Raw genomic sequence first — 72,089 nt, 5'->3', positions numbered from 1 at the left:
TTTGAAGCTTATTGAGCCAGTGCATGACATAGTACAAAACATGAGTATTTAATAAGATTCATGCCTACTGCCTGAAAGGCTTTTCAGGTATTTCAGAAAACGTGTGAAATAACATTTTGGTGGGCTTAGTTGGATCACTTCCTCTACATTTTGTCTCCATCTGAAGCTGGGTCATAACACTGTTTTGCATTTGTTTCTCTCTCATAGCCTATTAGCAATGCTGATTTCATCGTCCCAGTGGAGATAGATGGCACAGTGCATCAGGTACAGAATTGATGGAGACATGCACAGGTTTCAAATTACACTCTAGTGTGTTCTATAGCAATTATGAAGCCATTTACGGGTTTTATGTCTGTGTCAACTTCACTGGATGGAGTGGTGAACATGGCTGAGTGGCTGTTCCCTTGTTCAAGTAATCCAGGATAGGCTGTCTGTCCTGGGAGGCCTATTCATGATTACTTGCACTAGGTGGCAGCCGTTTGTCATCTTGGAGCTGATGCAAATCATTTGTGCTTGATTTGTGTTCCTCAGTGTTTTGAAGAACGAGAACATGACTTTTGGATATATTATGTTATTATATTTAGATAAAAAAAAAAATCTAAATATTTTACTATTATTATAATAGGTTTTATATATTATAAAGAATTTATTATTTAAAAATAATAATTTACATGGCTCTGTGTATCATATTATATATATATTATATAATATTATATTGTTTCATAAAGATTATTATATGTATTATGAATGTATTATTTTAATTTACTTAAATTGCTATTTATCACAATTGTATTATTTTTTTATATTATATTACGTGTTAAAGACTTCATTATTATATGGATTATGAACATTTATTATCATTTAAATTGACTTAAATGGCTCTGTTAATGACAATATTGTACTACATATGTAATATATTGTTTTATAAAGATTTGATTATTATTATACATTACAATACATGTATAGAGTGCAACAGTGGCCGTCCACTTTTGCAGCTGTGTTGGTTACGGAAGTATTTTTTCCATTCATTTTTCCCATAGTGGGGAATCATAACGTTACCAACTTTGATTTGAAGCAAAAAATATTTGAAAATCAGGTTTGGTTTGGTTATTTCTGCATCATGGCTAATGTAGTTCTTCACCAGGAATTCCGCTGTTAAACACTGTAATTTTAAAAATAAGTTGAAATAATGCGGGCTGACGGCTTCAACAGAGGTGTGTACCGTCGATTAACAACCTCAAAGCTCAAAGTAGGGCTGTCTAAAAAGTTTTCCAAGTTTTCATTCAAAATCTATTTCCCTATGAAGAAAATGAATGGAGTTTTTACTTCCGGAACTCGACTGTTGAACTCTGTTATGAGCACTTATTATCATTCAAATGGACTTCAATGGCTCACGATATCTCCCCTCCGTAGGTGTATGTGCTCAAAAGGCCTCACGTTGACGAGTTCCTGCAGAAAATGGGCGAGCTGTTTGAATGCGTGCTTTTCACAGCCAGTCTAGCCAAGGTTTGTCCACCACACTGTGACACCAACAAACATGTCAAAAGACTCAGCAGTCAGTCAGTCAGTCAGTCAGTCAGTCAGTCAGTCAGCATCTCATTACTCTCATAGTGCACAAAACCTCACTGGCTGAAACAGTCTGAATGTTAGTTAAGGGAGAAAGTACTGTGATATACCTGCCAGAGTCCTGCTGGGTGATTTAAGGTCTGTTGGGTGGGTGTTGATTCATACCTGCTCTGCTAATATCTGACCCCCCCTCTCTGTCTCTGTGTGGCCTGCGTTTGTTTTAGCCGCTAATGCATGGGTAAGTGTCTCTATGGCAACTGTGACTTCCAAAATGCGTGCCATGTACCAGTAGTTGCAGTCGCTGCTGCCTTCACCTTTAAAAAGCTCACATTGTTTGAGGTTGGCCGCTTTTCCGATATGCTGTGAAGTTTCATTTGTCACCGTATCTGTAGCTAATGTCTCTGTGTTTTGTTCTTCTCATTCCTGTAAGTGACACATTAGCTGTATGCGGCCCACTGTAGTTTAGATCACGTGTCTTGGTTGCTTCCATGTCTGTTATATCGAGGACGCAACGGCTCATTCGCTTTAGTAGCATGTATCTGACTATGGTTTTGTAGGTTTCCTTACAGTCGTCTTTGTAGACGTTTTCGTTTGCATAGACATGGAAATAGTGTTAAGTTGCCCTAGCAGCTTGTGTTTTCTCTGTTTTAAATTTATATTTGTTGCAGGGAGCAACTGGACAATTCCACAGTGACTCTGCAGCTTAATCAGTGCATGAGCTACTGGAAAAAAACACACCTTTAACTTGTCTAAGTGTCTGTTGTGTCTGTGTGTGCTTCAGTATGCCGACCCGGTGGCTGACCTGCTGGACCAGTGGGGTGTGTTTCGGGCGCGACTCTTCCGGGAATCCTGCGTTTTCCACAGAGGGAACTATGTCAAAGACCTTAGTCGGCTCGGGAGAGAGCTCAGGAACGTCATCATTGTGGACAACTCTCCTGCTTCCTACATTTTCCATCCTGAAAATGCTGTGAGTTTTGATTTGCTGATGAAACTTACTTTTTACTTATGGACTTCTTTATTAGGGTTGAGGACCGAGTTGCGTTTAAAAAAAACAATGGCATTCAGTTTGATTCCTGAACGATTGTCTCTGAATCAGTCTTTTTTTTAGCAAATCACAATTATACAGCACAGCCAAAGTAGTCTGACTCCCAAATTATTATTTTTAGTGAATCAAACTCATTCAGCTTACAACTTACTCTTATGTTGTTCTTTAGGCTTGTGAGACTTGGTTCATATGGTTGAACTGGTTGTCTATATGACCATGTGTAGTTAAAGGTACACTGTGCATTTTTGTGGGATACAAAAATAAATAAATAATCGTATTAATGAGAGAGTGCAAAAAAATTCATGTTCCAAACCATGTCTTTAATAATTACTTATATTTTGTCAAAGGATTAGTAAAAGTTGTCCGCACGGATTTCTTAAATTGCATGCATATGTCATTCGCCTGTGAATCTCACGTCATATCAATTACACAGACAAATGTACCTCCAGCTGCGGCTACTGTGAAGCTGAAAGTCACAGAAAAATTGTCCATGTATCAAAATGGCAAACCTCTGGGGAAATCACCAGTTGTTAAAAGAAAGAAAGAAAGAAAGAATGAATTATGGAACCAGATTGTTAAATTCCTTATGATTCTTTTATTATGATTCCATCCCTGTTCTTTTGTAATTCTTTTAGTACCTTCCTCAGTTTTAGCAACAATTTACACTCTGTCCTAAACTGGTGCAACAAGATTCTGGCAACATTAATATTATTTGTTTTATTTATTTATCATTATTTTGCACTGAGAATGAAAATGCTGCACAATGTGCCAAAAGTACAGGAATATTTTATATTTAATATACAGTTGTGTATATTATCCAAGATTTTGGACCAGTGACATTTCATAACACGGATGACAGGATTATCACTTGTATCATCTGGTTATAACACAATTGAGCTTTTCACACCGTGCTTAACCTCGGGTTATCGTCGTGCTAAATGCCGCTTTTAAGTTTTAACCCCGGGTAAAGGATCGTTTCACACTTGTAATTTAAAAGGGGAGTTAGCACTGATTTTTACCCGTGGTTATGAAACCTGCTCTGGGTGTTACTGTTAACTCCAAATCATTTCAAACTATACAAGTTTGGCTCCGCAATGCGGTCTTAGAATGTTACAACTAGATGCTTAGCAACTGACAACCAATCACGTGCCTTATATGTGCTTTGGGTAGTCATGGAAACACTACGTAATGTATATAAACAAGGGATGGGCGATCCACTTATTTTGTTTCGATACGATACCTCTAAACTGAACTTTTACATTAAAACATTTCTTGAATTATTGAATTACTAAGTAAAATGGCTTAACATTATATTTGAAAGGCATTTTAACATTCAATACGCCTTAATTGGAACTTATTAGAATATATTTTTTCTTTACACATGGTTAAAATGTTTACTTGTAGTGGTAATCATTGAAATCTACAAAATAGTATAGGCCTAGTTGAACTATGGTCACTGTAATGTTCATTTTCATAAGGGACAGGCTGTTGCACTCATAAAATGCATTTTTTTTTTTTATTCTTACAGAGTGTATGTTTTATATTAAAATTAGTTACAGAATAGAGCATCAGTACTTTTAACATTGAATTTAAAACAATTTAGTTGCACAGACTATGTAGGCTACAATTTCAATTTGTTGGTTGTAACATTTGTAACATTGACACCGCAAATATGCAAAAAGGACTTTGACCCGGGGTTTATGAATGTGCAGTGTGAAACAGCAGCTTTTGAATCCACAGGATTAACTGTTAACCCCGGGTATAATATGAGCAGTTTTAAACTTGAATAAAGATAACCCAGGATTCCGTTAACCCAGGGTTTAGGATGATCCAGGGTTAACTGTTTCAAATGTGAAAAGCTCTAATGTCAGGTTCTAATTGTGTGTATGTGTGTGTATCTTGTGAAGGTTCCCGTGCAGTCGTGGTTTGATGACATGACTGACACGGAGCTCCTGGACCTGCTGCCTTTCTTTGAGGGACTGAGCAAAGAGGAGGACGTGTACGGGGTACTACAGAACCTGAGGGGCAGGTAGCAGCCTGACGAGGGGCCAGTGGAGAGCCCATCCCAGCTCCTCTCTCCTCTCTCCTCTCTCCTCCAGCCTGCAGTCCTCACCTCACCGAGAACACCCACGCCCCCCAACCAGGACACGCACACAGTGACATGAACAGACTTTTTACATTTAGTGGACACTCAAATATTTCTCTTTTGAAAAGTGCTTATGATAAACCAAAAAAAATCTACTTTTTCTTTCCTTTTTTGAAATGAAAATATTCAAGTCATAACCATTCTCTGAGGTGTTGCTATGCAGGTAGAAATCCGTAGGGTTAAAGGACTGTGGGGTTTTCTCTCCGACCCAACAAAGTGCCTTTTTTGAATGTCATTTTTATGGGGGAAATTAACATTTTGTACATGACATTTCCAGAGAACCTAATCTTTACAAGAATTATATGCTTTAAAACGGAGGCAGGTCAGTCTCTTTTTATAAAAGCACTGTTAAAGAGGCCAGAGATTTTTAATTATGTAAAGCTGGGTACACGTCACCATCTTTGTTCTTCTTGTGCTCCTTTTATTTTCAATTTTGCTTTAGCTTGTGCCATTTATATAGACTGATACTATTATCTAGACTTGTATATGTTTAGTTTGTTTTCTAAGAGCAAAGGAATGCATTTGCACTTGTTAGGTTACTAGTCTCGTATACCGCGGCCTCTTTTGCCAACTTACCTAGGAGTAACAATCTTAAACTCAAGATTGTATCGTGCCAATCACTAATAGTTTGTCTCGCAATCCGATGCTGAAGTACGTTCCGTTTTCAGCAAACAAGCCAGATGCTAATATTGGTGCTGAAGACAAATGTTTGGATATTTCAAAAATTGTTTGCCCAGTCGACATCGAATTTTAGTCGCTAAATGCCTTTTGGTGAAGTAGCATAGACACTGCAGCTGTTCCCCCCTGGTTGTATTAGTAAGGGGATGTGTCCTTTATGGAAGCCAGGATGCACAATTGCAAATGTATCCCTTTTAATTATCATTTTTAATAATTTTTGTTCATCGGGTCATTGTGAATTGGTACAGGTCCATCATCTTTATGTTTTTTAAATTAGTTTCAACTTGTTTTAAACCATACCCTGCTGCTGCTACCACTGTACACTACACTACAAAAGACCTCCCTGTAGGTACGACCAGTACTAGCCCAGGGACTAGAGCGCTGTGCAGCTTGTGCCAGAGCATCATCCATGGGCGGAAAGGACGCGTTTTTAGTCGCAGTCGGTCCTTAAAGGGTTTGCTCTTGTCCTGTTGCAGCGCAGCCCTCCTGTAGAGCTAAACGGAGGCCTTTTCTCCTGATGAGATTGTGGCTTTGAGAAGTTTCAAAAGTGTTCGGCGCAAGCTGTGCAGACTCTGCATCACCGCAGTGCCTAAGATGAGAGGAGCAGCTGAACAGGCAATAACCTCTCTCTCTTTCTCTCTCTGCCCAGAGTCCGCCACGTCACAGTTCAGTCCTGTTTGTTTTTTTTCCTCCGTCTTTCTTCGTCTACCTCTCTGCATCTCTCTTCATCCTGTTCCACGGCAGGCGACTGAAAGCAATCCATTCTCACTTTTATGGTCTTCTGTCAGTATTTGAGATGTATGCTGTTTTCTGCTTGTTGACGTGCTCTACAGCCTCTCCTTCAATCATGGTTGCTGAAGATCTTCTAGCTGCCTGGATAATTTGGCTTGTTAATTTTGTTCTAGCTTTATATGTAATCGTTAAACACAATATTTTTCACCTTTGTGAATGTCACCTTTTTTAAATATGATCTCCAGGTGATCTGACAGCGTTGAAACACTATTGGTTTTGCTCACGGTTTTTATTTACTTTTGTTCTCAATGTGTTTTTCACTTCTAAACTGTCAGGTGCTGTTTTTAATACACTTTGTTTTCAAGATATCACGTCAATGTTTTAAGCCGGCACATCCAATTAAATTATGCCTTATTTTCTTTGATGTTTTTTAGTAAGCCATACAGACACGACTCTAGGCTTGAAATCAGTTTGGAGAGGCTGTACAGTGCTGGTGTTTGGAGTATATTTCAAGTTGAATTCATGGTTGTTGCAAGTTTTCTTCCGGACTCTGACATGTTATATTAAAGCACCTTTTTAAAAAAAAAACCCCTCAATGCCTTTTATATTGCTGTGAACTAAAGGTCCAGTATCCTCAGATCTTTCCATTTCTTCTAAATAAATGTCACCTCTTGAATGGTGTCTCTTAGCATATCTTAAGAGATTGATATTTTTGTGTAGTTTTGTTTTAATTTTTAAAGAATCAGCATGCAAGAAATTGTTTGCGCTTACTTGGGATAATGATTATAAACAAAAAATGATTGATTATAAAAAAAAATTTTTTCACCTTCAACAAAACTGTCTTCCATTAGTAAGTTAGAAAAATATCTAAAATTGAATTTCAACATTAATTGCAAATAGTATCACTATAATGAGTTGAGGGAAAGTTGAATTTAAAAATTAACATGAACTTCAAAATATCTGTGATTTATTTTCTTGCTTTAATGGCAGTAGCACTTGAGCTGCATGAATGTCACACATTTGTTTAACCTCATGATGTTCTCCATGATTTGAAATGATCCAAAGAGCATCAGACCCTCTGTGCAAAGTCACATGATCAATATCACAAATTTACTATGATTAATGACTTCTTTACTTCATATCATAACATTACTTTTAGGAACACAAAGACATTTATTTATTTTTTTAAATCACAATATAAATATAACAATCACTTTTAGAATCCAAGAAGTGTCAACTGCAGATATCCTGATGTTGTTCGAGTGCCAGTTCTCCCTCAAGCCCATATGAATACTCTGGAAAATTAATTTCTTTCATACCTCTTTTGTCTGACTGAAGCCATTACAGAATTAGTAAGAACTCAGACAACAGTTTAATAATTTACATGTATTTCTCCTTTACATTGATTTATACAGTTGGCAATGTGTTTCATCAGAATCGCTGGCTTTGAGTTCTCTGACAGAGTATAAGCTAGAAACATGACAATTTAAGTACCTTATTTAATATGACAAATCGTATGTAACTACATAAAAGACAAAGAATAAAAATGAATGCAAGCTTAAAAACAAATTAACTAAAGATACTACAAAGGGTGGAGTGGTCCTGTTCATTTGTAATTCCACCATCAAATTGTTCCTCTGCTAAAATCGTTAGATCTAAAAACAGTGTTCTGTTTAACTAAAACTAAAGGTTGACACTCGTGAATATTAATGTTCAGAATGCACAGTTGTAGTAGGTAATCCATTTGGCAAATTAAATTGTTTAACATTTTAGAAATAATAAAAAATACAAAAAATTATGACGAACTTATTACAACTTCGGAAAGGTTGCTGTTTTCCCGCAATTTCCCTGCCTACCAGAATCGCTCAAGCTGCCTAATTTTTTGCCGACCAATTAAAGCGAGACATTTACCCTTCAGGACGTCTAGGCTATTGAGTATAGTGACAATATCATCTCAGATACAGTATAAACCTGCACCGTCGTGTGTATTATTCAGCATCCATAACCATGATGTGAACGAACAGCCCAGCTGAGGAAAGTTGGTCTCCATTCATAGTGAGCAATGGCACATGGCGGTATCCTGTGGTATAACATGAACAGAAATACACCCTTTATATGCCAATGACATAAGCAACAAATCAATAATATTGTTACTGTTAAAGTGTTACTGGTATCGTATTTAGCATGCATACTCATCTCTTTGTTTGGCCCTTTTTTTAATTAAAAACTTAAAATCCTAAATTGCAAATCACTTTGCAGATTGTCGTTGCTCTCGTACAGGACTGAAGCATACTAACCGCTCTTTAGGCTGTTGAAGGGAAGTGTGTATTGGCCAATAAATTCATTTTCCGTTGCGGTATCGTAGTCCTCAATCAAAAAGCGCACAAGGGCTAGATCTGGCACACACACATCAAACTGGAAGTTTTCATTCCACATGGGGTTGAAGCCTTGAGAGAAAAGAGAGCGATTAGGCAACACCCAGGTGAGTCCTGACTGAGAACATTAACAAGGTTATTATACCATTATTCTCAATGTACTGCGTTTCCACCATGATCGTATCGGCTGGCACACCGTAGATCTGCACTTTCACAATCGGATCAACAATGGAGGACTTCCTTTGGCTCACTTTGGGTAACTGTTGGGCTGAGATCACCTATTAGGCAAACCGTAACAGTGGTTTAAAAAAAAGCTATGCAGCTGACATGAACAACACAAAGATATAGTCCATATATTACAAAAACGGTGTTGGGGAGCCACTTGCCATCAGATAAAGAGTCTTTCTCTTTAACCATGGTCCCTTGGTGAGAGTGATGGGGTCAAACTCAGTGTCTTGGTCTCGTAGGTAAGACGGCTTCAGGATGTAACCAGTCTGTCCATTTTGATGAAAGAGCCCTTGATTCAGATTCATCTCTGGGCAGGGCGTCTGGAAGTTGAGGGCCACTAAAGGGAGAAGTGACATTAACATCAACTTCCACTCGGATTAAATCTGAATATACATGTTTCTATCACTAGAGTCAGTTATATGGTGGGTATCAGATTCATGACTTCTTTACCTATCTGACAGCCTGCGTTCCACAGAGGCACAGGGTTATAGTTCGAGGAGTCTGTCCTTAGTCCTGCTGGGTAAATCCTGCTGAGTTTGTCTGTATTGTGACGGATATAATCATTTGCTATGACAGAAAAAAGAAGAAGTAGTTATTATGGGAACATGCTTGTTTGCTTTTTCTCTTTTTAGCATCTAAGAGGCATTATTAGCTGTGGAATGTGTTTGTGGAATGTATTTTAGGTTAAAATATACACTACCGTTCAAAAGTTTGGGGTTGGTACATTATGTGAATGTTTTTGAAAGAAGTCTCTAGTGCTCACCAACGCTACATTTATTTTATCAAAAGGTAAACAGTAAACAGTAATATTGTAAACAGTAAAAACAATAATATTGTGAAACATTATTACAATTAATAAAATATATATATAAAAAAAATAACTTTTCTATTTGAATATATTGTAAAATGTAATTTATTCCTGTGATCAAAGCTGAATTTTCAGCATCATTACTCCAGGCTTCAGTGTCACATGATCCTTTAGAAATCATTCTAATATGCTGATTTGCTGCTCAAGATTTCTTATTATCATTATTGTAGAAAACTGTTGTGATGCTTATTGTTTTTGTGAAAACGTGATATTTTTCAGGATTTTTTGATAAATAGAAAGTTTGAAAGAACATAATTTTAATGTGTCCTTACTAAATAAAAAATGTAATTAAAGAAAAAAAATCCAAACACAGAAGTGTTTATTGTGTTGTAGACACTGTAACTGGTGACCACCTTTTATGTTTCACAGGTCTTTTCCCACTTTTAGACCACTTTTTGCCTTCTGTGTGAATTAGGGACCGTTCGGTATTTATGGAATGGACCACCTGAGGAAAATAGGGGAGGGTTTTTCTTTTTATTCTGTGTTGAGGTGAGGGTCATCCTACTTTTTTTAGTCTAGGGGGAGGGTCACTCAACTTTTGTATTCATGAAAACAGCAAAATTTCAAAGTGGCTTGTTTTGTGCATATTTTTCCATGAAGCTCAAAAATGATCGCATAAGCACTGCAAAAGGAGTGTGTGTGAAACGGGCGTAACAGTGTAGTGTGATGTGTAAGATGTGAAAACAGAGGTTACGCCCATTTCACACATACTCCGTTTCCAGTGTGTATGAGGTGCATATTTTTTTCCATACCCATGTTAACAGGTTAGAGCTGTGCGGTGTGTATACAGAAGTGCAGTGATCGTTTCTTGTCTATTTTAAATTATCTATTTTGAATTAAAGTGACAGCGCATGGTTTGTGGTCAAAATTAACACAGATTGACATGAAAATATAATAATCTCACCATAAATGCATTTAATAAAATCAAATTTAGTAATCTCAACATTAATGTATTTAATTAAATGCTACTATTTTTCACAGTCATCTTTTAACTTTAAGACCGGGGTAAAGCAAGGAAAACAATTTACCTCAACAAGGCGACATAATGAACAGCACTCGTCTTATTCGTGGAGGTGGAAAAACAAGTTCTTTGTGACATGCAAGATTTATTGTATTCAAATTTAAATGCAAAAGAAAAGGCATGAGAGTCGGCTGTTTTTGTCAATTTTAAGTTTTAATTTAAAATGTTTGCGATGTTAATATAAGTACATGGTTAAATATTTGACCACTTGCTTGAGCAACTTAATATATAAATCTATATAGAAGTAGCCTAATGCATTAAATAATACGTTGTTTAAACTGTGTTTAATCGTGAATACGTCTATTAAAGAGTACAAAGAGAATCGCAATGCTGACAAAACTTTTTTTATTTTTTTAAGTTGCAGATAACTTCTGGATTTGAAATAAAAATAGTGAGTATGTGTTTGTGGTACAGCCGTGGGTCAGTTCCACACTACAAACGCAGCATATGTGAAAGCACTATAGCGCACACGGAGTATGCAACAATGGCTATCTGAACATCTCTGCCAAGCGCAAACCAGTACAGAAGTAATCAATAAATAATCGGAGAGGGTCATGCCTTTTTTCACAATCATTTTGGAGGGTCATAGAAAAATGTATTGCTGGCGAAGGGAGGGTCAAGTCTATTTTGACTATAGATCTAAAAACTCCTCCGGTAGCCCCTTAAATAAAAAACTAACAGTCCCTTACCACATTTTACTTTAATTACTAAAAATAAAATGTTTAAGATATGAATATATCATTAAAAAAAATTGTTTCAAATATTTCATTAGATAATTTTGTTTATGAATAAATTCTGTATCTCTTTTTGCTATCCAGCAAAATGATAAATATGAGAGAAAAAAATAAACCTGAACGGCTCTTTTCCCAGTTGGTCACCTGCTTCTTTACATATTCAAAGTTGTGACGTAATGCATGTTAATGACTGTGTATTTTGCTGAGAAATAAATCTGTGCCACTGGACAGAGTTCGTGTCTCCGTCTCATGACATGTATTCATGTGTTTAATAGCTTGTGTGGTGTTTGAGCAGCAGAAATCACGATACACACCTGATTCCTCCGCCAGTTTCACAGCTTTTCCCTCTTTGAATGAGGCCATCTCATAAAAGGACTGCTTGTCCCGGGAATCCTCAAAGCCATGGAAGGGGACACTTTTGCAGTAGATCACGATATCAGACAGCTCCTTCGCAAACTTCAATTTCTGTTTTAGGTGTGTGTAATTACAAAATAAAGGTTGAGAATTAAAAGAAACAAAGTATTTAAATGATTACTTTCCATGGTCACATGTGTATGCAAGACAGAGATCACAGAATTCGGCTTACGCTAGACTTCTTCTCACGGTCTTCTTCATCCCCTTCGTCATCTTCTTCCTCTGTTACACTGTCTTCATTTGCTGCTTTGGACTCGTCTGAAAACGTGTCCTCAAGTTTGTTTAGTCTCTTCCCTTTCACTATGAACCGTCCTTTGAGTTCCTAAATTATACACAGTCATTAAATCAGAGCCTGCAGATTCTGCCATCAGCTCACATTTACATGCATTCATTCAACAGGCACTTTTATTCAAATGATTCAAATAAATCCAATGAACGCCATGCATTTTGTTTTGCCTGTTTGTTGCTTTCTTTTCAGAATTTTAATTATTTTAATGCATGTGTATTTTCTGCACTAGTTACACCAAAAGGAACTGCGTTCTAATAGCAGCTTATGTACAGTTGTCTCTGCATTTTAGGCTGGAATATGATAAAAATGCATATCAATTGTTAATATGCTAAGCAGCATATATGTGCTGCATTTTAATTTTGATAGTTAGAGCAGCAGGCAGGACAAGCCGTTTCTAACACAATAGTTTGAGGAAGCTTATGCTGTAAACGATACTCTGGTGAACTGCAGTGTTTCTATTGTTGACTGTGACAGTGACCAGAACAGGCCACACCTTGACCAGAGGGAATGAAAAACAGTGTTATGTAAGCTATGATAATCACCCACTCCCCTGCAGGCAAAGCACCAGTCGCCATAGCAATCCAATGCATCGTCTTTAAAAGCCACAAAACCGTGATCTTATAACTCTGTCTTTGCAGGGTTTCCTCATTTTTATATATGCAAGCATAATTGATGTGCTGAAGGTGTCAATATTCTTGAGTAGTTGACATTCGTTCTACTGTAAATGGCTGAAACAAAGAGTTTGAGATGCAACGATAATTTCAAATAGAAAGCAGCTGCATGAATTCCACACATTCCACACAGAATTCCATCGTGAAAGCATCTCCCGTTAGACAGACTGCAAACTCTTGGGTCTCTGACAGTAGCTGTGGATTAAGAACACTTTGATCTTTTACTTTTAAACTGCTTTATACAAATTTTAAGTAAGTGTTCAATTTGGATCGTCACAATAAAATTGCATGTAAAACAACAAAATGTGTGCAAATCCATTTACATTTACAAATTTATTTTGGTTCATTAAGCTTCTTACTAGAATAATTGATTCTTATTGATCAATCGAGTACTTTTGTGGTAAAATATTATTTTATTACGACCACTAAACGGTAGGGATGCATGATATAATTGATCATAATATATAACTGTACCATATTGGTTATTTTCCAATATTCAAGTTTTTTTTTTTTTACGTATATATATACACATAATTTTTTTTTATGTAATATTTAAAAACTCTTAGTATTTAATAACAGTTAAATGTAACTTTTAGCCAATCTCAATTAATATAAATTTTTTATATTGTACTTTACAATGCCGTGATGCCACTGTGATTCACTTGCAGCATTTAAAAATATTAATTTGAATTGTTTTAGTTTTTGTTTATTTTGACATAATAACAGTATTTTTAATATCTGCCATGTATCGGATATCAGCAATAAACTTATTTTGTCTATTCGTAACGGCCAGAATTTGAATACCAATATGCTTCCCTGCTAAACATTTGGTAGCACTTTATTTTACAGTCCTGTTCTCCATTTACATACTACGTACTTATTAATTACAATAACTGGGTAATAACTAGGTACTAACCCTGAACTTACCTCTACATCTAACCTTAACCCATGTAGTTACCTTATATTAACCAGTATTTTCTTAGGCAAGTACACTGTAAGTGCACATACTGTAAAATAAAGTGCAACTAAACATTTTTATTGTGCTACACCATCTAAGCTTCATATCTCTCATATAACTCCATTGTCTCTTTATTCTTACATGATACAAATAATTGCACCTGAAATCGATATTTCATGTCCACTCGGGGTGTAATAAGCAGGATAGCGTACAATCAGTCAGTCATTATGACAAAATAAACCCTCTCAGGGTCGGCTTCCTGAGCACCCTGTCAGGTTTATTTGGTATTTTATAATAACCGGCTTAACCTACGGTATACATAGTCATGCAACTGAATATGCCTGCAAATGATCCTCTGTATAACATGATTTGGTGGATTACTGAGTCTTAACATCCCGCAGTCACTAACCTCTGGAGAAGGGAAGTGTGTGGGCATCTGATCTCCGAGGGGTTTGGTGACCAGAGCACTACCCAGGATGGAGGTCAAGAGCTGAGCCATGGTCTTCTGCTGCTCCACACTGCAGTGGTTCTCCAAAGACAAGATCACAGGGTACTCGGACGTCTGGTGAAGGGAACAGTCATATTGTTGTCAGTCAGGTTTACATGGGAAGCACACCAGAAGGACAACAAGTCCCAAAACAAACAGTAACAGTCACTATAGTATCTTGGTGAAATGACAGCTATTTGCATCCTTTATGTTATGAATCTTTTTACCTTAAAGGCATATTCTTTAATGGCTTTAATCACATCTTTGAAGAGGATCTTCGAGGTGAGAGTGTATCCATGATAAATGACCGGCTCTCCATCTGATCCATCCCAGCAGTCCAGCTCCACACAGCGGCATCCCTTTAGAAGTGCTCTGTACAGGGACAATGCAACTTACTTCTCCAAAAACTAAGCCATAAAAACATGCTTTCTGAAAGGTAAATTAAGTCAAATGCTTTCATTATGAAACTAATATACATCTAAATATTCTATAATTTTGTAACTACGTAATTAAAATGTATTCAAATATTGAATGATGATAATTAACATTACTTTATGTACGCCTCAGTGCTGCTGGGTCCCTTTAGCTGGTCCTCCAGCAGGTATGTGTTGTGAGAGGAGGAGATGAAGTAATGGTTGAGAGGCTGTTTCATGTCCTGGTAAACACTTTTATGGGCCAGGTTAAAGATCAACCCCTCCGGCTGGTGCAGGTACATTAGGAAGCCATCCTTTGTCATTTGCTGTTTGGCTTTGGCTACAAGAAACACGAAACACAGACATGCAATTAAAAAAAACGTTGTGCTTGTATATCTTTTCCCCTGAGACTGAGGCTAAACTTCCTGACAGCAAACTTTTGAATGATAGTGTTTATAGCAGATGTTTTTATCCAAAGCAACTTACAAACAAGAATAACACAAGCATTACCATTTTCATCAAGTTCGTATTTCTCAATAAGCTGAAAGGCATCATTCAGAGACGCATCCTCTCTTTGCTCATTCAACAGGAAGTTCAGCAGGTCAGCGGTGCTCATGAGACCGTCTGTCTTCGCATACTCTTTGTAGATGACATCGATCTCCTCTCTTTGTGTCAAGATTTTATAGAAATGCTCGATCTCCTTGCCCTCTAGGAATCCACACTTCGATTGGTCACATTTCTGAAAGAGATGAAACAGTGGCATTTCTATTCAAGTTATATATTGTGTTCATCTATTTAAATTGTGAGAGAACATTAGACAGGTAAACTGGGTTACATTCCTGCATAACAAGAATATTACCTCAAAGAGCATTTCAGCGTAGTCTTCGTCCACCTCAATGTTGATGTCCTGGAGAAAGCTCTTCAGCTCTTTCGGACTCATCTTGTTGTCCAAGTTTTTATCTGCTTTACGCATAGAACTGTAGATCCAGCTAAAGCTCTGATGTAAGGACAATTAAAGAGATTTGAAAGAATAATGCTTGAATTGCACCTCAACACCACAGGCGTTTGAAAAGGATACTGCTCCGTTTTCTTCTGCGGAGAGAGATTGTTCATGTTTGAGATGACTTTCTCCAAACCATTGACCCACTTCTTGGCTTCTTCCTCAGAGCTGGCGATCAGGTCCAGGTTTTTCTGCCGCCCCTTAAACAGGATGGAGAACGCTCGACCATCCTCTAACTCCTCTGTGTGTTTCCTCAGACCCTCCGTCTGCCGACCTGCTCGTACCGCCTCAATGTCGTCAAGAGAGACTGAGTGAGAAAGACATACAAAACTTCAGAAAATGGAGTAATATGTAACGTGGGTCCCACTGAACCCAGACCCTGATCATCCACTGCTGTCCCAACATTATTAAAAACATTATCATATATTTTGGTTCACTGATGTCACATTTGCAAGACAAGATTCATTTCTTAGAAGCAGGTTTTTTTTCCCTAGTTTCCTGCTGTTACATGCAGTATCATCACGTGTCTGGATGGCAATATGCATATGGAAATTATATGTAGAAGAGGTCATGCTTAATACAAAAGCGTTGCAAGCTCGATTTTGTGCATTTGATTTGTGACTTAAATGTTGGTATCGTAATGTTACAACAATGAAAGCAATAACTTTATTTATTTAGACGGGGACAGTGAATGTTATGGCAGGGAAAGTAAATATGTGATCTTAAAATAAAAAAAATTCTTCATTTTGAGCCCTGAGTCAATATGCTTGTTTAACAGTAATACTTATTATAATAACTTATTAATAATTATATGATTTGTCTGTTAGTCTGTTAATCAGTAGCCTACATGTATACCGACTTGAACTGTACGGCAGAAAGACTGGTATCATTATATAATTTATAAAGTTTTCGTATTGCCTATTGTTACTGTATTGTACCGGTACCAGTAGGCTACTTCTCACTTACTATATAATGCAGTGGTGCGATTTAAAGAGGCAGTGTTCTCATGCTACACATTCTCACTGAGGGCTGAGCACTCTGTGGATGAATCCTAGGAACCACCCCTGGTTTGCATACTTTGAGGAAAATTACACAAACGTTTTAAACATAGCCTCAGGGCAGATGTTTTGCAGCACTGGTCACAAAACGGACAATATACTTGAATATGCTGTAGTAAAACCCACCACTTGCACACGAACACCTAATTTAACGAAACCTTTGTTTAATCAATACCCTTTTAATTAATAAAATTTTAAAATGATGTCCAATATTCCTGGCCAATACTCTGAAGAATTTTTTTTTATATTGATATGAAAAATGAATAAAAGCAAGAGAACTATAAAATTCATCCTTAATGAAAGACATTGATTATTATATTTCAATATTAAGTACCACTTACAGTACCATTCAAAAGTTTGGGGTCATATTTTTTAAATGTTTTTGTTAGAAGTATCTTATGCTCACCAAGGCTTGATTTATTTATTTATTCCAATTTTTTTAATATTGTGAACAATTTTATTGTTGTGAAAATATTAAAAACACTTTTCTATTTGAATATATTTGAAAATGTTTAAAATGCGTTATTCCTGTGAGTTTTTAGCAGCCATTACTCAGGTCTTAATATGCTGATTTGAGGTTTAAGAAACATTTCTTATTATTATTATTATTATTATTGAAAACAAAAATTAAGCAGCACATTTTTCAGGATTCTTTGGTAAGTAGAAAGTAAAATAAACAGCATTTATTTGTAATAGAAATCTTTTGTTACAATATGTCCTTACTGTCACTTTTGATCAATTAATTAATATTAAAGAACACAAACAAAATTATACTGCATATGCAATAATATACTTACAATAATTGTACCCAGTTTGTGCTTAAAAATGTGGATTTGAGCAAGGAAATTCTATAGTGACTTCTGTGAGAGACATTCATTAACACACATACCAGCCAAAACAACACAACAATGGTCAGTGCAGGACACGAGAGCATTCAAAGAAAGGGTTGAAAGGTTTCTGACACCCTTTTGGGACTCACATGTGTTTTTGGACTTCAAGGTCTTTTTGGATTCATGCCACATGGTCTTGCAGTCCTCCTGCAGCTTGAAGTAGCGCGTCTTTTTCCATGACCCTGAACGAACTTTCAAAAGGTCCCCGCCGTTTATCAGGAACTGCAGGTCTTTGTCACCCTCCAAACCTGTGGGGAGGACAAGGACAAGACCACTCATGTAGTCATTCTTTCAAAGCTCATATTACTTCCCTTTGAAAGGCAGATTTGTGGCATATGTCATTTCCCAGATCACAACATCCTTTTTTTTTATGAAGGGAAACAAAAGGATTATATTGTCCCTCTGTGGTCCAATTGAGGAAGGAAGTTAGGAACCCACCCTTTCAGCTGCTGAGGAAGAAAACGTCGTTTTAACTTCTATGTAAAAGACAAAAGACTCTTCCTGAAAGACTTGAACACATACTGTGGTGTGGACACTTGACACCAACCAGGACCAGATATTAGGTCAAACAGCCAAAGCACAAAATGCATTATTTACTAAGGCGTGGTGTGTATTTGAGAGTAATTTACACACACAACCATGAATCAATAGGCATGACGTGATCTTGCTCTATTTAGGACAATCGCTGGGACCTACTTACACTGCTATCTAGGTAATTAGAAATTTATAGGTGAGACAGACAGTGCTTTCCTGGTAACGAGATTTCCTTGGAGACGTGGTCAATGAAGGTTCAATGAACCTTATAAATCTTAAAATAACCAATAAATAACCAATAGAATACCAATGTAAACGCAAGTATGAAAGATAAAGTTCTCAGATTACATTAAAATAAGATTATTGTTATAACCTATTCATCCTCCTACCTATTAGTTTCATGTTGTTGAGCGCGACTGTCTTGATCTGTGCGCGGTATAAGGACTCTTGAGACTTGGTCCGAACAGGTTGTCTTCGTACACACTGCATAATGTGAATTTTCCGCTCAAAAAAACAAAACTGCTTCTGATAATAGGAGCCGCAAACATATCCCAAAGACTTGCTGTGCTGTGTTGTTTCGCTCACTCGCTTGTCTGCGGATTCGGGGCGTGTACTAATCCAAAGTTCATCCCTAGAATAAGAAAGTAGACACCTTCCGTCTGATCCCAACAAGTGGCAATATTTGTTGGCGAATTAAATCAACACGTTAAGGATGTGTATTTAAAGAAATATTCCACTATAAAGTAGGCTACTTATTAAAAAATATACGTTAGACTACAGTCGAAAGCTACAAATGCGTAACAGCAGGTAAAATACCTGTTGGGCTTCTGTGTGTCTTTCTGTGCAGAAGCAATGGCGCCATCTAGTGACTGCATTTGCCAGTCCACACAGATTGAATGTGTTTAGCAGCCACACTCTATATTTGATCCGGTGGATTTATGTTAACCCTACACACGAGCTGTAGCCTACGTGCAGATAAAACATGACAAAATATGCCATTTCTTTCATTATGATGGTATGACCGTTTCATAATTATACAGGGCTTTCTTTTTACACTGCAATGCAATGTCAAAACAAATATTCTTTTTATATTATTGAGGTGTTGTTAAATGTATAGGCCAATAATGTTATCATTAACTAAAACTATTACAATACTTTTAGTTAATTGAAATGAGGCTGAAATAAAACAAATATTAGATGAGAAGAACAAACGAAACCTTGGCAACTAAAATAAAATAAGCTTAATTGAAGTAGTAAAATTACACAAACTCAAATGAAGCTAAAAAAAAGACTTGAAAATAAAATAAAAACTAGAGCTAATACAATGACAAAAGCACATAAGAAAGTTACTAAAACAAACGAACATTACAATGAAACCTGAAAATACATTCAAAACATGAATAAACACTAGAATAGAATATAAACTAAAGTGACACTGATATAGGTCCAATTCAAGTTACTTTTATTTGTAAATTTTTTTTTTTCATTCCACATTTCTGTACCAATTTTCCTGTAAACCTTTTTAAAATTGCAATGTCTAAAAAATGTCAAATTTTATACGTTTTGCCCTAATTGAGGTTTGTATTGTTTATTTAACGATTTAGACATGTATGTACCGTATAATGACATCTTTCTGTTACAGTAAACATGACCCACGTTTGGGTTCTTAAAAAGCCTAAGGCATCTAAATGTCTGTATACATATAACTGTGAATAACTGTGTGCTTGTTGTGTATACATCTCCTGAATCTCCTATCTCTGTCATCCAGAGGGAAATAACTGTCTTGCCTCTCACTGAAAGCAGGAAGCAGCCAGTGGGTTTGTGGTAGCAGATAGCCCCACTACAAATTGTCCTAATATTAGCCTCTAAACAACAGCAACAATCACAGAACCACTGCAAGTGTTTTTAAAACCATCTTACCCTGCACGAACTGAATGTGTCTGTCAAGTTAAACTTTTTAGAATATTTTTGTCACATTTGTCTTTCTAAGACAGTTTGCTAAGTCTGCTGGGGGGAAAAAACAGTTACATGAGCTGAGCCTTGGTTTGAAGAGCGAGTAAACCCATAATTTGACAGACGTTTCAGGAACTTAAGTAATGAAAGGGATGTTATGTGAGACAGTCGACGGAATGTTGCTCCAGGCTACTGACACCTCTCCTGTGCCCCATCCTCAATGTCCTCAATAGAAAATCTAGGTTATTTTATTGCTGCAGAATTGGAGCACTGTAGTGAGATGGGCAAATAGTTACACCCAATAAATAACAATACAATACAAAGTTGCCAAGGGTGTGGCAGCCATATTATACGCTAACTCAATTTACACTACACCACCCAATCATGCGTTCATACGCATCAACAGAAAACAACTGACTGAAAACAAATGTGGGGTTTGCGAAAGTATTTTCAAACTTAATGTAGCCTACAAATTAAATACAATTCCAAAAATAGAATAAAAACCGGTTCAAATAAAAAATTCCCCCTTTATGTTTTTTGTATCGCCCGTTAAATGAAATATTTCATAAACTAGCGTGAGGGTTCAAATTATGGTTTGTAATAGTTAACATTCAGTTGCGCGTGGCTGAAACTCAAGAGCGCGTGCAGGTTTAGTAGTAGGCTAAACAGGTCTGAACATCCACTGAACTTTAAGATGTTTGTCTATTGACTTTTGTGATTCGCACAGCCATTTCGGAATCATTTTAATTCAGTTGTAACACAGTCCCGTATTAGTTTCCATTCAACACTTACATTGTTTATCAGCAATGCCGTTGGAATCCATTTCTCGTTAATACAGCAGACTGGTATATCCTCCTCGTGCACAATATGTCCAGTGTTCTCAAATCCAGGAGTTCACACGCAAAAAGAAACTACATAGAACTTCGCTGGCGCAAAAAAACAAAACAAAACCAAAAACAGACGAAACTGAGAGCGGATCTATTGCTCCAGCCTTCTCGGCGCAGGTAGGCTACAGATTACCTGCCTGTGGGTAATAGCGTCTCAGTAAAAGGTATCTCATGATGGGCCACTCCCACTGATCAGTGCAGCATCTTATAAATGCATGCTGTGCCTCCAGCTCCCTGTAGGGGAATTTACTCAAATTATGGTAAAGCAAATCCAGACTGAGATTGAATGTTAGGTTTGTTTAAATCTGGAGAAGCAGTTCTTAAACTGCACCTGCAATTAGAGCTGTAGACACTAGTCATGCCAGTTAAGATGAAAATATGCTGTATTAGTGTGTATTGAATCTGCCAGACAGCACTAATAATTTATAGCCTGGAAAGCAATGAGCTAGTCATGTAACTATTTAAAACAAATTCTGAGTCATTTAACAGATACTTAGGCAGTCTGCTTGAAGGGATACAGAGAGAAAGACTGCATTTCTGAGTGGGGTTTGCTTTGGATTAAAATACATAAGCTTGAAATATAGACTTTTTAAGGCTTTGTGCACCTTAAAAATGAGTGCATATTATCTCTTCACTTCAAACATGCCTATAAAACCTGGAACATATATCCAAGTGTTATTGGGTGTTGTTGATTAGCATTTCACATGATTGTCGTTCTCTGTGGTTTGACGTATTTCTACTATATAGTATTTCTATTATATAACTACTTTGGCTGAATAGGTTTAAAGTTTGCCTTTGTCAAAGAATTCCTTTGCTGACTGATAGTGATCAAGGAACTCATTTTACTGCAATGAAATGCTCTCAATGCAGCTCTCATATCTGCTATGTGACAGCTGAGAATAAAAAAACATTCCATTTCAAGTTTTTTTTTTTTGTGTGTGTGTGTAAAATATATCAGATGCTTTCTGAACAAGCCGCCATGCACTTCAGCCTCACTCTTGACTTGGATGCAAGAGCCCACCGACAATGCAAAATTACAAGCATGTTTGTAAAGTCATTTCTGAGATTTTTTAAAAGGGAACTTATTAACTGGTCACTCCCTGGTAAGCCAGGCTGACCAACCAGTCACAAGGAAAAAGACAAATATATTTAATGTATTTTAAATTCTCAAATGTCAATGTCATATACCGATTTTGTGTTTGATTTAAGCTTTGAAATAGTTAAATTAATTATTTCCTCACGCTGTGGTAATTTCTGTGTATTTTACAATGTAGGCTACAGCATGGGACACAAATGAAGTGTATTCAAAACATCACATCTCCTCTTTGGTACAGTACAGTATGCTATAAGTCTACTCATTTTTTTAAGTATGCAGCTTTAAAAATAAATAACCTGTTGCCTGTATGTCACAGATGATTGGTCATTTTATCCTGGTGTTGTCATGCAATATATGTCACGCGAAGTGAATGTCTTCACAGGCAGAGCTGAGATCTTAGATATCAAAGATACTTGCCAGGACAAATACAGAAGAATGTCAGTGTTGATTGATGTGTAACCCTTCAGTCATGTTATAGTTACTGTGAGTGTCTTGTCATCTGTCACACTCAGTATGATTTTGCTTGACCCTGATACAACAATAGTCATGCAGTAGTGCGTATATGGCTGTGTGCTCTTGTGCCAATCAGCAGTCCCATTCATGGCTGGATTACCCTCCAAGCAGCGTCAGCTCTGGGATGAGTGCATTTTAACATTAGGCCAATCTGCAGGCTCAGGAAGAGAGGCCTTATTCCCCAAATCCATCTCTGTGTTGAAGGGGCCGAGGATAAGACTGCAGACAGAAGGCAGCATTTTGTGCCTTGGCTACAATAGTCGGAATAGTTTGATCTAAAACATATTTAATAAAAGAGGCTACTGTGCATACTGCATACTAATGTAAATAGAAAAAAGATGACTGGCTAGAAATATATATGATCCTTTACATACATTTATATGTATGTACACTACATACACACACACTGTAAAAAAAAAGGTGAAATTTACAGTAAAAAAAACTGCCAGCTGTGGTTGCCTGAAATTGACCGTAAAAAAATGTGGTTGCAACATTTTAGGTTTTATGGTATGGGGATGCATCCGTGCAAACTTCGTGATTTGCATGTGTGAAGGTACCATTGATGTGAAGGCGTATATTGGGATTGTACAGAGACATATACTGCCATCAAGATGACATCTTTCCTGGAAAGCAAGAAAATGCCAGGGCTCATTCTGCACATGCTAAAACAGAGAGGTTGCAGAAGGTATTTGCTTGACTGGCTTGCCTGCAGTCCAGATTTGTCTATCGAAAATGTTTGGCCCATCATGAAAAAGAGAATAAGACAATGACGTTCAAGGACCGTTGAGCAACTGTCTTGTACCAGATTGGGCAAAAATTCCACTTGCAAAACTGCAACAATAGGTATCCTTAATTCCCAAATGATTAAAAAGTGTAAATAAAGGTAATGTGACACATGCCTCTGTCCCAACTTTTACAAATTATATTTACAAAATACAAATAAGTTGGTCAGGGAAAACATTGTAAATCTTTTCATAATTTTGTCTGTTAAATTAAGGTTAAAGAGAATGATTTTACTGGAAATGGGATTGTTACAAAACCCTAATGTACTGATTAGAACAAATAAATCAAAATAAGAAGAAACAGTTATTTCAACAAACATGGATCAAATGTGAAGTGTCACACATGCAGGGAATTCTGGGAATGTCAGTTTACAGTTTTCATAGTAAATTATGCAATGACTTGTTCTTTTTCACTAAATGTAAGGTTAGATCTATTATCGTATTCACAGTACATAGTAAGGAAACTTACTATTAAACAATAAACAGGTTTTTACTGGTCTTTAACTGTTAAAATCGCAATCATCCATAAATACTGTATATACACACTACCAGTGCCAGTCAAACGTCTGGCATATTTAAGATTTTTTAAATGTTTTTGAAAGAAGTCAATTATGCTTCATGACTCCTGTGATGCAAAGCTACATTTTCAGCATACTCCTTATACATCATCATTATGCATCTCCTCATACATCCATACATCATTACTCCAGTCTTCAGTGTCACAGTGTCCTTCAGAAATATTTCTGCTGATTTGCTGCTCAAGGAACATTTCTTATTATTATCAATATTAAATAATATGTTTTTTGCTGCTTAATATTTGTAAAATATTTCCACACAAATATTAATCAGTTAAAAATGTTTTCAACATTTATAATAGAAACCATTATTAATAATTGAGCACCAATAACAACTGGTGATAATCTGAAGGATCATGTGACATTGAAGAATGGAGTTATGTTTAAAGTAACCACCACATTTGAATGATTTTGAAAAACACAGTAGATTTTTTTTTAAACACAGATTAAGTATTTTACTGTAATTAAGATGGTTGTGTAAAAGTGTTGATTGTTGATTCAGATCACTCTTTCATTTCAGGTTCTATTTGTGAATTTAGAGGAACTGAAACTTAAAATACATGTCACTGATACTGTGGAACAGAGACATTTATGGGCTTGTTGGATGTGGACATGCATAAAATTATCATCCTGTGAAGACTCTTTCGTAACATTAACCACCTGCAAATCCTCCTATTATTCCTCCAACTATTACACAGATTACTATTAATGTTGATGTTTTAATAAGTCAACAAAATGTTCCGGATGTTCTGGTTTACTTACACAGTGTGCTGCATTCAGAAAAAATAACATGTTGGTTTTAGAATAAAGTCTTTTGTTGACTGTTTTTTATAGACGTTTTCATCGGTCTATATATAACTGGAGAATTTTTTTAAAAAGCATGTTTTTTATTATAACTTAATCTAGAGGATTTGGCCCCTCAAGGGGCAACCTTGCAACAAGAATGTAATCATTCCAGCTGGGCAAGATGAAGTGCCAAGTCAAAGACTTTGGGAAACATGTTACTTCATGCTACGGTACACATTGCTGCCAGTGTTTTGCTCTGTCCTTTACTGTGCCCCTGCTACGACCCTTCTGAGCAAACACTAGGACCATGTTGAAATTTCGCCACAGTCTATGCAGATAATAAATGAATTAGAGAAAAAATATATATATATATCTTAAAGAATTGTCCTAAATAGGAGTATGCTGCAAACAATTGCCCAAATAATTCACTGAAATGAGATAGAACAACTGTATCTTTCATTAACAATTAAAAGTATGTAATCCAGTGAAAACATACCCCTCATTTATTTCAAAACTCCCATTGACTAACATTTCAGATTAAAAATGTTTTCCCATATTGGCTACTACAAGTCTGATGTCATGATGTCATCATCACGTGAGCTAGATTTTCACCATATCAAGCCTATATATATATATATATATTTAATCTTCTTTACTTTTCTGTTTATTTGTACGACAATTAAAATAATGTTTTATGTGAATGATGAATACGAAATGAAACTAAAATGAAGTCATAGCTTTTCCTTGATGTTAGGCTGTTAATTAGAAAGGCTCATTGCCCAAAGTGAAAAAAAGTGAAAAGTTAAAAGTTAAAAAAGCAAGTTCTTAGAAATATATTTAATGGCTCTAAAATGTATATATATATATTCCTTACACCTTGAATACACCTGAGTATATTTAAAATAAGCTTCACTGCGTAGCTATTATGATAAATAATTAAGGTTTAAGATCTTTATTTTTTTCCTTATTTACTGTTAGGGTTTGAAATGAACTTTTTCACCCACTCGCCAATTTGGCTCCTAAATTTTTCATTCAGAACTTCTACTGCACGTTAATTTTTTTTTTTTTTTTTTTTTTTTTTTTGGAAACGAAAAAAAAAAAAAAAAAAATGTTTGTAAACCGCTCACACCTGTTTGTTTTAAACTTTGATTTGTCTGCTAGTCTCATTAGTTTCTTTGCTCCTCTGGATTAGTGGATGCTTCCTGGACTGAAACAGGTGTTGTGCCGAATTTCGACCCCCTGCCAAATTATTACCCCCCTCGTTGAAGTCAGTACCTGATAGCCTAATCCTAACCCCACCTCTAATCCTAACCCCTCCCCTAATCCTAACCCCACCCAGAGCCCCCACCTCTAATCCTAACCCCTCCCCTAATCCTAACCCCACCCAGAGCCCCCACCTCTAATCCTAACCCCTCCCCTAATCCGCCTTGCTCTGATGTCATGCTGACGTATGTCAAAAATCTCTCGCGAGCGCAAGGCGCACGTGTCGGATTCTGCAGTCGAGCGCAGTTGCTCTCCACTGACTGCGCTGATCAAAAGCATGATGGGAAACGACTTGCTGACGACACAGCTTAATGCTCATTGGTTTAAACAACTGTGATGTGTTGTTCTCTTTTATAATTCTCTTTAAGTTCTCTTTCTAATATCATGTTTTATATGTATATTTTATGTGTGAATATTCCCAAACTATCTGACAGTGCGATCTCTTTGGGTAATGCAATTTAATTTTTATAAAAAAAATAAAAACACATATGTCTGTATTGAAGAAAAAAATATTGATAAACATGTATTTGGAATGGAATTAAATAACAAGTACTTTGGGTGTCTTGTTCATTTTATTTATTTTCATATAAAAGCAACACAACTTGAATTGCATCCAGTTTATCAGCAACACTGTGCACGAGCGTGAATCCCGCGATATCCATCTTTGATCTCACAGGTGTCAGATCCACTACGAGAAGTGAGATCTGTCCGGCTTACCTGCGCTTTTTTCACTCCTCCTCTCACTGCAGCCGCCTACTCTCACATACATTTCAGGCGAGGCAAGGCGCATCTCAAACAAGCCTATTGGTTCACTCCTGTAGTGAACCACCTGACTGCTTTGACAGCCCAATCCAGTGTTGACAGGTTTGAAACCTGGCGGCAGTATTTCTTATAAAAGTGAAGCCAAACCATGGCAACACCGTGATAATATTTCCCAAATAATATTTCTGAATAAAAACCATACCATTTAATGAACACTTTGTCTAAGCCTTCTGCATGTACCCAAAGCACACCCTCTGCCACATTTTTTTTTTATTATTAATTAGAGAACATATGAACATTGTTACATAAAAACATGCATCAAAGACAGAAACTTCAAAAACCCTCTGCTACATTATACAAGTACAACCAGTTACACAAGCACATCCTTTTCAACATACAAAAATATCAGTCCCACTTAACAAGTAATAGAGTTCTGCTTCCCACAGCTAAACAAGATAAAGCTTTCACACATGATACTGCCCTGCTAAAAAAAACTATAGAAACCATTACAGAAATTCTATTGGATTTAATGGTTTTCATGGGAATTTTATTGGTTGTAATGGGAATTATAGTGGTCTCTGTGGGTCTCTACTGATATGTGTTGGGTTCTATTGGTGGGGGCATTAAATCCTAATGGAATATGTCCCAAACACACTACAAAAAAGAATTCTGTAGTGGTTTAAATGGTAAAAGCCAATGGTTCCTATTGGTATTTTAATAGAAACCATTAGAATTTCTGTGATGGTTTCCAACTTTTTTTAAGCTGGTCTGATCTTCTGTCCTTGTCTAAAGAAATAATTACACACACATCATGCTTAATGTTTTATTATCAAGGTGAACACATGAAATCCATCAGTATCTGTAAAATTCACCTACATAAATGAGTTTCACAGCACTAACACTGTTTCAGCTTTGATCGCCTCGGTAAATACGTAATAAACGGGGCGTTAACATATAAGCCTACTTGCATTTTATGGTTGTCAGCTTTGTTGCATTACATTTACTTCACCAGGAGATGGTGCTGCAATTTCTATCTGAATGAAGCTTCGAGTAATGAACCATTTTCGACACAATTGTATCAGAAAGCAATAATGCTTCGAAACGCTTCATTTGGCCATCACTAATCATAGACGGTAAACATAGTAACATGCCAAATTGGCTAGTGATTTGACAGCGTTACCCGCCATAGCTGATTTTTACCCGCATTTGGCGGGTGTTAATAGAAAACGTGTTCAGAAGATATTTGGATTCTGCTAATGTATTTAATGTAATGTTAATGATACATTTAAGTAATAGAATAAAGAGAACGTGCAGGAAAGTAACACCAGATCACATAGGGTTAACTATAGATATTTACAGAGTGCGTCACCAGCGCGCACCGGAAGTAAATCGCTATGGACCGCAGTCAATTTCAAGTTCATGTTGTGAAAACTTTTCGTCCGATGTCTTGTTTTCTGTATTGATCAGAGTCACAAGCGCACCGTGCCATAATGGCACACCGATATCTGCATCTGTCAAGAGGCTGCAGGAACCTTCTTCACGCTCTGCTGCCAAATGTCAGATCAACAAACCGCGTGCAATCGGTAAATGTGCAGCTTGACTGTATTTCAATGGATCTTTCATCATCCATGGACGCATCACCCCTTCCCCATATGCTGTGATCTGATATTACAGATACGTATTTTATCATTCGTGTTATCGGGTTGTCTTGTCTGATGCAGACTGCGGTGTTATAGACCGGAGAGGTTGATAGTAAACAAGGGTCGGCCTGTATGACATTGCGTTGGGTAACACGTTATGTCACAGTTCTTCACATTAAATCTGTTATACCGTCAAATCTAACGAAGACAGTTTCGAAAACTACAGTGTGTGCTGTTGATGGCTCGGCGTTGCTTGCCTAATGTTTCAGTAATTCGTGTAAACATTGTTATTATATATATATAAACAATTCAGAACCTTATTGGCATTTCACTGCTTGTTTTCATAGTATCTGTTGAAAATAGTAGTTACATAATTCCTAATGGGCTAACGTTACAAATGACAATCTTTAAAAGCACTTTTACACTGAAAAGATACTTCAGGCATTTGAGCTTTACTGGCAAAACCCTTAAGAGAACCTTAGAAAGGGCAGTAAACTGCAACAGCAATGAACACTGTCAACGTCACGGTCTTCTTTCAGTAAACCAAGGAAAGGCTTTGAAACATAATATTTTCAGTATGGCAATCTGAGCAACCCAAATGTTCATTGAGTATCGTTTCATTTTTACAGCAGTCTTTTGTTCAGCAGTTGTGATTATGTATATTGATCATCTCATCGTATTTGGTTTCGAAGGTTCAGGGTGTTGGAGAAATCATCCTAGACAGAAGATCCTTGCTCTCTCAGGTCTTGGGCACCTATAGAAGATTATGCTCAAAGCCTCCCAAAGGTGTGAAAATCACATGAATTCTGACATTGAGGTGCTTAAAGCTGGGTCATACCTAGACTTTTCTGCTAATGCCATTTTATCTTCTTGCATTGAAGGATTTGAAAAATACTTCCCTAATAATAAAAATGGTGGTCCAAAAAACGGCGAGCCCAAGCCATCCAACGCAGAAGTCAAAGGTAATATCTTTGATAAGCTTATAATGCAAGTCAATAGGCTTTTATATGATGCCATTCTGTTTTCTGTATCTGTTTTAACCTAGAGCCCAAACCAACCAATGCTCAGAAGACCGCTGGTGGAGGTGGAAGTAGTGGAGGAGGTGGAGGAGGAAAAAGAGGGGGGCGGAAAGATGAATCCACGTGGTACAGCCGTCTCCAAAAGGTTAAACATTCTGTAGTTATTATTATTAGCAATTTTTAAAAGCTTGTTTACTACTGTCATGATATTTACCCCGAGTACTACTTTTATGATTTCGATAATCATATCTTACTACAACATTCATGTTATTTTGAATTTATTTTTCATTGATTTAAAAATGAATTCAAACTTAAATGGTTTTGAAAAATATCTTGACATGCACATCATGTAATTTCCCAGAGCGCTTCTTCAAAACTCTTAAAGTCGCAATGTAACAGAAGTAGCGACAGATCTTTTCTTTCGTATTGATTTGTACATCCCAAGTGAAAAGGATTCTCGAAAAAGAGAGGGATTTGGTTCTGTCCTTCAGTTGTTGATTGGACGAAGGGGTGGTTTTAAGCAGACTAAATGAGAGAAGTCACCAGAGAGAGAAGTCTTCCGTTTCACCAAAAGATTGAGTTATGACGTTTTTAATTACGAGGTCAAACAAAAAACGACAACATGAAACATGCATGGATGAATCGTGTACAATAATATCCAAAACATTCATAGAGTTAATTTCTATTTCATTCAGATTTTAAACACAGGCCCTTATTTCTCTGTCACTGTCATGCAGGGTGATGTGCCGTGGGACGATAAAGAGTTTCGTTTGTATTTCCTGTGTGGAACGGCCTTCTGGGCAGCTGTCACATATTATTTCTTCTTCCGAGATGGAGGAAGGGAGGTCACCTGGAAAGACTTTGTAAATGGTTACCTTGCTAAAGAAGTGGTATGTAATTACTTTAATTTAATGATCTGAGTTTTCAGTTAATGTTGTTTGATGTTTCTTTCTAGCTGCACTTAAACTTTGACTTGTGAAGTTGTGTATTGTATCTTTTCTAGGTGGACAGATTGGAGGTTGTAAACAAGCGATATGTAAAAGTCATCTTTACCCCTGGTAAAACTCCAGTTGATGGGGTGAGTTTAAGTTGATAGGAGGATGTGTATAATTTTTAGATAGTAATGGGTAACCAAGGCAATGGCTATATAATCTAACATATAAATATTTCAGCCAGCACAGATTAGGCTGACATACACTGCCATTCAAAATGTTGGGGTCAGTAAGATATATAATAAATTAATACTTTTATTCAGCAAGGATGTATTCAATTTATCACAAGTGACTGTAAAGACATTTATTATGTTACAAAAGATTTCGATTTTTAATAAATGCTGTTCTTTTGAAATTTCTATTCATCGAAGAATTCAAATGTATTAAGCAGCACAACTGTTGAAAACTGTCACACTGAAGACTGGAGTAATGGCTGCTGACAGCTTTGACATCACAAGAATAAATTACATATATTAATATATTTTTTTTCCCAGTATTTTTGATAAATACAGTCAAATAAATTCAAACTTGGTAAGAGAATTCTTTCAAAAACATGAAAAAAATCCTACCAACCACAAACTTTTGAAAGGTAGTGTATGTGCGTTATTCATTTCTCAGGTCTATAAAGACTATCATGATAATGACACAATGAACTGTGATCCTTTCTTCAAACAGCAATACGTGTGGTTCAACATTGGCAGCGTGGACACATTTGAGCGGAACCTGGAGACCGCTCAGCTAGAGATGGGTATTGAAGGAGAGAACAGACTGCCGGTGGTCTATTCCACAGAAAGTGATGGGTGAGACATTGACTACAGTGTGCAATTATACATTACCTAATGGAAGCAATTTAGAGATAATGTAAAGATAGGACAAAAAATTATTTAGGAGAGGAAATCAGAATTGATTTTGATTAGGGATGCACAATTAATCGGTGAATCTTAATATTGCCAGTGCAGCACGGCTGATTGGTAGTAAATGCTGCTCCATCTGAAAGCCAGAGGGCGCTCTCACACACACACGCCAAATATGTCCCTTTTTCTGTGCAAGAAGCCACATCATCTCACAGAAGGATGCTCAACTGTCGTTATGAAGTGAGTTTAGAGTAAAAGCATGTTATTAAATGTTGTCTTTAGTTGGACAAGAGTTTCATAAATGCTTTTCATTAGGGGTGTAAATATTAATCGATTCGTATCGATGCATCGATTATACAGCCGACGATTCGATGCATCGATGCGTCCGCAAGAGTATCGATTCATGTGTTTATTTTGCCGCCTGTCTATTTTCAGCGATCTGCTCCGAAAAATGCGTACAACCTATAAGCTGCGGGTGGCGCTAACCTCATTATTGTCTTCTACTTCACACGCTTCACACGCGTTACTTACGTTTCACAGTCTATCAATGTTCACACACATTGTTGAGTCTGACTTTCAAGAGCGATGGATCCCTCAGAGCGAGCTGGCAATGACAGTGAAATGTTACACACTCCAGTCGGCGTCAAGTCATGGGTGTGGATGTATTTTGGCTTCAGGAAAACAGATGGAGCAGTGGTAAGAGATGTTGCCGTTTGTCTGATTGCGCCCGTTTCACACATACTCCGTTTGCAGTGCGTATGCGGTGCGTATTGTTTTCAGTACCCATGTTAACAGGTCAGAGCTTTCACACTGCACGCGGTTGCGGTCCGTTTATCCGTTCCAGTTGCGGTGCGTATACAGCAGTGCAGAGATCGTTCCCACACCGAGTCTATTTCTGCTGTGCTGCACGCGCTGAATTAAAGTGACAGCGCATGTTTTGTGGTCAAAATGAACACAGATTGACATGAAAATGTAGTAATTTCACCATAAATGAGTTTAATTTAATAAATTGTAGTAATCTCACCATAAATGTATTTAATTTAATTCTACTATTTTTCACAGTCATCTTTTTTACTTTAAGACCGGGGTAAAGCAAGGAAAACTACAATTTACCTCAACAAGGCGACATAATGAACAACATTCATTTGTGGAGGTGGAAAAACAATTTCTTTGTGACATGCAATTGTATTCTGTATACTCAATAAAAGGCTAATTATATATTATTTTTGTTGATTTATTTGAAACTTAATAGATATCATGTAAAAATCGAGTATTGAATCGTATCGAATCGAATCGTATCGCGGGGAATTCTGAAGTATCGAAAATAATCGAATCGTTGGCTTAAGAAATCGGTATCGTATCGAATCGTCATGTAGGCTCCGATTTACACCCCTACTTTTCATGTTTGGAAAGATGTTTGACGCATGTTGCTTTTCAAATGCACGTTGCAAGGGACTCAAAACTCACAGTGCTTTCAGATGGAGCAGCGTTTACAGAGCCCTTACATCAATGACAAGCTGCGCGCAATAACCGCAGTCTTTGCGATTTCAAAATCGCGATACGCCATATCGGTTTAAGTGCGATTACATGGAAATTGCGATTAATCGTGCAGCCCTAATTTTGGTATCCTCCGTCAAACCAAAGGTTTAAATGCTGCACAATTTAGTTTTTCTTATTCTTCTGTCATTTTCAGGTCGTTCCTCCTTAGCATGTTTCCCACCGTACTGATCATTGGGTTCTTGCTGTTCATGCTGAGGAGAGGGCCAGCCGGAGCAGGGCGGCCGGGGAGGGGAATGGGTGGGCTCTTCAGTGTCAGTGAGACTACTGCCAAAGTACTACGAGACGAGATAGACATCAAGTTCAAGGATGTGGCGGGCTGTGAGGAGGCCAAGCTGGAGATCATGGAATTTGTTAACTTTCTCAAGAACCCAAAACAGTACCAGGATTTGGGTGCCAAGATTCCAAAGGTAGCGCAAGACTTTGCATAACTGGTTTGTAATTTAGTAAAAGTGAACTGAGTTTTCAACAGACTTTTTAATCCACTTGTTTAGGGGGCTATTTTGACTGGACCCCCGGGCACAGGAAAGACGTTACTAGCTAAAGCGACTGCAGGAGAGGCCAACGTTCCCTTCATCACTGTGAATGGATCAGAGTTCTTAGAGATGTTTGTAGGGGTTGGGCCAGCCAGGGTAAGTGCTTTTTCTGTATCCTAATATGAGCTTTATGGTCTTCAGCAAACTTAGTTCACAGTGTGACACTCTCTTTTTGGGTAGGTTCGGGATCTCTTTGTATTAGCCCGGAAGAATGCCCCATGCATTCTCTTTATAGATGAGATTGACGCTGTTGGAAGAAAGAGAGGCAGAGGCAACTTCGGTGGACAGAGTGAACAAGAGAACACACTCAACCAGTTACTAGTTGAGATGGATGGTTTGTATCTGAAAAACAGTAGTTTCCATGATTGAGTAGTGCTTTGATTTTAGATGTTCTTAAACATTATAATTTCTTTGGGTCATAAATTGTAATCCAATTATGATAATTTTATTGGTCTCAAACTCTAGATCTTTCATGTGTAGGATCATAGCAATATTTAAAGTCGGTAATACAATGATTTGATGTAATTATATGCAAATGTATATCTTTCTCTCCTGTATAGGATTTAACACTGCTACCAATGTTGTAGTGCTGGCAGGCACCAACAGACCAGATATTCTAGATCCAGCTCTGATGAGGCCCGGGCGTTTTGATAGACAGATATACATCGGTATGTTTAAAAAAAAAAAAATTGTATTCACTCATTAAGTGAGAATTTATCATTATAAATAAGTATATATGGTACTACCATTCAAATGTTTGGGGTCGTTAAGATTTTTAAAAATATTTTGTAAAAGCCTCTAATGCTCACCCAGGCTGCATTTATGTGTTTAAAATACAGTAAAAGCAGTAATATCGTGAAATATTATTAACATTTAAAATAAATGTTTTCTTTTTTAATATATTTTCAAATGTAATTTATTTATGTGATGCAAAGCTGAATTTTCAGCAGTCATCGCTCCAGTCTTCAAATATGCTGATTTGGTCAAGAAACATTTACTATTATCAATGTTGAAAACAGTTTTTTTTTTTTGTAAATTATAATAAAAAAAAATTCAGGATTCTTTGATGAATAGAAAGTTCAAAAGAACAGCATATCATTAGACATTTTTTGTAACATTATAAATGTCTCTTCTGTCACTCTTTATCAATTTAATGCATCCTTGCTGAATAAAAATATGAATGATTTTAAAAAAAGACATACAATTTTTGAATGGTAATGTATATTTTATATAATGCAAAATAATTGCAGGACCACCGGATATCAAAGGCAGAGCCTCTATATTCAAAGTACATCTGAGACCACTAAAGCTGGTTGCAGACTTGAACAGAGAAAATCTGGCAAGGAAAATGGCTGCTCTAACACCTGGTTTTTCAGGCATGTAAAGACTTTTTATATCTTTTATTTGGGTTTCAAAAGTTGATTATGAGCTGTAAACTTAGCTTCACTGCTCACTGACAGGTGCGGACATCGCTAATGTGTGCAACGAGGCTGCGCTAATTGCAGCCCGCCACCTTTCTGACGCCATCAACCAAAAACACTTTGAGCAAGCCATCGAACGAGTAATTGGGGGTGAGTAACAGATGTAAATTTTTGGTTGACCATATTTATAGCAAAATGTGCTATTACAATATTACACGGCATGCATAGTTTTGGTGTGAAGTTCATATAATTAGAAGCTCTCTGCATGTTTAGGTCTTGAGAAGAAGACACAGGTGCTGCAGCCAGAGGAGAAGAAGACCGTGGCTTACCATGAGGCTGGTCATGCTGTAGCTGGCTGGTTCCTTGAGCACGCTGACCCTTTGCTTAAAGTAAAACTCCCACTTACTCGCCTGTACTTTAATACTCTTGATGCTAATCTGCACTGAAACTGTGCTTTTTCAGTGTACTCAGTCTACATCGTTGGTCATTTCAGGTGTCCATCATCCCGCGTGGGAAGGGTTTGGGCTATGCCCAGTATTTGCCGAAAGAGCAGTACCTTTACACCAAGGAGCAGCTGCTGGACAGGATGTGCATGACGCTGGGTGGACGCGTGTCTGAGGAGATCTTTTTTGGCCGCATTACCACAGGAGCACAGGATGACCTGAAGAAGGTGACACAGAGTGCCTATGCACAGGTGGGTCACACATTTCTCTGATTTGATCGTTGGAAAGTATCATTGGTGGTTCATACATAGCAGTGGATGATTCCTGACAATTTGATTTGCATTTGATTGGATTTTACTTAATTTACTACCGTTTAGGGCTGACTCTATACTATTGAAGGCTTTATTTGACAAATGTCAATAAAAGCTTTTTGTCATATATTGTTTTATTTTCATTCCTTAAGAATGAAAGAATGCATTTTGACAGGAAAATATAGTCGTATGTATATGTATGTATATGTATGTCAAATTTTAGTGCTTGTAAAATCATGATTAACAAAAAAAATAATAATCAAGTAATCATGATCAGCACTACGTATATAATAATAATAATAAGTTTAATTTATATAGCGCCTTTCCCAAGCTCAAGGACGCTTCACAATGATAGTAAATAACAAGCAGATTACACATAAACGGACAATGGACATTTGCCCAGTCCAAGTAATGAGCGATTGCAGTTGCAATACAAACATAAAAACAGAATCCACAAACATTAATTACAGACAGCATGATGGGCAGTTGGAGTAAAGATGCAATATATTATTGGTACCTAAGTTAACATTGTGACTGTGTTATGTCAAATGAACATTTTCATGACTGATTAAACAAATGTGTTTTGAGTTTATACTTAAATTCATATAAATACACTACTGTTAAAAGTTTGGGATATAAAAATAAAATAAAATAAATAATACTTTTATATTACCACTAATTAAGCCCCTTGAGGGTTTTTCGGCAATTGTCCATCACATTTTTTTTGTGAAACGTATAACACTGTTTTTTATGTTTTTGTTGTAAAAAAAAACAAAAAAAACTGTTACTCTTCCATCTACAGATTGTGCAGTTTGGCATGAATGAAAAGGTAGGGCAGGTGTCATTTGATCTGCCGCGGCAGGGAGAGATGGTTCTGGAGAAACCCTACAGCGAGGCCACGGCACGCCTCATCGACACGGAGGTCAGAAACCTCATCGGCATGGCCTATGAGCGCACACATCAGCTGCTCTCTGAGAAGAAGGCTGAGGTGGAGAAGGTATTGCAGGCCATTACCAGGATCAATGCATTTTACATTGAGTCGGTTTATCACATCGTCATGTCAAAAGAACTGTGTACAGAGAGCAACAGTAATTCTCTCTCTTCACCACTAGGTGGCACTGCGTCTACTGGAGATGGAGGTGCTGGATAAGAACGACATGGTGGAGCTTCTGGGCCGAAGGCCGTTTGCTGAAAAGTCAACATATGAAGATTTTGTGGAGGGAACGGGGAGCATGGACGAGGACACATCACTGCCAGAGGGCCTGAAGGACTGGAACAAGGAGCGAGGCAGCGAGAAGGAGGAGAGTACGGAGGAGCAGGTGGCCCGACAGATCACTGGTGGCATGCCCTTCTGAGGACATCCGTTCACTGTGACCCTGAAGGGTCAGAGCACTTATTTATGAGATGGGAAACGCTTGTCTGACGGTACCCTGTTCTTCAGGAGAGCTGTTATTTAAGGGCTCTTACTGGGTAGAAAGCATCGGACTTATATTGTGTACAGTAGGGTGTTTATGAAATACAAAATTTCATGTGCAGAAGTTAATTGTGTTTCAGCGAAGTTGAAACAGCTTTGAAAAGGATCAGAAAATCTTCTGTTGAAGGTGAAATGTATTTTATGTGACATCTCAGCGCTTTGCCAAAAAATCAGGCAAAAGAACTGTAGCTTGTCAAAAAATATTCTCTAGTCATTTCAATTTTACCCATCAATGACCAAGAAGAAATACAAAATATATATATATATATATCTTGATGTTTAACAGGAAACATGTTGCATCACCTGACATGCACAGGTTTTTCTTTCTTTCTATACATTAAGATTCCAGTTCAAATCTTCCTCAATTTCGTGAGCTTTCTGAAAGTTCTTTTTGCAGTGCTGTTTGCTTACTGGCTGTCTAAATGACTGCAATATACGATTATGAATGTTGTAAACATAGCACAAAGTCACTCGTGTTAACTAACATACTCTTTTCTCTCACAGATTTGCACTGACATGGGTGTCAGGCTTTGGTTTCCATGTGATTTTATGCTCACATCCTGTAATTGAATGACAGATCAGTCGTTTTTCATGTCTTTTCTGCTGTTGAAGTTTATTTGGATCATTTATGGCCCCGGGCAGCTGCTCTCTATGGTACAGATTGATTCAACTGTAGCTCAATTCGAAATAGTCGCATTATAAGTCGCATTTGCAATGAAATAGGACGCAAACATACACAAATGCAGGAGCAGTAAGTAGTTCATTATGTTGATGATGAGCTTATGAAGTTGTGTGATTTTGAGATTCAGTGTTTATTCTACAGTACAAATCCAAATCACAAAGCAAGCTTTGAGGGTTTAAACCTTTTGTGACTTCAGCAGGTATTGCTTGATACTACATCTAATCGTGTATTTTGTTCTGTGAAAAAGGTTTTGAACATATTCAATAACCTGAATAAATCTACATAAACTTTAAATTGTTTTTGTTTAGTTCTTGATAACTCCATGTGTGGCATCATGAAATGACTTGTTTTGTTTGGGACATGGACTTCAAATTTCTAAGAGATGCACAGATCCACGGCTTCAGACAGCAACAACAACAACAACAAAAATCAAGTTTGCACTGATGAATAGGTAAGCTTTGAAAATAGCTCTTATGAAAAGGTTATTTTTGTTGACCAAAAAGTCAAAACCCTCACTCATTTGTTAACGTTTGAATCAGACTCGGTGTGTGAATCATTTAGACTCGTTCATGAGTTCACAACTGACTTCCTCACTGAGGGATTTATTTTAGTTATGTGGATTCGAAATGAACTGGAAAATGTTGCAGTGATGCCTGTTTTATCAACTGGTTATTTGTGTAAAATGGTGGTATGTTCTTTGACATACGAACAATCGAACATATGATTTGTTCTTTGACAAATCCTTAAGGATTTACTTTGAAACAATTTTCACTCAAAAATTGCTTGTAAATTTCACAAAGGAAAAAGCATGTTACACTAAAATAAATGAAATTTTGAAGTAGAAACACTGAAATAGTATTTTCGGTAACACTTTACTTAAAGCCTTTATACATCGCATTATAAAAGTATTTTAATGCATAAATTATGCCTTTTAATGCACCTTATAATGCATTGGAAATTATTAATAATTGTTACCACAGTTGTAATACATTACAATACTTGTCATTTCTATTCATTGTTACACCTTTAGAAACTATACTGGATTAAAACACATGATAAACAACCAATTTCAGATGTAACAAGAAATCTGCAAATATTACAATGCATTTGAACTTTGTTTACAATTATTTATGAAAAGATATAATCAATTATAACGTACATTATAAATACCTTTATAATGCATTATACACGAAGGCTTTAAGTAAAGTGTTCCCGTATTTTCTTGTAAAATGTACTACTTTTACTCTTGTAAAAGTAATCTTTTATTTACAACTTCCAAAAATAAATATAAATAATAAAGAAACACTATACTACTAAAATAACACTGATTTACATAACAAATAGAATACAGTCAGAATCACAAGAGTGACAGTCAAATTAGAACAAATTTATACTAAAAACCATTAAAAAGTATTCTAGTTTGTGTATCCAGTGACGTAATGAGCTAAAGTGCTTCTGAACAACCATTTTTTTTTCGAAAGATTCTGTCATTTGTCAACTGAAGTTTGAAAAAAGGAGTAATTTGGCTCCTACACATTTCCTTTTAAGGGCCGATGGCACTCTCGTCATTTTGTTTGTCTGGAGCCCTGAGATTTTAACGAGGAGAAATTCCACTCTTTGTTTTGAACTGTTGCTGGAAGCAAATATGGATCATAGTTTTTCTCTCAACAATTGCAGCACCCTCATGGGAATCTGGTAATGTGTTCAAAGAAAGCATGGGCTTCAAATTTGTATTCACACGAGCGTTCGTGATAAGCGTTCAAAAATACACCACAGCCCACTTCCAATGGCGTAACATTTACTGGAGCGCTCCGTTTAAACATCAGTATGAATCAGCCGCTCGCCTGCCGGGGAGGATGTCCACATTTAGACCAGGCAAACATGAAGAGGCTTCCCTCGCTGTCTCCTCTGATTCAGCACTAAATGAAAGTCTTCCCCACACTGTGACATCACCTGCATAGATTAGCATCTCGCCTCAGGAAAGTGGGAACTGCTGGAGTCAAAATCATACTGGAAGAGCTTTACAAAGTCAAAGGAGCTTTAAGGTCAACATTTGAGACACTTGTCCTTGTCTATATATATGAGGGGTGAGCTGGATGATATTATACTGTTTGCAATGATCTTACCTGGATGGGAAATCGGACATTTTGTGTGTTCAATTTAGCAGACCTCACCTGTACCATTTCCTGGTCAGGTCAAATCATCCTCCTTGAAAGTGAAATGTCATTTCTGCACCAGTATTGTTTTTAAAACTATAATCAGAAGTGTTGGAAGTCATCAGAAATGTGCCACAGAAATTACACAAAGGGGATAGATTACCCAAAATAATAGTTCTGCCGTCATTTACTCCCCCTAATGTCGTTCTAAAAAATGTTTCTTCTTCTGTGGAACACAATATAAAGAGGAATGTTTTTGTCGATTCAATGGAAGTCAATGGGGTCCAATGTTGTGTTTGGACCTCATTGACTTATATTGTATCGACAAAAACATTCTTCAAAATATCTTCTAATGTTTTCTTTAAACCATTACCTTTACCATGTACATGACTACACATTGTTTTTATAGGCATTATGTTTATAAGGTAGGTATAGATAAGTATACTGTTCTGAGACAATGTTATTTTTCTGTTCTTATCGACAATACCTTTTAAAAGTTTTTGGAAAGAAGCCTTTTTTCATACTCCAGTCTTCAGTGTCACGTGATCCTTGAGAAATCATTCTAATTTACTAATATGGTGCTCAAGAAGCATTTATTATAATTATCAATTTTGGACTGTTTTCAACTTTTTTTTCAGGATCCTTTGATGAATAGAAAGTTCAAAAGAACAGCATTTATTTGAAATAGGAATCTTAAGTGACTTTTGTTCAATTTTATGCATCCTTGCTGAGTAAAAGTATAAATTTCTTTCAAAAACAAACAACTTATTGAACCGAAACCTTTAGCATACATGTGTTATACGACTATCTAGTATAATCTCTAAAATGACTGGCTGTTTGCATTGCGCAGAAAGTTTACAAGGACTTTAGGAAGTTTGAGGAAAACGAACTGTTACTCATTCTGACAGAGAATCTCTCACGGACACATGTAAAAACGTGATTGCTTCAGGAGATGCAGAGGCAGTTGGCCGTGAAAGTTGCAAACATGACTGCAGGTGATTCATTGGTGATGATCAGCGTCTGGTGGAGCAGGTAGAGTGATGAAGAGAAAGAGCGAGGGATCCCGCCTACCATCAGTACCACAGCGTCACTCAGCGAGGCCTGACTAATACAGAAGTGTAGTAGTGGGTGAGGACTATCCTGCCAAAACTCACACACACACCAACTACTTGCATCCTCTTACATCATCAGACTCAGTTCTGACACCATACCATAACACGAGCACGAATACTACAGCAAAGAGCCATTTTTAACAACATTCAGAGAATAGTTGTCATTTGTGTTCGGAATTCCAGATGAGGAAAGAACAAAAAAGGCCTGTGGGTTTGATTGAAGTTATCGAAGGAATGATATACGCATTTGTAAAATGATATAGAAGTCGAAACACGTGAGAATGCACAGATGATGAAGCCTGTCTTACTCATTCCCAGAGTCCCTCTATGTGTCATCTATAGAGAGAGGAGGCATGGCAGGCAGTAGGATGTGTGATGACACCACCTTATGGGAACCTTCAGAAATAGCAAACTCACCACACACGCTGCCCAGGCGAACATGTGGCAATGCTAAGAATAAGTGTTTAAGAGTTGAGAAGGATCTATTGGAGTGTTGTGTTCCTTTCTAAGTGTTAACAAGACCAGGAATAGATATTTCGTTTTTGGTTGAACTCTCTCTTTAAAGGGATAGTTCACCCAAAAATGAAAATTGTGTCGTCATTTACTCATTTCTTTTTTTCTGCTGAACACAAAGGAAGATATTTTGAAGAATGTCAGTATAACCTAACAGTTGTGGGGCACCACTGACTTCTATAGTATGGGAAAACTGTTTGGTTACAAACATTTTTAAAATATCTTTGTGAAATTCATACAGGTTTGGAACAACTTGAGGGTGAGTAAATGATGGCACGATTTTTATTTTTGGGTGAACTATCCCTTTAAGCTGTTAATGACTATTAGATTGAGTCATTTAAAAAAAAATGAGCCCTACTTCAAAATTGTTGCCAGCGTCCACAATACACTCTTAAATCAAAACAAGACATCTTGGCTGATTAGGCACAACATGGAGGATTAATGATGATTTTTTTAAATTAATTTTTAGATCTAAACTGAGACTATATACCAATTTAAAAGTTTGTGATCAGTCAGTTTTTTTTCTTCTTTTAGAAGAAGAAACATTAAATAAATAAAAAAGTGACGGTAACAAAATGTTCTTTTATGAAGAAAATTAACTTTCTATTCAACAAATGTATCCCAGTTTCCACAAAAAAAATGTTAGGCAGCACAACTGTTTTCAACATTGATAATAATAAGAAATGTTTCTTGGGCAGCAAATCAGCATATTTGAATGATTTCCGGAGGATCATGTGACACTGAAGACTGGAGTAATGAGAGACAGATTTCACAATATCACTGTTTTTATTGTATTTTTGATCAAATAAATGATGCCTTGGTGAGCATAAGCTACTTCTTTCAAAAACATTTTAGACATTTTTACCTATGCAAACTTTGAATGATAGTGTGTGTGTGGTTCATAAGGTTGCTATAGCTCACCTGACTTTGACTTTCACCTACAGCCATCATGATTGAGTGTTTTTAAAAGTGAAGCACAGGAGGGACTGAGTTATTCTGTGAGTAATGTTTGTTCACAGGAGCCAAGGAATGAAAGGTGAGAAAGCGTGCATCTGTCTGACACACACACATCGTGGCTGACTAACAGCCCTCATTGGTCTCTGGAGGCGCGAGGTCTGAACTCCACAAACATCTGGAGAAACGCTGCGGTATGTCTGTTCTGCAGTCATGAACATTCCTGTGCTAAATCGCCTTCTAGGGTTTTTTTCTCTTAATTGTTCTGGTTTTTTTTTGTTGCCTAGTTTACTGTATTGTGGGATAACTGCTTCAAATCATTTGAAATGATAGAGAATGCACGTGTTACAACCACAAGAGGGAGTCGAGTGATGTCACTGCCATGCATCACTATGATGTTGTAGATACAGACATGAAAGAAAAATAAAAAAGATTAATGTAGGATTCTAGGTTTATTTACATTGGCAGCAATGTGTTTATAGAAAATTAAAATTCTTATAAATGTTAGTCCTGACTGAATGATTTATTAAATATAACAGTTTGGGCATTTCAATGCTCATTTGATGTAGAAGAAGAGCCTCATTACCTTCCCATGTCTTTTTCTATGAAAAGCGTGTCCGTATGCTGTGCGTGCGCCTAACTGAGCATGAATGAGTCGTTCGGTGTGTTTACGCGTGTGTTATGCACACAGATAGCCATGTTGAACCCTCGACTTTTCCCTCCTCATGACATTATTCCACACAGTTAGCCAGCCTGCACAACAGGTGCCGACGGATTGATGGCTGGAGAGATGAATGATTGGTGGGAAAAAAGAGAGAGAGAGAGAGAGAGTGCGTAAGAGCAACTTAGATTCTCCGGAGGAAAAAAAAAATGGTACATGTTACTGGAGGAGTCACTGAAGAGAGTGAACGAGAGGGAGGGAGGGAGATGAAAAAGTCAGTGAGTCAGTAGTGAGAAAGATTGTAATAAAGTGAGAGGGAGGGATGAAGAGGAGGAAGGTATAATTACAGAGAGAGAAAGAGAGAGGGGACAAACACTGAGAAGCCAGAGAGGGAGAGAGTGCTGAAGAAAGAGTCAGAGAACTGTCTAACCCTGCCCACTTTCCACTCAACCATTCAACTCCGGCACGGGCAGCAGTGCATCGTCAGGTTTCTCCAGAGCTCTGCTGCACGGACACCGACCCGGAGCTCATCAACCTGCAGGACGAGCCCAGAGAGAGCACCAGCAGCGCTTCCTTCAGCCCTCTTCAACTTTTAATCACCATGACCGCTCCATTCAGATAAGGATTATTTTGGACTGGCTCCCACTTTCCGTATCGATTTGACAAACAAGCCAGCCCAGTGACTCTGATCTTGGCAGCGGAGCAGAACAGGACCGAGCTGCGTGTCTGCCGTCACTCAGGATGTCCTCTCTCACGCTCGTGACAGGGCTGCTGCTGCTCTCCGGCTGTCTGTCAGGGGGCTGTTCGCCCACGCCGGCCGAGAGCGGCTCTCAAGGTGCGGGGCAGCCAGATGATCCCGTGACCTCCTGCCCGTCCTGCGCACTAGCCCAGAGGCAGAAGGACTCGGAGGAGCAGACCGACATGGTGGAGGCGGTCAAGAGGCACATCCTCAACATGCTGCATCTGAACACCCGGCCCAATGTCACACACCCGGTGCCCCGCGCCGCCTTGCTCAACGCCATCCGCAAGCTACACGTGGGACGGGTGGGTGAGGATGGCATGGTGGAGATAGAGGGAGACGGAGGAGGGCTTGGGGACCGTGAGCAACCTGAGGAGCAGCCTTTTGAGATCATCACCTTCGCGGAGCCAGGTGAGGGATGCTTTAGTGCCTTATGAGGATATGTGATGACGTGTTAATGTGGTGCTAAGTGATTAACTCTCACCTGTTGGGCTAGACAGTAGAGAAACTGTGACATGCAATGAATTGCTGTGATTTAAAACCTTGGCAACACCAATATAAATGTAATTAATATATACCTGTCAAAAGTTTGGAAACATTAAAACATTTAATGTTTTTGAAGGAAGTGTCTTATGCTCACCAAGGCTGCATTTATTTCATCAAAATACAGTAAAAACAGTGAAGTGTTATTACAAATTAAAATAATTGTTTTCATCTTTAATAAATGTTACATAGTTATTTATTCCTGTGATGACAAGCTGAATTTTCAGCATCATTACTCCAGTCTTCAGTGTCACATGATCCAGAAATCATTCTAATATGCTGATTCGCTGCTCAAGAAACATTTCTTATTATAACTATCAATTTTAAAAAGTTTTTGCTGCTTAACATTTTTGTGGAAACAATGATACCATTCAAACATTTGTAATAAGTAATGTAATTTTTTTTTTACTTTTATTCATCAAAGGATGCATATTGATCATACCACGTGACAGTGAAGACATTTATAATGTTACAAAAGATTTAAATGTAATAAATGCTTTAATAAATTTAATAAATGTAAAACATTGATACATTGATCTTTCTATTCACCAAAGAATCCTGAACCATCACCATTTTCACAAGAATATTAAGCAGCACAACTGTTTTCTACAGAGCCCCACACATGACATGCAAGAAAAAAAGTCAATTGTGTGCACGATTTACTAATTTGTTCCCTCGATTTATAAATCATGCGCACGATATAGCAAATCAAGGGAACAAAATAGTAAATCGTGCGCATGATTTATAAAATCGAGGGAACAAATTCGTAAATCGTGTGCATGATTTAGCCTACTATTTTTTTTTTATTCTGAAAAATACATCATGGTTTCCTCTAAAATATTAAGCAGCACAACTGTTTTCAACAATAATAAGTAATTTTTCTCATGCATCCAATCAGGATATTAGAATGATTTCTGAAGGATCATGTGACTGATAAGACTGGAGTAATTATGCTGAAAATACAGCTTTGCCATCACAGGAATGAATTACACTTTTTAAAATATATTTCATTTGTAATAATATTTCACAATATTTCTGTTTTTACTTTATTTTTGATCAAATAAATGCAGGCTTGTTGAGCATAAGAAATGCTGTTTTTCATGATACCTAATGCATTTACTAGTTCGAAACTGAACCTGTTTTAAGGTATTACCCAAACATTTAATATAATTGAATTGAACTGAACTGTTAAGCATTATATAATGTTTAATATTGCATTAATGAATGTTATTATAAAGTCGGACTGTTTTATCTAAATCCATGCCTCCATTATGGATAAAAAGTCGGATTTTTTTTGGTAATTTTCAGTTTTGAATGGTTCAAGTTTCACATAATTCACACAGTTATGCTCAAGACTGTCCATTTGCGGGTTTCCATTTTTAATATTACAGTATTATATGATGTACAGTGGATGTCACCACAAATGGCTCCATTCAGACTACTGTTTTAAAGGAGTGCTTTTAAAAAGCACTCAGGTAGGTGTTAGCGGAGGTCTGCAGGAGTGAGAGTCATCTTAAGGGGAACACATGCGCTGCAGCTGTGGAGTATTAACACTGACTGTGCGCTCTCGGCGCCGCACTACTGAAATGAAATGAGGAAATGAGGCCCTTATTAAAAGCTATTCAACGTAGCCACTTAAACATCTTCAGTTCTGTCAAGCAAAAGGACACAGAAGAGACAGCGATTTAGCATCCAATCAGAATTAACACTTTATCTTGCTATACATCCAAACTATGTCAAGAATTCACTTAAAGTCTACTTAAAGGGATAGTCTACCCAAAAATTTCAATTCTGTCATCATTTACTCACCCTAATGTTGTTCTAAACCTGTATGACTTTGTTGTCTGCACAGCACAAAAAATATTTTGAAGAATGTTACCGAGGTCCAATGTTGTTTGGATCCCAAATGTTCTTCAAAAGTCTTTTGTGTTAGAATGACATGAGAACAGAATTTTCATTATTGGTGAACTGTGCCTTTCACACTCATGTGGAGGTCTTTTTCACACAGTATCACTCATTGCAAATGTCATACAGCTCATATTAAATCTAATGTTGAGCTTTCTGTCTCTAAAATATGTGTCTGCTGACCTGATGATATGCTATTCATGTTGTGTCGTTCGACTAATGATAGAGTAGCCAATAGGCAGCCATCTATTTTTTACGAGTGTTTGGGAAAAACAAAAACAAAAATGGCACAAACAATGCTCTTCCTTATTAAATACGCTTTTGGAGCCGTATTTAACAAACACTACGTCCTAGTTGGTTCAATAGACTAAGTCTGGGATGGGAAGACCCACAAGTACATTCCATTTTTAATTGGTTCCTCATGACTTATTTATAACAATGTCACTGATCCACAAATCAGCATGACACTGCTGTAAAAAAAAGCTAACAACATTTGTCTGAATGGGGTACGGAAGCGGATGGTTGAAGCGGCCCAATCTCATGGCATCAGGGTTTTGTTTTATTGCAAAAACAATATAGCAGTGTTTCTAAAGATAACAAGGCTGACCTATCTTTAGACCTGCACCGGCCAGGATGTGGGTTGGCGGTCCCATCTGATTCCTATGTACAGATTGACCACCAACAGTCCCGCACAGGCTTAATGGGCCGATGTCCGCAGCTCGTTAATTGCAGCTATCATCATTTAGCGCAAGGAGCCAGCAAACATTTGACGTCGCTGTCTATTGTGCCCATTTGCTTACATAAACGTGCATAATGCCTTGATGCTATAAATAGACCTTTTGAATGAACCTAAGATTAAAAAAGGCCCCTTCGAGCCTTTATGAGATTGCAGGGGTGTTAATGATGCTCCGGGGAGTGGGGGAGAGGGATGGGGTGGTTCGATCCCATACAAAACCCACAGGGCTGTTAGCTGGCCATAATTGCTCCATTCATCAAAATATAGGGCCCAGTAATTACTCTGGGCTGCTCTGTTGGTGTGTGGAATGGTCGGGGTTTCTTTGAAAGTATCTTCATGAAACGGAGAGATTGGATGAGTCTGAAAAACAGGGACTCATCGAAAGTTTGAAATGCGAAAAAGAAAAGAAAAAAAAAAACATTACAAAGTTTACCCAAAAATTAAAATTCAGTCATTTACTCACCCTCATGTCAAAATAATATATATTTATCGTCCTTGTTGTGAACAGGCCTTAAATGGTGTTTTTTTGGGTGAACAATCCCTTTACTGACATTCCAGTGCCAGGTATTCTGAAAAGGATAAATGGTTATAGCAGTTGTGATTCACTCACAAAGGTCTGAAGGTATGGATTAAGAGCAAGACTGACACACTGAAGCAATTCACGTTAATAATCGTATAGTTCTTCACACATATGGATGATCTGGATCTTGGAAAGTTTTGCTGATCTGGTGTGGTTAGCTTGGCTTGTTGCCTCTTTGAGCAGCTTCCTGAAACTGCTTAGTAGTTGACAGTGCATATCAGCAGGTCTTAAAGTTTCTTGAGGTTCACTCTGAGGGATGTTTCTTAACTATTTATTTCCTGTTCTGACCCCTGTGTCAACCCTGTCCCCTGATGATTTATACCTGAGGCTTCATTATTAGAGGACAGATAGGTGATATCTTTGTGTGTTGTACAGGACAAAGCAGTGCAAGACTGTATTATAGGTAAATGCAAGGTAACACTTGGTTATGTGAAGAATATGTTTTGTGCTGCAATCATCAGGTGATTGTTCTAGTGATCAGGGACTGTGATATCCTGGTACAACAATATAGCCAACTACAGAGAGACTTCTTGTTAACAACAGTTTTGGGTGGATGCTGTTTTTTTATCTAACACAAAAGCAATTGATTTTGAGTCTATTTCTAAAGTAATTCAATGATCTGACTGACATCAATTTTGAATAGTCTGACGCTGTCCTTTTAAACCTTTTAAAATATATTGAAAAATATATTATGGTTTCCAGTTTCACTAAAATATTAAGCAGCACAACTGTTTTCGACATTGATAATAATAATAGATGTTTCTGGAGCAGCAAATCAACATATTAGAATGATTTCTGAATGATCATGTGACTCGATGCGCATCAATGATGCTGAAAACCCAAGAATAATTTACAATTTAAAATACTTACAAGTAATTTTTAATAGTTTTAAATAGTTTTTTAAGAAAAGAAAAGAAAATAATTTGTGAAAGTTTGGTCTGTTTGTAGCAGGACGTATGTGCATTCATCTAAACAGTCTCTTATTTCTTTATTTTTTCTCTATTATTCTCTATTATTATATTTTCATCCTTCACACAAATGTCAAACTCAATGCAATATCTAATTCTATATTTTTAAACTGCTTTAGTTTCACAGGAAGCTATTAGGTGACTGTTTTTCATCTGTAATGTCTGATGCTTTCAGTTTAATAAAGGTCAATCATTTAGTTTGTAGGTATCTGGTTTGGTGTTGATAAAGGCGCTACCTAAGCAAATAAAAAAAGGCTTTAGTCCAAGATATTATCAGAAAGTGTTTACTGAGTGATCTCAAGTCTTTTGGCAGTGTTTCATTTATTAAACGACTCACTGCATGAATGTAACAATCTTTCCTTTGATACTCTACATGCTCAACTTGCGCTTATTGTGCATAAAGTAGATTATACCCAAAAGATTTAAATGCAACTGCCATTTTTAAAACAATATTGTCCTTGATATTTCAGTGCACAGACAACTATAGCAAACTTTCAACAGGTAAAACAGATAAAGAATAGAGACAATATGATAAGAGTGTCCAAATAAGAGGAATAAATCAGAGTGAGTTACGTGACAGCGGGCACAGTTGACCTTCGTCCCGAATCAGCAGTACCGCTGACAAGCTTCTGAAGTGTCCTCCTCACCCAGACCGTCACCTCAGAGACACGTGCCGTTTTTTTAAACCTACAAGAAAAGTGAAAGACTGGCTCAGGAAACAAATGACAGTGGCAAAAGAGCAGTTGCCTTTTAATATGGAAAGGGAGGCCAACTCTTTATACTTGGTCACACACTGCGGCTCTTGTTCGAGTTAAGAGGTGTTCTGATAAGAGATCAGGCTGGATAGCGACACACACAGAGAGAGAGAGAGAGAGAGAGAGAGAGAGAGAGAGAGAGAGAGACGCATTCATCTGCAAATAAAAATGAGTCCTGTGCTGTTTCTTTCTCAGAAAACATCTGCAGTATTTCTACAATGTTTATGGGAAAACATTGTTCATTCCCATTAACCTGCAATTAATGAGCTGTATTCTTGATTTTTCATTACTTGCCAGAATTTCCAACAACTCTCAAAGCAGAATTAAAATAGTGTTCCAACTGATAAAGTAACCGGTTATATGGGAGCATAACGGAAACTTCAAACAGATTCACATTTGTATGGTGGCACTGCATTGTTCACTGATCTGTTTGACAACTTAATCCAGAGTAAGGGAATATTAGCTTTCATTTCAGTTTAAAGGTGAAACACCATTTGTTCCCAACAACTCGCCCTAAACTCATGTCATTGGTTGAGTCGACAAAGATCTTTTGAAAGCGCCACAGAGCCTCAGTGTTTATATTTGAGGGGATGAATCAACGGCTATGGTTGTATCTGCATATTAAATTGGAATAGGACAAAGTATTTAACCATCCAAACTACACACTTCAAGCTTTAAAAATAGTTCTTCCTGTTATGTGTTAAGTCCATTCAGTGTTTCGTGGGAGTTTTCTGACAATGTGAGATTCAATGAAGAGAACAGACAGTCCAGTAAAATTACTCAGAGATCTCAGAGAGCTTTTATGAGCTTTAAATAGTAATTCATCCAGGCAGATTTTCATAATAGCACGGCAATCACAGCACAAATGAATAAGGGACTGCTCTCGTGTTCAAAAGCAGCTAGATGCAAGGTGTTGAAACGGCGTCTTAAAAACACAGAGCTCATGGCGCGAGATGCTAAAAAAACACACAAAAAACAGACTCATCACAATGGTCAAAGACTTCAGTCTAGCACATGTATAGACAAACAATACAAAATGGTCTAGACTTATGTGATATTACTGAATTGACCCTTCTTTAGTTTAATAGCTCACTATTATATAAAGTGTCATATGAGATGACAGAGTAATGGTAAACCTGCAACTGTACTGGTCTAGATAGTTATCTCAGTGTCACATTGACGAGCATTATAAAAGATTGAGTTCTAGAAAAGGTGTTTTCAAAGCTATCCTTTATATCAGATAGCAGGATTTATTTAATGTGGACATGTTGACTAAACAGTTGAATTAATAGCTGCCCTGTTGAGGAGGGGTTGGCAGAGAGTCATTTAAGAGAGTCAAAATCTTGAGTCTGTAAATCAGCAGTGGTTACTGGTGCTGAGCTGGCATTTAGCAGACAGTCATGTGCACGTTATAGGGAAGGCCCTTGTCATAACATACATGCTTTATGTACACAAATGGAGTGCCAGGATTTTAGGAGCAGGAAATGTTTTAAATGGACAGAGTCTAGGTGTTGACGAAGGACTCCAGATGGTGGAGATTACATATCCTTTCTCACAGAAAGACAGAAATAATTTGCAGGCATTATGTACTCTGATTCTGTTAAGCAGTATCTCATCCGGTGGCTCTAACAGAGAGTGTCATTAATAAATTGATTTACAGCATATTATACCATGTATACAAAACTAACCAATTGCCTCATGCCTTTCATTCACAGGAGATGCCCCTGACATCATGATATTTGACATTTCTAAGGAGGGCAACACTCTGTCCGTGGTGGAGCAGGCCAATGTGTGGCTGTTTCTTAAGGTTGCCAAAGGCAGCCGAGGGAAGGCGAAGGTGTCCCTTCAACTCCTGCAGCATGGCAAAGTTGATCCAGGCTCTACCAACGGACCCCAGGAACTGGTGGTTTCTGAGAAGACTGTGGACACGCGACGCAGCGGCTGGCACACGCTACCCGTGCCCCGCGTGGTCCAGACTCTGCTGGACGGGGACAGCAGTTTGTTCAGTCTCCGTGTCTCCTGTCCATTGTGTGCCGAAGCTGGTGCCGTGCCAATCCTGGTGCCTGCAGAGGGGAACAAGGGCAAGGAGAGAGAACAATCTCACCGACCCTTCCTCATGGTCGTGCTCAAGCCAGCCGAGGAGCACCAGCACCGGCGCAGCAAGCGCGGCTTGGAGTGCGACGGCAAAATCCGCATCTGCTGTAAACGGCAGTTCTACGTCAACTTTAAGGACATCGGGTGGAGCGACTGGATCATCGCTCCGTCTGGATATCACGCTAACTACTGCGAGGGTGACTGCCCCAGCCATGTGACCAGCATCACAGGCTCTGCCCTCTCTTTCCATTCCACCGTCATCAATCACTATCGGATGCGCGGGTACAGCCCCTTTACCAACATCAAGTCGTGCTGCGTGCCTACGCGCCTACGGGCCATGTCCATGCTCTACTACAACGAGGAGCAGAAGATCATTAAGAAAGACATCCAGAACATGATAGTGGAGGAGTGTGGCTGCTCATAAAATGCCATGAACTCCTAACAAACACTTAAATGTTGGTACAAAGCACATATCAGAGGATTGGCGATCTGTGTTCACCCACAAGCTTCTGAGCTGCCAACTCGGGCAACCTATTTGTTTGCAGACCATTCTAATAGGACTAATTATTGGATCGGTCTTCGTGGCACTTTCACATAAAAATGACGGAGGAGAATAAAGCATAATATATTTTTTTTAATGAAGAGAGACAGAGACTGAGAGGGAACGGGTGCATAGGTCAAAAGTGTCAGCCCTGATTCTCTGCACTGCAATAAAGAGACTTATTTTGAAGTGTGGAATTGTATATTCTGAGAAGCAGAAAAAACATGCAACTCTATGCAAGTCAAGTATTATTACTGGATGTTCTTCTTTTTTATTATTATTTGTCTTGTTAGCTTTTGTTTACTGTTTTTATTGTCATCCCTTTTCTCTCACACACACAAAAAACATTATTTTTAGTACATATTAAAAGAAGTAGTTGTTTTTATTTCATTCATCTTATGAGAAATACTTGAACAAAAATTTGTTTGACCAGCTGCTGGAGCCAAACTACATTATTATTATTATTATTACTAATCACTTATTATTATTATTATTATTATATTATAATTATTATTTTTCCTCCTAAACATTCTGAATGTTGATGAAAAGTAATATTAATTTGCACTAAGCCAACATTCGTAACACGTGATCCCCAGAGCAATGGGCCGCATTCCAGTTGCCATATTAGTCTAGAACTATATGCATTTGTAACTTACACATAATAAACCAAAGACCATACACATCCCATTCTCAGAGCAAATCAACTAAATGTCCAGCTCTGTGAATTAATTTAAATTAGGAACAACAGTGTATGGCCAACATAGAGAACCATTAACTCAATATAGCACATAAAATAACTTTTGTTTTGTTCTTTTTTTGGTTTGTTTTTTGAAACAGCCTCAATGTTAAAATCCTTTTTACTCTGTGTTTCGACAGTGTTTGTCTCTACCAATGTATAACAAAGGTTTTAGATTCTGACCTGAAGCCTAGCCTTCGAACGTTGTTCTCGACAGAAATATTCAGTAAAGAGAGAGATAGAAACAATGTCCTGGCAATGGCAATCTACTTTGTCAGGTTCAAAGTACAAGACACTAAAGGAACTTGATCTGTTTTATGTAGAATTATGCAACATATGGTGATATGTTGAACAAATCAAAATATGTGCTTGTCATGTTTTATATCTAATTTATTTTGCAGCGTATTCTTTGCTTCACTATTAAAGCTGAATTGTACAACTTCACCTTTTTGGTTTAAGTCAACAGTGTGTGTTTACCAGGCCAGATAATAACCATTATTTCAACACTAAATGCAAGCTACTTTTGCACTCACTAAACGTAGTCTAATAATATATGTATATATCAATTTACAATCTGTCACTTAACCCTAAATATTAGCATTGCAGCCAAACCATATGCTGTGCAAACTAGTGTAAACTCCTCAAGGGCCGTTTTCTGTCAATTTTAACCATGCAAAAGCTGTCTAATGGGAGGTTGCATTGTAAGGAATCAGAGAAACAACTTAAACTAGCTTGCTTTATATGAGATTTCCTGATTTTTAACTTACAGTTAACAAAGTTACACATATGCTGCACATGTTGGGAAAAAGTCAATTTTCACAAAACAGTGCTGTGTGTTTTAACAGCGTATACAGATTTGAAAAAGACAAATATTGTACTTCTCTTTTTTTGCAATGAAATGTTTGAGAAGAACAAATATTGTATTGTCACAGAATATGCTTAAACCATTTAAAAAACAAACAAATAATATATAACTTATATAATATTTATAACATAAATACTGAAATAGTTTTATTTTAAAGTCTTATTTGTGCTAGATTGTATTAAATAATGTGATTAAGTGTAATTTTGATAGAATCCACCATCATGGCTCAGATTTGAAGCTATATACTATTCTGTTCAAATTTGGGATACGATTTTTTTTTAATGTTTTTGAAAGGTCTCATCATGCTCACCAAGGCTGCATTTATTTGATAAATAATAGTAAAAATTGTGATTAAAAAAAAAACAAAAAACTGTATTCTATTTGAATATATTTAAAAATGTCATTTATTTCTGTGCTGGAAAAAGCTTAATTTTCAGCATCCTTACTTCAGCATAGTCTTCAGTGTCACATGATCCTTCATCATTCCAATATGCTGATTTGGTGCTCAAGAACCTTTTTTTTTTTTTTATCTTTCATTATCAATGTTGAAAACAGTTGTGCTGCTGATTACTATTTTTGTGGACACTGTGATAATTAGTTTTTCAGGATTCAAAAGTTCAAAAGAACAGCATTTATTTGAAATTGAAATATTTTGTAACATTACATGCAATGTCTTTACTGTCACTTTTGATCAATTTAATGTATTTGCTGATAAAATAATTAATTTCTTCTTGAAAAAAAAAATCTGAAACCAAACTTCTGAACAGTAAGTCACAAACCAATGTGTATTATAAGTATGTGGTTTTCCATTTAACATAGTCAAAGCATAAAAGGTATATGCACTTACATAGGGACTTTGTCAGCACACTGGCTTGCTGTGTCAGGATAAGAGATGTGACCCAGGGGTAGAAAGGTAATTACTGCTATCATCACTCAGCAAATAAAACCCCCACAGGTCCTGTGAAAACGAGCCTCTCTCAGAGGAGGACATAATCTCTTCCCCATAAACCCTTCATGCCATTTAGAGCACAGCAACACAACACATCATAATTTGAAATAAATCTCTCGCCATAGAAACACAAAAAGAGATGTTCAGAGATCATATGCAAACCAATAATATCTCTTTGCCTCCTTTACTGTGACAAGTACTTTCATTTAACTTATGCCTTTAAAAATCCATAAGGAATAGGTCAAGGTCAGTTCTCTTTCGAATTAGGCTTGTACAAAGACGTTCTCTTGATCATATTGACGTTTGAGGCTTGCAGGGTGTTTACATGAATTTTTAATTGTCCGCCTATATACACAAACAATACATGCTTTGAAAGTGCATGTGTTGTATTGTTGGTGACTTATCCAATGCGTCACAGGCATGCGTGCCTTTATAGTGCCGTAAAAGGCGATCACATATTTGTTTGGTCTACTTGTGTTGATAACTCTATATTCTATGGCAACATTCATCAGGAATCATAAAACGGGATAATGAACCAATATAAACACATCAGAGTTCAAGTTAATTTCCTTGTGGTGGTAGTGCCTTCTGTACAAATATAACATGCAATCATGTTGAATTAAATTATTTTTAAATAAGAATTTTAATAATCTATAATTAATAGCTCACTTTCCAGTAAGAAACAAGCTGCTTGCAAACTGATTCTGCCATCTAAGATTGACATTGAATACCATCAGTAGACCTTGTGAGGTATAAACATCACATGCATTCCTGCCCTTCAAGGACTTGCACTTGGAGAACTCAACATACCTCCAACAAGAGAATAAAGGCAGAGAGGAGGGCGCAGGATCTACAGAATCTGTGTGGGTGTAAAGCATTGTCAATCCTCCTGGAAGAAATGTGTTTAGAAGGGTGTTTGTATAGATTGTAAGGGCTGAAGTGTTTAACTAACACCTCATCTGTCAAAATGAAGACAAGAGGTGTGTTTTACATGCCTTTACAACTTGGACTCTGTATATACCATCTCTCTGACAGGATGACACAATTTAGACCATGAATGAGACATGGTGGCCTTGAACCAGGCCAGCACCCTCCCATTCATATTTACAGAGTCTCGACGGCTTACATTCAATATTGGCCAATTTCCCTGTTTAAGAGTTGTGAAAACTAGTAGTCTGTTACACACATATGTAAAAAAAAAAATAATAATACAAATATTTTACCTTGGATAAAGGATAGATTGAAACTCGAATCTCGAAGTGCAATGTTTTTTAAACAAGTGATAAGTAAATGTGTCCTATATTTAAAAGCAGAAATGTGAAGCTTACAAATTTATAGAAGCACTTACATTAAAGGTTGGAATGCACTACATGACTTAAAATCTGAACAGATTTTAAAACACTAGGCAGCATATACTTGCCGAATTTGTTTAAAGTCACTCCGAACACAATAAACTAAAGCAGAAATAAGCACCTCTTTGCTATGAGACGCATGCCAAATGAAAACAATGCTTGTTCTAAAACCGGCCCAAAATATCAAGCATGTTTGATATTCTTCAAGTGAATGGATTCATAGTCTGAAACAAAAACAAACAGACTCTGTGCCCGTCATACACTACAGGATTTCTTTGAAAGCGGTCAACTCTGACTGCCCAAAATCTGCAGACTGGCTCTGACTTCGGCAACTACAGCGTTGTCTCCTCTACACTCCTAAACACAAAGCTTTTAAATGTCTCTTAACCACAAATTATTGGTCAGGAAATTAGCAAAATTTAATCAAATGCATTACTTAAAAACCCATTGCTGTCTCAGAAAAACATCAGAATAAAGTCTTTGGCAGAATAAAGGAAGTTGTGTGTGGACTGTGGATTGATGAATCACAAAGAAATGATGATCCAGAGCGGCGTGTTCGAAAATCTGCTGAGAAATATAATAATAAATGCATCTCTACCACAGTGAAGCATGGAGGAAGAGTGTCATTGTGTGGGGAGCCTTTTCAGCTGCTGGTATTGGTGAGCTACTTCACTGTGAAAAGTCGTTTAATGCTTCCGAGTACAGCAGAATATTGCAGAATGGCTTGCTTCCCAAAATTGAAAAGTTGTTATCTGAAGAGGAATGATCAGATGTAATTTTTCAACAAGACAATGCTCCTGCCCAAACAAGTTCACCAGGCTCATGTTTAAAACGTATGCATTATTTGAGCTGTAAAGAGGTTTACATAATTTTTTTTTTTTTTGCAGTTGTTTTAGTTATAGCATTATGTTTTTATGGCAACAAAGCTGTAAAATTGTATGTAGCTCTTTACACTAAAATCCTGTAATCACACATATCGTTTACATCTTGTGGCTATACTTTTTTATTTATTTCAACATTTAAAGATTGATCTATTCAAGTATCTCACTAGCTATGTTTCCATCCAAAGTTGCAAATTCAACTTACAAAAAATTGGAATATGATATAAAAATAAATTTGTTCTAGAAAACAAAATCTTAACTTCCTGGGAAACTGGCACAAAGTATCAGTAATAAAATAAATAGCTGCTGCAACTGGGGATGTCTGTGACTCTTTTTCCCTACATAATAAATTGCACCTCGGAGCACAGATAAAATGCAATAACAAACGCTGTGTTATCTTGCATTCAGGTGGATGCCTGATTTTTTGTGAAAAGTTCTGGGAGGTAATTATACCAAATCATCTTGATGACAGACTTTGGCTCAGGCATTTCAGAATGATTAAAACAATATTTTAGATGATGTGCAATGTGATTGGTCCACTGATTGTCTAGTTATCCAATCACATGTACTGTTGAGGCACAGCCATAGTTTTTTTTTTTTTTTTTTTTCGCATCCAGGAATTTATTCAGTAAAAGTGTTTCCATCGTAGTTTATGAGCATGTTTTCTTACTAAATAAACAAATTAACTGCCTCAATTGAGAGCATTTTTTATGCACTTTCCTAAAATTTGTAGATGAAACCATAGCTACTTTAACCCAGATTTGAGCTTTTTAGTTAAAGGGGGAACAAGTAGAAATAAAAATTTGTGGTCATACACAATATGAAAAATCCTGTCAATTGAACTTCACACTGAACCCGAACTATATTTCTTTATCGACCATAATTACTACCTTTTAGAGTCTGGGTGTTATTCTAATACATGACGTGCAGTTGTCTATTTGGTTCGGGCTGCCCATTCAAGACTCAAAAGCAACAATGGTACCATGGCTCTGACAATGGCTCCCTCCTGGGAACAACAGTGAAGGGAGAGCTATCTCAAGGTTGTCAAGGGCTTTATCTCATGCCAGGCTTCCAAGGGGTTGCACAAATCTTGACACTCTTTTCAGGGCGATAAAAAGTCCGAAAGATAGAAAAGGGGCAGGAAAAAAAACGAGGTCTTGCTGCCTTGGCCTACAGTAGAAGTCCACACAAGGTGGTCTGTTGTTTTCAAGGCTGAGAACAACGTATCATGTCTGCTGGTCTGGTCAGCTTTCTCACTTTGACAATAAGAGTGAGAGTGACTGGGAAATCTAACACTCGTCTCTTTGTTTGCAGAGAAAAACTAGAACGGCAGCCTACAGACTGCACGGCTCCTGTGTTATCACTACAAACCTCCTCTTCCCTTTTTTTCCACCCCTGACTCCTCTTCTCTCCGCTGAGACATAAACTCCTTTATAGTGCATAATATGTGGGCTTGAACATGGATGCTGGTAAAGTAATACCTGCAGAGGGCACAGAAAGTGCATTCAGGACAAGAGAAAAAGGGTAGATAAGACCCCGGTTGGTGATGGAGAGCATGTCTCATAAATGGATTTGTCATGTGATTAGCAGGAAAACAAAGGGTGACTTGCCTATTTAGTGCTATAGAGGTCGACCAATAGTGGATTTTACTGATAACGATAACTAGGTTGGACTGCACTGGCCGCTAACCGATTAATCAACCGAAAGTTTTAAAATTGGTCCTGAAAGAAAACAAACATAACAAACAAAATACCCTGGTGAAGAAAAAAAAAAAAGAAAAAAAAAAGCTAAGTATAGCCTACTAGCAGCCAGACTAATTTAGTATACTTCATGTGTGTTAATGATTAGTTAACTTGAAGTGTGCTATTTTGAAAAAAACTCATTTTAGTTGTAATAAAATTGTAGTAAAGCATAACTTTCAGTGTATTTAGTGTACTTTTGTATACTAAATTGGAACAACTTCAAGTATACTTACTTTAAGTATATGCCTTTGTAGGGACTAATTACATGTTTGATTAGTGATATTAAATTGTACTTTATTTGTGTTACAATTACATTACAAATTCATTACTAGTGTCTTCGAAACATACAAGCAATATACCATAAGTGTATATATAGCCTATATATATATAGATATACATACTTTTTTTTTTTTTTGATTTATTTTTGCCGTTTTATTAGGATAGGACAGTAGCTAGACAGAAAGTGAAGTGGGAGAGAGGGGGGGGTCGGGAAAGGTCCATGAATCGGGACTTGAACTCGGATCGCCCGAAGCACAACAGTCCAACATGGCAGCTCACGAGCTGGCACCGACCATAAATGTATACAAATTGCACACTTTGTCTTCAATAACAAATGCACATTAATAGACAAATAATACTTATACTATTGTATACTATAATGTCTTTTGAAAGTATACTTTCAATGCATTGTTACAATGATCATTTCCAGCACACAGTTACAATATACCTAAAATATATTTTTAATAAAGTGCAAATAAATACACTTTAAAAAAACAACAACTGAATTTTCACTTCAAGTATATTTTTCTAAAATATATTTTTAGAAAATATACTAAAGTACAATTATTTTAAGAGTGTGTTAAAAGTTGCATTGTGAAAATAGGTAAAAGCATGATGCTAATATACTTTTAATATATTTAAAGATAGTACAATTTTTGTTAGTATATTTGCAATGTACAATTGAAAAAGGGAATATATTTAAAATACAATAAAGTAAACTTTTTTCACTAGGGTAGTGCTGAATTTTAATAAAAAAAATTATAAACAGTACTGAATCATGAAAATGTAGTGTACTTTTTAAATATAAATATACGAATTATACCTCGATCATTAGTTAGTTCATAGTGCATTATCTAATGTTAAGAGATACAACTTTAAAATGTAAAAATGTGATTTGAAATTAACAAATGAACAATACTTGTATTAACCTTAGTTAATGCTACAGATGGTCTCTTACTGTAAAGTGTTATCATTTAATATAATTACAAACAGTCATGCTTAAAGATAGCCATCTTTAAAGGCATAGCATTGAAATTAGGAAATGTATATAATCTCCCACTTTATTTGTTTTTATTTTAGAACACTTGATGATTATCTATTCAAAATAACATAATCCCCTGGTTTCACAGACAAGGCTTAAGCTAGTCCCAGACTAAAATGCATGTTTGAGCTGTTTTAACTGAAAGCGACTTGCACTGATTTATCTTAAAATATGTCAGTGCCATTGTTTTGTCTCAAGATGCACACCAGCAATGAGTTTTTCTAAGGCACGTTTAGAAAAGCTACATAAATCTCCTAATTGAACTAAGGCCTAACCCTGGCTTAATCTAAGCCCTGTCTGTGAAACCGGGCCCATATGTGTTACAGTGACGATAAAAAAAAAAAAACTGAAATCGGATGTTGATTTGATTTGTTTCTGTTGGCTGCATGAACATATCAGTTTGCTTTCTCATGTCACTAGCTTTAAATATGCAACGTCGCTGGAGAACGAATGCATTAAAGCGACCAGCTGGATATAGACTAATGCATATATAGATGGTAACAATCGTGACATTAAACTTTTGGGTCGGGCTTGTGTGTGTTTTTGTCACACGGTTTAAAACCGCTTGAGGCAGACCTACTAGTGTTAGCGTCCTCTCAGCCTTGACAACAAACATACTGCTGGTCTTCACTAAAGCAGCATCTAGTCAACAAATTAATGACTTTATTTATAACGATATGAAAACATGCACTGTGTACGTTTTGTTGTCTATGTTTTAAATCGGTATCTGAAGTGTTCTGTTCTGCAGCATGCAGCCTCATATGTCAAAACAAACACCACGATGCGTCATTGATACGTTTTTATTTCGCCTCTCGAGGTTGCTCTCGTACTGTATGATGACAGCGCACCCTTCTCAGCCACCCCAGCAATGGATGCAACACGGAAAAACTATCGGTATGGATTGTTCCAGCAATCGGTTATAGGTGCTGATTAATCTGCAAAACCGATCGATCAGTCGACCCTACACCACACAACGGTGACCTCTAAAAGTCCTGCTGGGGTCACTAACAATTCTTTCTTTTTTTTTTTTTTTTACCTATTAATTTAATCTGTTATTTTATTTAAAAATACATTAAAATGCAATTCATACATAACAAATTTTGAATATACATCTACGATGAGCTTGTTTTACTTTTTTTTAAATAAAAATTCATACAGTTACATACATATCAGTGTGATACAACTTTTCTGATATCACGACAAATAAAAAGGCCTTATTATAAAACTTAAAAAAAAAACTTTTAAAAAGTAGTTTAGCATCATCTTTTATTATTTTGAGTGGGATTACCATCAGAGGGCACTCCACCACGAACAATACCACACTTCCTCAGACTCCATTGTCCATAATCCTTAGTTCAGACTATCATGATCACATTCACCAGTGTCTCATTACCTTGTTTAGCTCTCCCTATAATAGCCTGGTTTTCACATTCATTCCCTGCGAAGTCTTGTTTAGTGTTTGTACTGCAATTCTGAGTGTTCTGTCTGTTATTCCCATGTTCTTAGTTTTGATCTCTGCCTGTCCTTGGATTTTCCTTTTTGCCTGTGCCTCTGTGAACCAGTTATTGTTTGGACTGATTGCCTGGTGTTTATGACCTCTTGCCTGTTTTCTGGATTACGTCTTTGGATTACACTCTGTTCGATAAAACTGCATTTGGATCCTCAATCTTCGTGTCTCAGAGCAGTACGTGACACTGCCTTAGCACTCAGTAACATTTTAAAAACTGTCTAAATAAACTAAATGTAAAAATTTTAAATGACATTGATCCAGCTCCTTTAACTTCATCTAAGTTTAACGGTTTTGTTCGATCACATAATAAATATGCTCACATATCAGCGCTTGTGATTGCGCTGATTGTATTTCCCTTGCTTTTGAATTTGACTCTTTATTCTTTTTTTTTCAAGTGTTTTTTTTTTTTTTTACATTTATACTGCATCAGAAAAATAATCAATAATATTATCTTTAACTCATTCCACAAGAGTGTAAATTTCCAACAGCATTGTGAAGATCACTTGGTAATTATGTTGTATAGTTGTTTTGAATGCATTTTGCTTCGACTTAACATTCCCAGAAGTACTTAACTTCCCAGAAGACACCAGCAATCTATTGCAAATAATTAATGATGATTTAAGAACCCCTATTCTCTCTGAAACACTTTATAATTCTGTTTCCCTCGTATCCGAAAGTAAACAACACAACAGAGTCACTTCAGGCGATGGAAGCGGTGCATGCTGTTCGTTTGATGAATCTGCATTCCTAACACATTTTGTTTGTATAGCATAGTAAACTTTTCCGTTTCACAAATGGGTAAAGTTTATTCAAGTAGTCCTCTGTGTGCAACATGGAGTGTACTGGTGCAAAGGGGAGAGCAGAGCCAGTGAATTGAATGAAAGAAGATAAATAAGGAAAAGATTCTGCAAACAGACAAAGTGCAGTGACCCTGTTGACAGGTTAGTCAGCACTTCTTTCGGAAACACTTGGTTGGAATGGCTCAGGTTGAGGCAGCTCAGCGGGTGGTGCAATATTTACCGATCAAAATGCCATGAAAGTCCCGCTCTGACGGGACTGTCCAATATCACTCAGCAAAGCTTTTATACCATGTAATTATTTATGACTTCAAATAAACACAACCTGCTGAACAAAGTTGAGACATTGGGAAAAACAAGCTTTTATGGATCTGTAGTACTGTGTAAAAAATTATGATTGCCAGAATTGCCTCAATAAATAAAATAAAAAAGAGCATTCATTTTAAAGAGACTTAATCACCATGTGGATCATGACACTCATTTATTTTTCTGGATGGATTGATTCATTTATATAGCCTATAAAAACATTAATGTCTACAGTGGGAGAACAAGTATTTGATACACTGCCGATTTTGCAGGTTTTCCCACTTACAAAGCATGTAGAAGTCTGTAATTTTTATCATAGGTACTCTTCAACTATGAGTGACGGAATCTAAAACAAAAATCCAGAAAATCACATTGTATGATTTTTAAATAATGAATTAGCATTTTATTGCATGACATAAGTATTTGATCGCCTACCAACCAGTAAGAATTCCGGCTCTCAAAGACCTGTTAGTTTTTCTTTAAGAAGCCCTCCTATTCTCCACTCATTACCTGTATTAACTGCACCTGTTTGAACTCGTTACCTGTACAACCCCAAATCAGAAAAAGTTGGGACACTGTACAAATTGTGAGTAAAAAAGGAATGGAATAATTTAAAAATCTCATAAACTTATATTTTATTCACAATAGAATATAGATAACATATCAAATGTTGAAAGCAGGGCCTGAATTTCATTTTAGAAAATGGGGGGGAAATCCCCCCTTAGGTGATTCTTATGGGGGGGAATTTTTTATTTGAGGGGGGAAATTTTTTATTTGAGGAATTTTTATTTTTATTTAAATGTTTATTATTACATTTAATTTATTATTAAATGTAATAATAAAAATTAACTTTTTTTTTTATTATTACATTTATCTCGCCCAAATGTATGCTCACTCATTGCATTTTTACAATGGGGTAATTTTGTTCTTAAGAATTTACACAACTCAAGGAAGCTTGATTTCAATCTTTGAATTAAATTGAAAAAAGTAGCACAAATAAATACAATAGAATAAAGATCCCAATAAAGAAAAATAAAGAGAGAAGTTTTTGCTTAGGTCTAACACTAGTATTCAGAAATACTACAGAGACTGAATAAAGTAATCAAATGTAAAATAACACTGGGTAGTATTTTAGTCCTGACTAAATTAAATACATTAATCCTGATTCCTTAAAATGAAAGCTATGTTTTGTTGTTTTGACAACCAAATGAATAACAGACACATATGGCTGCTGTCCCTTTAAGAGCTGTGTTCATTATACGGTCACGTGCGATTTATGCTCATTTAAGACACCAACTGTGTTTAGAGGATACTCACCAAGACCGAAATTGACATCATTTTCGTATGTTTTTGACTGTTAAAGCGATATAATCCACGAAAAATAACTTTTGTTACCCGCGAGCTGTTTGTGAGGCGGCTTTACTCTAGTGTGCAGAGAAAAAAACATGTCTCAGACAGCGCACAAGTACTGAATAGTTTAAAATCGCGTGAATGTTTAAACTGGTTACTTAAAAAGACGTGCAAATGGTAAACTTTAGTTACTCGTGATGCAATGCTGGCCCGATTATGCAAGTGACAATTCCGTCTATCCCGACTCCCGAAGCGCGAGAGTGTATTATCGCCGTCTGCTGCGTGCTTAACGATTACCTTGTGCAACCCATGTTGAGAGACGAGAGATAGAAGACGCAGCACCGCTGAATCACTCACGCTGTTTGAGAAATTGCGTCTCGCTGACAGTTTTAAAATGACTGATTTGATTGTATAATCTGTGTGGATTAATTTACCAATACAACCTACATGCTTAAGTGAATCAATGTTTGCGGGAATTTCCCGCATTATAAGTGGGAGACCTGCGGGAATGATACAAATTATGCGCAATACCCGCAATCCCGCGCCGAAATTCAAGCCCTGTGAAAGTGAGACATTTTGAAATGTCATGCCAAATATTGGCTCATTTTGGATTTCATGAGAGCTACACATTCCAAAAAAGTTGGGACAGGTAGCAATAAGAGGCCGGAAAAGTTAAATGTACATATAAGGAACAGCTGGAGGACCAATTTGCAACTTATTAGGTTAATTGGCAACATGATTGGGTATAAAAAGAGCCTCTCAGAGTGGCAGTGTCTCTCAGAAGTCAAGATGGGCAGAGGATCACCAATTCTCCCAATGCTGCGGTGAAAAATAGTGGAGCAATATCAGAAAGGAGTTTCTCAGAGAAAAATTGCAAAGAGTTTGAAGTTATCATCATCTACAGTGCATAATATCATCCAAAGATTCAGAGAATCTGGAACAATCTCTGTGCGTAAGGGTCAAGGCTGGAAAACCATACTGGATGCCTGTGATCTTCGGGTCCTTAGACGGCACTGCATCACATACAGGAATGCTACTGTAATGGAAATCACAACATGGGCTCAGGAATACTTCCAGAAAACATTGTCGGTGAACACAATCCACCGTGCCATTCGCCGTTGCCAGCTAAAACTCTATAGGTCAAAAAAGAAGCCATTTCCAAACAGGATCTAGAAGCGCAGGCGTTTTCTCTGGGCCAAGGCTCATTTAAAATGGACTGTGGCAAAGTGGAAAACTGTTCTGTGGTCAGACAAATCAAAATTTGAAGTTCTTTTTGGAAAACTGGGACGCCATGTCATCCGGACTAAAGAGGACAAGGACAACCCAAGTTGTTATCAGCGCTCAGTTCAGAAGCCTGCATCTCTGATGGTATGGGGTTGCATGAGTGCGTGTGGCATGGGCAGCTTACACATCTGGAAAGGCACCATCAATGCTGAAAGGTATATCCAAGTTCTAGAACAACATATGCTCCCATCCAGACGTCGTCTCTTTCAGGGAAGACCTTGCATTTTCCAACATGACAATGCCAGACCACATACTACATCAATTACAATATCATGGCTGCGTAGAAGAAGGATCCGGGTACTGAAATGGCCAGCCTGCAGTCCAGATCTTTCACCCATAGAAACATTTGGCACATCATAAAGAGGAAGATGCGGCAAAGAAGACCTAAGAAGGTTGAGCAACTAGAAGCCTGTATTAGACAAGAATGGGACAACATTCCTATTCCTAAACTTGAGCAACTTGTCTCCTCAGTCCCCAGACGTTTGCAGACTGTTATAAAAAGAAGAGGGGATGCCACACAGTGATAAACATGGCCTTGTCCCAACTTTTTTGAGATGTGTTGATGCCATGAATTTTAAAAATCAACTTATTTTTCCTTTAAAATGATACATTTTCTCAGTTTAAACATTTGATATGTCATCTGTGTTGTATTCTGAATAAAATATTGAAATTTGAAACTTCCACATAATTGCATTCTGTTTTTATTCACAATTTGTACAGTGTCCCAACTTTTTCTGATTTGGGGTTGTATAAAAGACACCTGTCCACACCTCTCCACAATGGCCAAGACCAGAGAGCTGTGTAAGGACATCAGGGATAAAATTGTAGACCTGCACAAGGCTGGGATGGGCTACAGGACAATAGGCAAGCAGCTTGGTGAGAATGCAACAACTGTTGGCGCAATTATTGGAAAATGGAAGAAGTTCAAGATGACGGTCAATCTCCCTCGGTCTGGGGCACCATGCAAGATCTCACCTCGTGGGGCATCAATGATCATGAGGAAGGTGAGGGATCAGCCCAGAACTACACAGCAGGACCTGGTCAATGACCTGAAGAGAGCTGGGACCACAGTCTCAAAGAAAACCATTAGTAACACACTACGCCGTCATGGATTAAAATCCTGCAGCGCACGCAAGGTCCCTCTGCTCAAGCCAGCGCATGTCCAGGACCATCTGAAGTTTGCCGATGATCCAGAGGAGGAATGGGAGAAGGTCATGTGGTCTGATGAGACAAAAATAGAGCTTTTTGGTCTAAACTCCACTCGCCGTGTTTGGAGGAAGAAGAAGGATGAGTACAACCCCAAGAACACCATCCCAACCGTGAAGCATGGAGGTGGAAACATCATTCTTTGGGGATGCTTTTCTGCAAAGGGGACAGGACGACTGCACCGTATTGAGGGGAGGATGGATGGGGCCATGTATCGCAAGATCTTGGCCAACAACCTCCTTCCCTCAGTAAGAGCACTGAAGATGGGTCGTGGCTGGGTCTTCCAGCATGACAATGACCCGAAACACACAGCCAGGGCAACTAAGGAGTGGCTCCGTAAGAAGCATCTCAAGCTCCTGGAGTGGCCTAGCCAGTCTCCAGACCTGAACCCAATAGAAAATCTTTGGAGGGAGCTGAAAGTCCGTATTGCCCAGCGACAGCCCCGAAACCTGAAGGATCTGGAGAAGGTCCGTATGGAGGAGTGGGCCAAAATCCCTGCTGCAATGTGTGCAAACCTGGTCAAGAACTACAGGAAACGTATGATCTCTGTAATTGCAAACAAAGGTTTCTGTACCAAATATTAAGTTCTGCTTTTCTGATGTATCAAATACTTATGTCATGCAATAAAAATGCAAATTAATTTCTTAAAAATCATACAATGTGATTTTCTGGATTTTTGTTTTAGATTCCGTCACTCACAGTTGAAGAGTACCTATGATAAAAATTACAGACTTCTACATGCTTTGTAAGTGGGAAACCTGTAAAATCGGCAGTGTATCAAATACTTGTTCTCCCCACTGTATGTAGAATGGTTGACATCTCTTCTTCAATGATGTGCAGCTTTTAAAGGGGTGAATTTAGAAAAAGTTTTCCTTTATTTTTTGACATATGATATTTAAAACATCCATTTTCAAGAAACTGTTGAAGACGTATCTATTTCATTAACACTTGATCCATTAAAACTAACACTTACTATTCTATATCTATATATAGATAAAAATAATAAAAAACGTAGTGACGTTTACTATAATGCACTAACTGGGACTAATCACAGCACTTGCTTATTTTGCCCTATTGATGGTTTGACGGCTTCTCTTCTCACAATAGCGTGTTGTGTATGTTTTGGCAATAGCAAGTCCCTTACTTGCTCTGCAGCAGCAGCAGCAATACCAACAGCATCAGCAGCGTAGCAAATCTACTCCGCTAAGACCAAATATTTCAACATTGTCATACCCATTACCATGCCAATACACTCCGAGAGTTGTCATGACAGAATTGTGAATAGCCTATAAGAATGACAGTGTAACAAAAAATGGTACATTCATTCTGTTTAGCCTACACGAAACACTGTAAGTCATCCTTTGTCAATAATACAGTTGTAATCGAAATTATTCAACCCCCATTGCAAAATCAGGTTTATTGGCAAAATCTTTTTTGCAAAAAACAATTTGCAATGAACAGATCAAACAAACGTTATTGAAATAGTTCAACACAGCAAATGTTTCAAGTGGGTTCCCCAAATTCAACTGAAAATGCAACTTTTAGTGACTTCTGCATTCTCAAAATATTTCAACCCCCTGAATAGAATCCCTCACAACAGCACAAATCTGCAAAACAAGTGTTGTATCAAGCACACCTGATGCAACTAATCAAGGGCTTCATTAGTTGCACCAGGTGGGCTTGATCTAGAACACATGAAATATCTTCATGGGTTTGTTGAATGTAACGTTTGACTGCATGTTAGAAATATGTCAAAAGAATGGTCCAAAAAGTTAAGAGAAGATATATTTGCCATTCACAAACAAGGAACTGGATACAAAAAGAAAGCGAAGACAGGGCTGGGCAGTATGACTGTATATATTGCCGGTTACCACACAATACAAACATTAAAGCCAAAAAATATGTATCAATGCAACTTTCATGAAGTAAAATCACTAAAAGCCTTCCTTCCACTGTTAAATTATTTCGCCATAAGATGGCGGCAAAGACTGTCTTTATAAGTGAGTCAGTCAGTAAAGAAGACTTTTATATTGAAAGGACTAAAACTAGGGCACGGGAAAACCTCTTAACTGTTAAATGGTCAAGATATCACAGCAGTCGTTCAAACAGATTTCTATTATAAATATAGGACTGACCTGAAGGAAAATGCTATGTCTACTGTAAATGCAGGTACACTCGCTTACTCAATCTCTCACGATACTCTACTATTAGGGATGCCGGGCCGATACTGAGCTGTAAAAATGCCAACAACCGATACCAGGCAGCGTGTAAACAGTGTTTGTGTCCAGAAAAAGAAACACTGACAACAGAGGGTATAATGGGGATAAAAAAGAAGCCTGTCTATGAAGTAAATGTATCTTACTAGTGGAATATTAAACAAAATATAGTAACACGTTGCTTTGGTGCACGAGCTGATAAGAGAAAAACGTGCAGTGGATTGAGCGCGCAGCGGGATATACGCACGAGCTGGTCGAGACGTCGTTGGAAAGTTTGTAGTTCAGTCAGATGTAAATCGCAAAGAAAGTCAAACAAGACATTATGTAGCTTATCAACGTTAACTGATATGAGAGAGAGAGAGAGAGAGAGAGAGAGAGAGAGAGAGAGAGCACTTCTGTTGAATGCTCTTGATTGCTGATCGTTCACTCAGCACGTGTAATTTGGATTTAAACTAAATCGTATATGTAAGTAAAACATGAACTGTTACCTGATTTATGTATAATGGGTTGTGGTTCCCTACATTGTACAGGACGTGTGAGCAAGTCAAGAAGTCCATGAAAGCAAACATCCAAAGCGCTCGCCCGGCTCCACAAACCACGTCACGTGTCTCAGACAGCGCGCGAATAATGCATTGAATTGTCTTTCACGTCTTGCGCTTGTATGGACGAATTCACACAAGTTTATGTAAAAACGCCCGTCTTGGCGAGTATCCCAGTAAACAAAGTCGGTTATATCTCGAGTGAACTAGACAGTAGCTATATTCAAATGGGGTCCGTCGTCCGTGCGTTCGGTCTTAAAGGGGCAGAAGTTTAATACTTTTTTAATCAAACAATGAACAAATAAATTACTCACTGCTCTTGACTAAATAGGCTACCCTTTTCAACTTTACAAAAATATACATCAATATTAAATGTATACAGTTAAGAATATGCAATTGTTTTTTTCTTACCCAATCCTCAGAACCCTTTCTGGAGCTGCTCTAAATATGTGCTGTAATATTAAATGAAAGATAAAATACGATAGAGCAATAGAATGAACAGTGAAAGTAACAGAAGCTCATACAATGCATTTTAGCAGGCTTAATTAAGCATGAAAATAACTGAATGTATATATATATTAATGTATAAATATATATTTGATTAACAAAGTAAGCCAAGTAATATGATTCTTTTGGTTTATCTCTAATATATTTAAAAATCAGAAATGCAGTGAAAATACAGACATCGGTTTTCGGTATCGGCGAGTACAAAAATGGGAGTATCGGTATCGGACTTGTTCTGGAAAAAGTGGTATCGGTGCATCCCTATCTAGTGATGGGGAGTTGACTCCAAAAGAGTTGATTCCTCGACTCTCAATAGTGTCAGAATAAACTCCAGGATAGGAATCGACTCCAGGACCGGAACCGACTCCAGGACAGGAATCGACAACCACTATTGATTCTGTATTTTTTTTTAGACGTGAGGTGTGTTCTTGTTGTTTTTTTTACAGTGTATGGTTCGACCATGTAACCAATATAACCGATTGGCGAGAGCTGGTGCTTGCAGGCGGGAGGAGCTGAAAACGGAGACTTGTAGTCGGACACTTTGTGCTTCTCGTAGTGACGCTCGCGCTGTGTTTGCATACTTTGACAGCTGAAGTGAAATAAATGCAATTTGTTAAATACACAGACGTTCCAGATACTTTTATATTTAATACTTTAGTAGGCTACTGCTTAATACAGCATATGTTTGTACTAGAATAAAGTTCAACATAAGTCTACTATCAATGAAGTGGGGTCTAAGTTTTTTTTATCAGTTTTATTTTGATAAACATGATACAATATGACATCGCGACTACATTAAAAAAGAGCGTTTACTGTTATATAGCCTAAAACAGATTTGTCAATTAGAATGGCCCATCCAGTAGGCTACTGGAGTGGGAAAGAAGTTTTTTTTTATTCCTGACTCTATTTTGATTAAAAGTAAATGGAGTCGAGGAGTTGACTCCGACGAGTCGGGAATCAGAGTCGACTAAAAAAAAAACAGAAACAGAAATGCTGCCAGAAGCTGGTGCCTGGTTATACATCTCATTTGTAGCAAGTCATAACAGCAAAAGGCAGGGACGCGGGAAGTGGGGGTGCTGGGGGTGCTGCAGCACCCCCTGTTTTCACAGAATTGTAAATGCAACGCATATGTTTGTTCATTAAAATGTATACATTTTTTGCATTTAGTCATTTATTTGTAATAAACACTTTAAGTGGGCTATTTAAAAATTGTTATTTATATGTTAAATTATCTTTTTAAAACATAAGCGCAGAGTGTTACGTAATATTGTGTGTGTGTGTGTGCGTGTGTGTGTGTCGAAAGAATTTGCCCGCAGCTGCTCAAAAAAAAAAAAAAAAAAAAAACCTTCAAAAACCCCACTGTCAGTGTTTTGTAAGGAACAGGCAAATATGTCAAATATAGCAGGAGACATTTTAATTGTTTACTATTAAAACAGTTATTTTTTATGTCAGTGTCGGCTAGACAGATGAAGTTGACGACTCGCGATCTTCGCAGCGCCAGAGAGAAATGCACATTAATACGAATTACATAAGCAGCGCAGTCTGTTTTCTTTCGTTTTGAATTGTTCTGCTTAAAAGTAGACATTTCAAGCTATCTATATGTCTCAGGTCTGTGAGGCAATAGGCTACCTTATAGGCCTACGCTGAGTTTCATTATGAGACGAGCTCCAGGTTCGCCAGCGCCTCCGTATCCTGATTATTTATTTTCTAATAGCCTATATTTAGGCTACTTCTTATTAAATCCAGACAATTTGTTGATGAAACATCGATTAAAATTAAGATACTTAATACAAAACGAAATTAAATTTAAAGACAGGCTTTGTGCTTTCAGTTTGAGGTCTCTGTGAAAGTTTTAAAACATTATTTTAGTGCCGCTTTAGAGCGCTCACGTCCGTAACGGAGAACTGTCTGTAACATTTTTTTTTTTTTTTTTTTGTGAAATAAATTTCTAAAAAAATGCGACTTAGTCCAGTGCGACTTAGGCTATAGATGTTTTTTTCTTCCCCGTGGCGCATTTTGTGACTGATATGCGACTCCGGAGCAATAAAATAAAAGGGACTCCGGAATAAAAGCAGAATCAATAAAGTAAAAAATGTGATGTGCAGTCAGGTTTGAGTGTGTGCGCGTTTTTTGAGGAGTTTTATAGTCTTGATATTGTTTCTTATTCAAAAGTGGTGCCACACCCTCTCCCCCCCCCCCCCCCCCCCCCCCCCCCCCCAAAAAAAAATCAGCACCCCCAACCTAAAACCTCTTCCCGCGGCCCTGGCAAAAGGGTGTTTTACTAAGTACTAAAGATGCTTGCCAGTTGAATTTGGGGGAACCACTTTCAATTTCAATTTTTCAATTATTTTTGTTTGATTTATTCATTGCAAACAGTTGAAAGTCTGTACATTTTGGCAATAAACCTGATTTGCAAATCATTTCAATTACAACTGTAACTGTGGTAGCTCCAAGGTAGACTTATTTTAATATGCAAAACTGTTACCCAATATTAGCTGTGGCTGTTTACCTCCAAGTCTTGAATGTGTCACACCCATCAAAACGGAGTGTTCGAAAGAGAGGGTCAAAAACATGATAGAAAATAGCTTATCACTTTTAAAGGGGTCATAGACTGGATTATT

General features: G+C 37.3%; 4 protein-coding genes and 1 long non-coding RNA gene across 6 annotated transcripts in view; 4 read left to right on the top strand and 1 right to left on the bottom strand.

The window, feature by feature from the left end:
• The window catches only part of ctdsplb (CTD (carboxy-terminal domain, RNA polymerase II, polypeptide A) small phosphatase-like b), an 11,003-nt gene extending 4,127 nt beyond the window's left edge, over positions 1-6,876 (top strand). Inside the window, exons 3-6 of the mRNA XM_082172376.1 lie at positions 208-264; positions 1,414-1,506; positions 2,348-2,533; positions 4,519-6,876. Coding sequence (XP_082028502.1) covers positions 208-264; positions 1,414-1,506; positions 2,348-2,533; positions 4,519-4,644 — 462 coding nt within the window. The 3' untranslated portion in view covers positions 4,645-6,876. The remainder of the gene's footprint in view (positions 1-207; positions 265-1,413; positions 1,507-2,347; positions 2,534-4,518) is intronic.
• LOC309500686 lies at positions 2,950-4,124 on the top strand. The gene is made up of 2 exons (XR_014206661.1): positions 2,950-3,026; positions 3,085-4,124. It is a non-coding gene; the product is annotated as an uncharacterized lncRNA (long non-coding RNA).
• Positions 5,663-21,108, bottom strand: plcd1b (phospholipase C, delta 1b). Of its 2 annotated transcripts, none has more exons than XM_082172375.1 (15): positions 20,853-21,108; positions 17,663-17,821; positions 15,704-15,932; positions 15,485-15,614; positions 15,136-15,364; positions 14,764-14,965; positions 14,440-14,584; positions 14,135-14,287; positions 11,980-12,129; positions 11,708-11,858; positions 9,221-9,337; positions 8,929-9,107; positions 8,688-8,820; positions 8,465-8,614; positions 5,663-8,247 (listed from the first exon to the last, which is right to left on the bottom strand). In XM_082172375.1, exons 1-15 carry the CDS (start codon positions 20,881-20,883, stop codon positions 8,156-8,158), a joined length of 2,250 nt encoding a protein of 749 aa, XP_082028501.1. In that variant the 5' UTR covers positions 20,884-21,108; the 3' UTR covers positions 5,663-8,155. The 2 variants fall into 2 exon arrangements, with proteins under 2 accessions (XP_082028501.1, XP_082028500.1); XM_082172374.1 differs by lacking the exon at positions 20,853-21,108 and adding an exon at positions 18,497-18,890.
• Positions 21,109-28,078: 6,970 nt separating this feature from the next.
• afg3l2 (AFG3-like AAA ATPase 2) lies at positions 28,079-37,947 on the top strand. Its single transcript, XM_082172591.1, has 17 exons — positions 28,079-28,307; positions 29,057-29,150; positions 29,246-29,326; positions 29,410-29,528; positions 30,121-30,273; positions 30,387-30,461; positions 31,051-31,175; positions 32,923-33,196; positions 33,281-33,418; positions 33,503-33,656; positions 33,883-33,990; positions 34,573-34,698; positions 34,783-34,893; positions 35,017-35,132; positions 35,237-35,437; positions 36,300-36,494; positions 36,610-37,947. Exons 1-17 carry the CDS (start codon positions 28,215-28,217, stop codon positions 36,850-36,852), a joined length of 2,406 nt encoding a protein of 801 aa, XP_082028717.1. The 5' UTR covers positions 28,079-28,214; the 3' UTR covers positions 36,853-37,947.
• A 5,301-nt stretch (positions 37,948-43,248) lies between these two features.
• Positions 43,249-53,090, top strand: inhbab (inhibin subunit beta Ab). Its single transcript, XM_082171968.1, has 2 exons — positions 43,249-44,199; positions 50,991-53,090. Exons 1-2 carry the CDS (start codon positions 43,791-43,793, stop codon positions 51,791-51,793), a joined length of 1,212 nt encoding a protein of 403 aa, XP_082028094.1. The 5' UTR covers positions 43,249-43,790; the 3' UTR covers positions 51,794-53,090.
• Positions 53,091-72,089: the final 18,999 nt, after the last annotated feature.

This window comes from Leuciscus leuciscus (genome assembly GCF_965113295.1).
Source record: "Leuciscus leuciscus genome assembly, chromosome: 6".
In the NCBI taxonomy this organism is placed as follows: Eukaryota; Metazoa; Chordata; class Actinopteri; order Cypriniformes; family Leuciscidae; genus Leuciscus; species Leuciscus leuciscus.
This window is presented reverse-complemented; position numbering and strand designations above follow the sequence as displayed.

Coding starts and splice junctions, on each gene's coding strand:
- plcd1b (XM_082172374.1), bottom strand. CDS start 18,596: ATGCAGTGTGTACGAAGACAACCTGTTCGGACCAAGTCTCAAGAGTCC. Junction 14,288..14,439: donor TTAAAGAATATGCCTTTAAG/GTAAAAAGATTC, acceptor TCCCTTCACCAG/ACGTCCGAGTACCCTGTGAT. Junction 12,130..14,134: donor CACACTTCCCTTCTCCAGAG/GTTAGTGACTGC, acceptor TGTATAATTTAG/GAACTCAAAGGACGGTTCAT.
- afg3l2 (XM_082172591.1), top strand. CDS start 28,215: ATGGCACACCGATATCTGCATCTGTCAAGAGGCTGCAGGAACCTTCTT. Junction 33,419..33,502: donor TAGGGGTTGGGCCAGCCAGG/GTAAGTGCTTTT, acceptor CTTTTTGGGTAG/GTTCGGGATCTCTTTGTATT. Junction 34,894..35,016: donor CATCGAACGAGTAATTGGGG/GTGAGTAACAGA, acceptor CTGCATGTTTAG/GTCTTGAGAAGAAGACACAG.
- inhbab (XM_082171968.1), top strand. CDS start 43,791: ATGTCCTCTCTCACGCTCGTGACAGGGCTGCTGCTGCTCTCCGGCTGT. Junction 44,200..50,990: donor CATCACCTTCGCGGAGCCAG/GTGAGGGATGCT, acceptor TTTCATTCACAG/GAGATGCCCCTGACATCATG.